Source organism: Sceloporus undulatus, chromosome 3, assembly GCF_019175285.1.
Source record: "Sceloporus undulatus isolate JIND9_A2432 ecotype Alabama chromosome 3, SceUnd_v1.1, whole genome shotgun sequence".
Classification (NCBI taxonomy): Eukaryota; Metazoa; Chordata; class Lepidosauria; order Squamata; family Phrynosomatidae; genus Sceloporus; species Sceloporus undulatus.
The window spans coordinates 101140640-101212728 of NC_056524.1; the positions used below are offsets into that span (position 1 = coordinate 101140640).

The window sequence follows — 72089 nt, forward strand, 5'->3', positions numbered from 1 at the left end:
TTTGCCTCCCCATTGCTCCCTGGGCTGTTTGGGGGGCGATCGAGCAGCAAGTAAAAAAAAGAAAATGTAGTTAAAAAAATGGTGTTCAATGGGTCTCCTCACAGGTCGATTATGCACGTGGAGCAGGGGGGAGGGTTGCAGGGGGGCGTTATGTGTTTATCGTATTTGGAGGTCAATGTATCAATTTGCTATGTTTGGACACCCGACAGAGCGCCTAGGCGATCAACAAGCTTAATTTTTTAAAATAAATTTGTCTACATATGCGATCGCCTTACCCTGCTTCCCACTCCACCGGGGGAAAGGCTATGCAATGGGAGAAAATGGCGCCGGTAATACGGAAAGAGAAACAAAGTGGGTGACACCCCCAGGCCAGCCCTTGAGCACTGCTCCTCCCACTCCCAAATTCCCGAATCAGACACCCTTGTTCGTTCCCATCATTGCCCGAATTGGACTCAGGAGGTGCAGGAAAAATCTCTAAAACTGTGCACCCTTTTTAAACCGGTTTTTTCCACCACTGATTTGTAGGTATGCTGGGAGTTGCAGTTCAAGTGGGAAATCAATGAGGCCTAAAGAGGCCTCTCGTTATTCTGATGGATGAGACCAAGATGGTTAACTGTTTTCCACCACGTAGACTTCTGTGGATTTTCTATTTTGTTTGCTTCTTTTTGCAGGTCAATAGATATGACTTCAATCTGGGAATAGCTGATCTGCTAAATTTAGTTCCTCCAGCCATAAAATTGGCCCTTCTAACCTTTATCCTGTTAACCTTCTGGACACTTATGTGTTTTGAAACACAAACCTGAACTTATACTTCAACTCTATTAGGTAGGGGAAACTGCCAGACACCCTTTTAAAGATAGGTGCCATACTTATCATTTCTAATATGTCCTGATAGTTGAGAAAACCAGGCATATAAAACTGGGGTGATTTCTTTATGAGAGCTTTTCATGAACTCTTAACAAACAGTAACCATATTTCTTCCAAGCATTCAAGTGTAGATCCCAGTCCATAAGGTTCATCCCAGTCTAGATTACAGACAAACCAATCAACTCCACTTACTAATGCAATGGCTTTAAGGACCGCATCTCCCCATATAATCTGCCCCGCACTCTCAGAACAAACCGGGAGAAACTTTACTCGAAGTCCCTACTTCGAGATATGTTTTACTAATCTCAGAGGGCCTTTCAGTAATGGGCCCCCAAGCATTGGAATAGTCTTCCGAGGAGCTCCGTCTCATTACCTCCCTTGAACTGTTTAAAAGAGACTTAAAACCTTTTCTCTTTAACCAGCATTCCCCCATGTTCACTGAAGTTATGTTCAATCCCCTTTTCTCCCTCTCACTTACATACATCTATGAATTGGATTTTAATTGTATTTGTAATTAGTAATGTGGTTTTAATTTTTGTTGTTTTAATAATTTTACTATGTACACCGCTTTGATGACTGCGAAAAAGGGTTATTAGAAATAAATTTTATTATTATTTATTATTATTAATGTACTAAAGAACAAAGTGGTTCAGAAACAGTCCCATTTCTAGGACCCAGACTATTTCCCTAGGAAGGAAATACCCAATCTGGGAGCAGCCAAGAGAAGGGTTTCTCTCTTGAATTAACCGTCTCTTTTCCAGGTTAAACATATTCAGCTCCCTAAGTCTTTCCTCATAAGGCATGATTTCCAAGCCTTTCACTATTTTGGTGGCCTCCTTTGGACACCTCCAATTTTTCAACATCTCTTTGAACTGTGGTGCCAGAACTGGACAGAGTATTCAGGTGAGGCCTGACCCAGCAGAATAGAGTGGCACTATTACTCCCTTCATTAGACACTATAACTTTATTGATGCAGCCTAAAATAGCAAGCCTTTTTAGCTGCACATCACCACTGTTGACTCATGTTCAACTTGAGTCTGCTAGAACTTTTGATCCCTTTCACACTTAATCTCCTTAAGCCAGGTGTCCCCATCCTAATCTATGCATTCACTTCATTTTGCCAAGAAACCCTATGATTGCTTGCTTAAGGTTACCATAAGCTGAAAACACGTTAAAAGGTACACAGCAACAGAACACTACGCTAAAAATTTGTTACAGAGTGGTTGGAAACTGAATAAAGAAAGAATCAATAAAATAGTGATCTAGGTTCTTTGGACAAATGCACTTTTTAAAAATGGGCAAGAACCCTGGTGATATAAATGTAACCATCATTCATACATTGTGGGACCACGGTGCTTCAAGTGGCTAGAATTCAAAGCTATTGTCCATGGCCCTAGTTGTATCAAGTTTTACTGCAATGAACTTTACTATCCATGAGAGCCCCGTTATCATTGTGAAGAAGCAATACTGATGGTGGCTTGAGACTAGGGTAATTAAAGTATTGGCTTTTTTAACCTAACCACATTTTGAGGTCATTCTTTGGTCTTCTGTGGGTGGGAAATCATATAAACAAGCCTTTTCTAGGCATCTTACCTATAGCCTGGCTCAACACATTCATGTCACTTAACTAAGTTACTGTGGATGAACTAGATCTTCATCTAGATCCAGGGATGTTTCAGGCAGTTGTTTAACAAGTGATTTCAAATACCTCCTTGGGATAGATAAGGGTCTTTCCCTCCTTGCCATGCTTTATATTCTCCCTCTTCCAACAGGATCTGTACAGTACTTGGCACACTTTCATGGGCTGCCGTGTGGTGAAAAATTTAGACATAGGTGATTTGCCCTACACGTCACATCTCATTCTCCTACTGTCATGCTGTCTGTTTCAAAAACAGAGAGTTCTTCCCACTCCATCTGAAAAGGTTTTTAGCAAAGGTTGAAACAGTTCAGTTGCTTCCCATTCACTGTACCCTCCTGTAGTCTTCTCTATTGGCAAGAAGTCAGCAAGGTGTCGCCTTGCCCTTAGACCTGGGGTTCTTCCCACCCCAATCATTTTTTTAAATGCCCTAAATGCTCTTTGTGTTTATGGGCTTTCCTGGGTCACTTTACATCTGGAACCGCCTTTTCAAAACAGGAAGTGACTTCCACTCTTATTTCAAAAATGCCTCTCCTGGGCCATGGTGACCAGATGCCCTAACTGCAAAGGAGAACAAAGCACCACAAAATGGAGGATCTTAAGACAAATGAAGGAACACGGCCAAATAAAAACTCAAAACACCCATGTAAATATAAATCCATGTTTCTAAGTCTCTCCTCAGGAGAAACTGGGTGGCGGAGAAGTCTCAAAGGGCAAGTGTTTGCTCTTCCTCTCCTCCGCACCCCAGCTCTCTCTTCAGGAAGAAAATCAAGAGATGGGGAGCCTTGAGGGATGAGTGTTCAAAGCCAGGTAGTGGGAAGGGACTAGTGCCAGGTGCAGCTCTCACTTGCAGCCTGGAAACCCATATAGCCACCACCACCATTTTTGGTACCTGCGTTTACCATATTGAGCCTGCATACTTGACCCAGGGTTTTTTGGTAAATTTTTTGGCATTAATGTATTGATTTATGCAGATTTTATTCTTCTACCTTTGTCATTCCAAAACTGTTCTCCTGCTCTATGTAGAACAGATTCACTAGCAAAATCACAAAGGACAAACACAAAATCTCCTATTTTCATAAACACAAAAACAAGGTAGGAAAGGTCCATACATTAGAGGAAAGTATAGTATTTGCTACTCACCAAGTAGTGTGGCTGTTCCATTGCTTAATGTGTTACCTTGATAAAGAATGGGTTTTACATCATTTTTAATTTTCACTCAAACGGCATTGTGTACACAAATATATATTGTAATCCTGCTCCACAAAGGGAAATGAACCATGCAGCCATCTGTCAAAGACATCTTATACAGAATGTTACCACATCTGGAGTTGGAGGGACACAACCACTTGTGCTTCATTGGTAGTCTGTATCATGTTACCATTTCATGTGAAAAAATAAAAACCTTCCTCCACATCTCCCACTACAGTTGCTCCTTTTAAAAAATGTCATTCAGGTGGTGGTATTCAAGATGTTTCACATGGCTCAAATGTTCTTCTCAAGATTTAAGCAGTCTCATCTATAAAAGTATTTAGCTACAATTTCATTCATCACAGCTAGTACTGACCATTCCATAATTTAAAGTCACAAGATAAAAACAATAGTTGTGGTGTTTTTGGGTAGGTGCAATTTGGCCGGTGTTTACACACCTCTCAGTATGGTGTTGTGTTGTGTGCCTTCAAGCTTTTCCGACTTACGGCAATCCTTAGGGGTACCATGGAGTTTTTTGTGTGTTTTTTGGCTTGTATTTCTTCAGAGGGGGTTTGCCTGGCCATCCTCTGAGGTCTAGAGAGTATGACTTGCCTATGTAGAATGATACCTAACAGAATGGCAAAACATAAATAACCAGAAACAATCTCAAAGGAACAAGTTTTGATGTTTTTCTGGTGGGTATCCAATGTTTTTCTCAGCTGTGTGATGAGTGAGTGGGTATATTTCCTAGTTTCTAGATGCAGCATAGAAGTTTTACTTGCTGAATTTCTTCTTGTCATGTAACTGGTAAAGGAGCAAGAGCCCCTAAACAGATGCAGATGGTCTTAACAGTGCAGTCCTAACTCCATCTTTGTGTTGTGTGCCTTGAAGTCAACTCCACCTTTGGTTTTCTTGTCAAGACTAACTCAAGGGGTTTGCTATTGCCTTCCTCTAAGGCTGAAGAGTTGGGACTTGCCCAAGGTCCACTGGCCTACTGGGTTTAACACACGGTATCAAGAATCGAATTAGGATGCATTGTTCCCATTTGAGTGCGTGTTCGATCTTTATAGTGCCTTTTCATTCCCATTGGGAATTCGGATCAGAACCCCATGTATAGGCTAGATGGCCATCTATTGGGGTGCTTTGATTGATTCCTGCATGGCAGGGGGTTGGACTGGATGGCCCGTGTGCTCTTCCAAACTCTATGATTCTATGATTTTTCCTGAAAAAAAAACCGAATCAGTAGTGAATAAACCGGTTTAAAAGAGTGCAGATTTTTAGCGGTTTTTCTGCACTACCGAGTCTGAGGTGTCCGAATCGGTACCTTTGGGATGGGAGGAGCGGTGCTCAAGGGGGTGGCCTGGGGAGTCACTGCTTTGTTCTCTCTCCTGCATCCCGGAAGCCATTTTTACCCCGTTCACATAACCTTTACCTGGCGGTGCGGGAACAGAGTATGATTGAAGTAGGACTGTGCACGTTGGAAAATATTTCCCATTTTAAACTACTTCGCTCACCTCGGCGCGCCGTCAATTTTGGGACAAAGCAAGTGCAGTAAGACATTACGGCCCCTATGGACCTACGTGTGTAGGAAAGCCGTTGTAGTGGACCCTTGTTATACGCTGGGTTTGGTTCCAGATCTCCGTGTATAACAAAATCCGTGTATGCTCAAGTCCCATTACATATATGACATAGCAAACTGGTGTGTCCCTTATAAAACAAAATGGAATATCAAGGTAAATTTATACTTTTTGTAACATTTTCAAACCGTGTATGTTGAATCGTGTATAAAAAATCCGTGTATAAGAAGGCTGACTGTAATTATTAATATTTTACTTTTTAATTTTTTTCCTTGCCCTGCCTAGCAGGGCCTAAGCAGCTCGTGCATAGCGGAGCAGCTTGGCAGGTTGGAGCCGGTATCTTTAGGTAGCACTAGAAGAATTTTTTGGTTGTCATTTTCAGTTGGGGCCCTGGTCCAACACCAAATCATGACACACACGGGCTTGGTAAACCAAAGTATAGATGTTAATCCCTTGGCTTGCTCTCAGATAAGGAAATTTACTGTCCAGTAATCACGCAGCCTCAGCCACATATCATTAGAGATCCGTAAGCATGGATCGGTATGCAACAAGCCAGGGCTGAAATTACTGTTTGACAACTGAAGGATACCTGCAATGAGTTATTAGCTGCGGGAAAGGGGCAGTCAGGACAAGCATGATGTACTTCCCCATAGGGGAAAAATTAACTTTAACTAGACATCATTAGTTGTTGCACTACAAAAGAGCATCATTTTGATTTGTTACAATATTTTGTAGTTATTTAGGAATTTTACAGACATTTTGTCAATACATTTTTTCAATTCCCTCTCCCAATTCTCTTGTCAGTTCTAAGGCTCTTCTTTCCTCTCTCCACACAACAACAAAAAGCAGCAAAGTAAATTCTTATTTCAAATAATGAGGAGCAACAGTTTGCTTTTAAATCTGCATCAGAAATGAGAATTACTGGTTTGAGCATGGACTAGGACTCTGGAGATCAGGGTTCAAATCTCAGCCATGGAAACCCACTGAGTGATCTTGGGCAAGTCACACACTCTCATCCCAGAAACCCCATGATAGGGTCGTCACAAGTCAGAAACAAGTTGAAGCCACATAACAGCAACAAAATTAAAAGTTATTTTTAATAGTAACTTCCCAAACCCTAAAAACAGGTTCACTAAGAATCATAGAATCGGAAGAGACCTCAAGCGGCCATCCAGTCTAACACCCTGCCATCTGGGAATACACAATCAAAACACCCTCTAACTGTCAGTAAGTTCCTCCTAATATTTAGGTGGAATTTCTCTTCCTGTAGTTCGAATCCATTGTTCTGGGTCCTATTCTCTGGAGCAGCAGAAAACAAGCTTGTTCCAACCTCAGTGTAACACCCTTTCAAATAGTTAAACAGGGATATCATATCACTTAACTGTCCCTTCTCCAGCTTCCTCAGTCTCTCCTCACAGGAATTTATGGTTTCCAGACCCTTTATCATTGTGTTCACCCTTCTCTGGACACATTCTGACTTGTCAACATCCTTTTTGCATTGTGGTGCCCAAAACTGGACACAGTATTCCAGGTGAGGCCTGACCAAAGCAGACTAGAGTGACACTATTATTTCTCTTGATCTATAACAGCCACAAAGAGCCCTCTCTTTGGACACGCGCATCAGGCTTGCAGAGGGGCCCTTCAACTTTCTGCCTTGCACCATTTTTATCATGAGTAAACCAGTCTGTGGAAGGGAGGGAGGGTACCATAAAAAGGTTTAAGCTCAGCATCATCATGAATATCTCTTAAGAAGCGGCTCCCAGACTCCAGAACTCCCTATCTGGTGTCCTTTTGCCATCTGGAAAAGATGGCTGTATCCCAATAGACCTTGGGGAACATATATGAAAAGGCTTTTCTAAGTGTGTTTTAGTTTTTGTATCTTTTGCTTTTAATTGGTTGTGTTTTGGATGGTATTTAATTGTATAGATACTTTAACAGCATTTTAGCTATAACTTTTGGTATGATTTTAGCTGTTGTTGTTGTGCACATTCAAGCCATTTCTGACTCGATGACCCTAAAGCGAATTATCATGGGATTTTTTTGGGCAAGTTCCTTCAGAGGGGGTTTGCCATTGCCATCCTCTGAGGCTGAGAGAGTGTGACTTCTCCAGAGTTAACTCAGTGGGTTTACGTTTTAGTTATGTAGTTTAAAAAAACACACATACTTGTTTTTGTGGGGGGTTTGGACTATGTGGCAATGTTCTAGAAGAGTTTATTCCTGACGTTTTGCCAGCATCTGTGGATGGCATCTTCAGAGAGTACACACTTGTATTCCTTTTTGTCTTGAGCTAATAAGCCAAAACAGTGCAATACTTCCCACAGTAAAGTATTCAGTAAGGCAGCATTTTGTAAAGGAAGTTGACAAGTTAATTTGTCTGGAAGTATGGGGTGGGGGGGAGGGATCTCAAAGAGTTGGAGGGAAAAGAGGGAAATGGAGGCACAGCTATTGACTGCTGAAAAGTTGGTTGGGAAGAGGGCCAAGACAGCAGCACTGAGACAAGGGAGGAGGAAAGGTGACAATACTAGTTTCCCTCCCCACTCCTTGCTCAAAGGGTGGTGGAAGTAAGGCTACATGGAAGTTAGGGAAGAAGACCAAAGGAGAAAAGAGTAGAGTGATTAGCTCTTTCAGGCTTCTGGAAGCTGCTGATATATGATGATAATAGAAAGCAAACAGGAGACTCACTCACCTGTTGGAAGCTATGGAGTCTGTCACACCGGAGGAATTTGTCTTAATTTCAAATGAAAAGAAAGTGGGGCCAGAACACATTCACATGAATTTGCTAGTTCAGCGAATTTGCGTGAATTTGAATTGCGTCCGAACTGACTTCCCATTGCCCGAAAATAGCTTGCCATTGCCCAAAATTGCATGTGGTAGTCTATCACGCAATAACGTTAAACCCCATGATTGTGTTTGGATTGCCATTGGATTATACTTCCATTTTCCCTTGTCTGATAATGTCCCAAGTGACAGGCAGAAATTAGACAAGTGCAGCTTTTCCACAGGTTATATAGGGAAATGTTGTGCCTGTTGGATTCCTGACTGGCTATTAATGTTTAAAACAGTACCCGAGTCTACTTTTTATTTAGATTTATCCTGACTTATTAAGTGGCTGCTGTACACATCTCAAACCCCCTGTACCTTCCATTTCTTTGTTTTTAAGTCAGGTTGCACCTGTTGCAAATATACACATTTCTTTATGGTACAGCGAGAGGCAGCATGGTATGATAGTTTGAGTGTTGGACTACGACTCTGTAGATCTGGGTTTGAATCCCCACTTGGCCATGTAAACCTATTGGAGAGCCTTGGATGAGTCACACACTCTCAGCCCCAGAAAACCCTGTGATAGCCCTCCCCTTGAAAACACACAGCATCAAAAAAAGCTAGATAAACCTACATTTGGGGAGGTTGTTGTTGCTGTGTGCCTTCAAGCCATTATGATGGAGACCCTAGGCAAACCTATCATGGGGTTTTCTTGGCAGGATTTACCACTGCCAGCCTCTGAGGCTGAGAGATTGTGACTTGCCCAGGGTCACTCAGTCAATTTACATGGCTGAGTCTGGGCTCGGACCCTGGTCTCCAGAGTCACAGTCCCATGCTCAAACCACAACACCAGGCTGCCTTGAGGGGAGGGGAAACTATAATTTCCAGAGTCCCCCAGCCATGCTGGCTGAGGGGGGTGGGGTGGGGATTTTGGGAGCTATAGTCCCCAGAGTAATAGCTGTCAGGCTCTGTAGTTCCTCCACCATTTCAGGATGGGCTTTTCTGGGATCAAAACCAATGTATGATCTATTTTCTGATGCCTGCCAGCAGCTGCTTGTTGTTTCCCAGCTGAAGGAGGAGATGGTGGGCACAGGGTGACCAGATGTCCTCCTCACCACAAAGGAGGACAAGGCACAGCAAAACGTAGGGCACTCATGGGAGGGAAATGCTCAGAATGGAGGACATTTTGGATTTCCTCCTGGAGAGGAGGTTGAAATGTCCTGGAAAAAGATCTCTAGTCACCCTGAAGATGCTGAGTTTCCTCCCATCCTAGCTGAGCTGTCAGAACCAATTTGTGCCTGAATGTATTGGGAAATATGGTTTTATCCATCCCACAAAACTTTTATGGTAGCAGACTGTTCCTATCCACCTTCTACCTTGCTTACTTTATTGAAATAGAGGATATATCCTGGAAAAGGAGGACGTCTGATCACTCTGGTGATGCTCAGCTTAAACCTTTCTATGGTTGCAGACTGTTCCTACCTACCCCCTACATTATTGACATTACTGAAATGGAGGATGTGTCCTGGAAAAGGAGGACATCTGCTCACCCTGGGAGGGCAGCATTAAGTTGACCTAGGACCACGATGAAGCCCAGAAAGGAAGGCCGTAGGGTGCACCTACACTGCAGAAATAATCTAGTTTGACACCACTTTAACTGCTGTGGAATTCTGGAAATTGTAGTTTTGTGTCCTGGAAAAGGAGGACGCCCAGTCACCCTCATGATGCTGAGCTGAAATTGTTCCTATCCATCTTCTACATTACTGCCATTAATGGAGGATGTATCCTGGAAAAGGAGGAAGCCTGGCCACCTTGGTGAGGCTCAGCTTAAGCTTTTTTATGGTGACAGACTGTTCCTAACATCTATTTTACATTATTGATACTACTGAAATGGAGGATGTGTCCTGCAAAAGGAGGACGTCTGGTTACCCTGATGATGCTGATGGTGACAGACTGTTCCTATCCAACATCTATTCATTAGTGGCATGACTGAAATGTAGGGCATGTCCTGGAAGAGGAGGACAGCTGGTTACCCTGGTGATGCTGAGCTTAAACCTTTATGGTGGCAGACGGTTCACATTATTGGCATGACTGAAATGGAGGACGTATCTCGGAAAAGGGGGACAGCTGGCCACGCTGTGTGAAGCTGATCTTAAACTTTTTCATGGAGGCAGACTGTTCCTACCCACCTTCTACATTACTGCCACTAATGGAGGACGTGTCCTGGAAAAGGAGGAGAGCTGGTCATTCTGGGTGAGGCTGAGCTTAAACCTTTATTATGATGGCAGACTGTTCACATTACTGACAGTACTGAAGTGGAGGTCGTGCCTAGGAAAAAGGAGGACAGCTGGCCACCCTGGGTGAAACTGAGCTGAAAACTTTTCATGGAGTATTCCTACCCACCCCAATGGAGGACATGTCCTGGAAAAGGAGGACAGCTGGTCACCCTGAGGCTGAGCTGAAGCCTTTTTTTGTAGAGGCAGACTGTTCCTACCCAGCGTCTACATCACTGCCACTAATGGAGGACACGTCCTGGAAAAGGAGGATGTGTGGCCACCTGAGAGAGGAGGCTGAGTCAGTGCCTCTGGAAGAGGAGGCCAAAACAAAATTGTGGTTCCCCAGATGCCCAAATGGCGTCGAGGCACATGAATTATTATTATGAGGCGGTGTGTGTCAGGCTGGAATGCAGTGTCCTGAGCCAAAGCCAGGAGAGAGGAGGAGGAGGAGGAGGCCCCGCCGCCATGCTTGTTTGTGTGTGTGTCCCTCTCAGGCGAGGAGGAGGAAGGGATCGCGGCCTCCTCCTCCTCCTGCGCGAGAGACGTGAGGGAGGCTGTGTTCCAGGCAGCAGGGCCTCTGTCTCCAGCCTCGGGAGACGTGAGGGAAAGCAGGCCGCCTCCGCCACAAGGACAGATGACTCACAGCCAGAGCAGGAGGAGGAGGAGAGGAGGAGGCCCAGAAACCTCCTTGCCCGCCCAGACTAGCCAAGGGCTGTATCCACACTGGAGAAATAATAAACCGTTTTGGCAGCGCTTTAACTGCTTGTCTGGCTCAAGGCTATGGAATTCTGGGAGTTGGAGTTTGTTGTGGGAGAATTCCATAGCCTTGAGCCAGACAAGCAGTTAAAGCGCTGCCAAAATGAGTCACATCAGAGAAATGGAGGGCATGATGGCCAAACAAAAGCTTTTCCAGGACGCCTCTTCCATTTCAATAATGTCCAAAACAATCCTAGAAATTCAAATCCATGGCTCTTTGTTAGGCTCAGAATGGAGGGCCTTTGAGAGAAAATGGAGGGCATGACCAAGTAAAAGTTTAAAACACTCCCAGAAATGTAAACCCATGCATCTTAGTCATGCTCAAAATGGAGGGCATGACCAAATGAGAGCTCAAAAAGTAGAAACGTTAAAAAAACCACGCTACTTTGACAGGAGGGCCATGGAGAAAAACAGGCATGGCCAAAGGAAAGCTCCGAACACTCTCAGAAATGTAAATCCATGCATCTTAACAATGGAGGGACTTCGAGGGAAAATGCTGGGCATGACCAAAGGAAAGCTCAAAACTAGAAAGCTAGAAATGTAAATCCACGCTTCTTAGTTGTCCTCAAAATGGTGGGCCAAGAAAAAAATGGAGGACATGACCAAATAAAAGCTCAAAACGCTCCCAGAAATGTAAATCCATACTTTGTTGTGCTCAAAATGGAGGGAGTTTGAGAAAAGTGGAGGGCATGACCAAATAAAAGCTGGAAGCACTCCTAGAAATAGAAATCCATGCTTCCTTGTCGTGCTCGAAATGAAGGATCTTGTAGAAAAATGAGGGCATGACTAAATAAAAGCTCAAAAAGTAGAAATGTAAATCCATGCTTCCTTGTCATGCTCAAAATGGTGGGCTTTCGAGAAAAATGGAGGGGATGCTTGGAATTCTGGGATTTGTTGTTCTGTGAGAGATTAGTCTTCTCTGTCAGAGGGCTCTGCTGTCACAACACACTACAAATCCCAGAATTCCATAGCATTGAGCCATGGTACTTAAAACGGTGTCAAATTGCATTAATTCTGTAGGGCAGATGCAACCACAGTCACACCAAAGACGGTGCTGCGAGGAGGGTTTTAGACCCTCAACTTCTATGGAAGAGGCTTTGTTGAATCCCAGTTCCACTATGGAAACCCACTGGGTGACATTGGGCAATAAGTCACACTCTCTCAGCTTCAGAGTATATCAATGGCAAATCTCCTCTGAAGAAACCTGCCAAGAAAACCCCATGATGGTTCACCTTAGGGTCTCCATAAGTTGGAAATTTGGCTAGTCCAACTGGACTCTGGTGTGCCAGGCCTGATTGCCAGTACTTCCTACAATGCTCTGGAGAGGAGGTCACTGGAGAGCTGGCTACATGGCACTGGACTTTAACTAAAGCCCACTGCCTCAAACACATGTGAGCTCTTCCCGTCTCTGAAAGCTTATATGCCATGATAACACTGTTAGTCACCGCATGCATCTGAGGAAGTTCAGGCTTGATCTGTTCTAGGATTCATTTGTTTGTCTTTTTGGCTATCTACAGGATCCTCAGCACTCTCCTCCAGTACCACATACCAGATTAGTTTATTTTCTTCCTATCTACCTTCTTTATTGTCCAGCTCTCTGGTGATGCAGAATACAATGGCTTGGATGATTCAAAGTTTAGTACTCAGTTGTATATCTGTATTTTTTAGGATCTCGTCTGGTTCTTTCATGTCTGCCCTTCCCATTCCTAATCATCTGATTTCTAGATGGCCCTTGGGGTCCCTTCCAACTCAATGATTCTATGATTTCTTGACTGCAGTCTCTATTCTGACCAATGTTTGATCCAAGGTACAGGAAATATTTAACTATTTTGATTTCCTTATTGTCTTGGTTGAATTTATGTATTTCCTCTGTGGTCATTATTTTTTGTTTTCTTTATGGTGAGCAATAAGCCTCCCTTTGCACTTTTGTCTTTGACCTTCCTTAGTAATTGTTCCAAGTCTGTGATGTTTTCTACTAGTATTATGGTGCCATCTGCTTGTCTTAGATTATTGATGTTCCTTCCTGATACCTTCACCCTTCCTCCTTCTGAGGGATCATTCAGACATCATTTTCTTTCAGTGTGATGATGCAAATCATCTCATGCATTCCTGGTTCGTTATTCACACTATGGAACTGTATCGATGCCCATCTCTGCAAGTTCAGTTGTTGATACGTGCAAACATTCGAATAAAGATGGAGTCGACAATGCACATGCATACAAAACACATTCAAGGCATGCAGAGTTTTATCCCAGGTCTATTTAGGTCTATTTAGGTCTATTCCTATCCCAGGTCTATTTAGGTCTATTCGTGTTGGTTATTCACACTACTGATGGTGCGGATCTTTTTTAAAAACTTGGGGGGAAAGCTGATACTGATTATCCTGGATTAAGTTGTTGTTTTTTTGGCATCTCCCCTCCACCCCCCACCCCCACCCCCCAAAAAAAAGACCTTAATCATTTGGGATGTGTGTGAACAAAGGAAATTTATCCCAGATTCATCCTGGATATTTTCTGCATGCAATTTGAATAAGTAGGATGATAAAGTGCAGCCTTGCCTCACCCTTTTGCCAGATTGGGAACCATTCTGTTTCTCCATATTCTGTTCTAACGGTCACTTCTTGTCCTAAGTACAAATTTCTACTCAGGGCTGTGAAATATAGTGGCACTCACATTCCTTCTGTTAGTCTATTGTTAAACAATATTGTTACTGCCACAGGTCTCCTTGTTCTTTAAACTGGAAGCTGTTTCTTTCCTTCTTGGCCTGCTCTTAAATCCATACAATGTTCCATTTCCCTTTTCCATCCAAACATTTAAATTAGCCTTTTCTTATAACATTACAAACCTGCAGTAGGCAGAGTCATGCCGCGATCCAAAAACATTTTCAGATATCTTTTCTATCTATTGTCTGAACTCCATCACTTGCTATCCTTCTGGAATTTGCAGATTAAGTCTTGTTAATCTGTTGCAACATGAAAGTGTTGGGTTACCTTTAAAGTAACATTTATTGTGGCATAAGCTTCCATCTGCAGTGACCCATCCAAATCCCTTCTGGGTTCACAGTTACCTTTCCAGTCCTGTTTTGTAGCTCACGGTAATCTCTCAGCATGAGAGCATGCAAAAATAAAAGCCAGCTACTCAGGGCTTAAGGTCTCTTTTTACATCTGGCTGAGGGTTGGAGTGACTTGGGTTTTAAATTACACAATTTTCATCTTGTAGGAGAGAGCACTGTTCTCACCCATGAAAGTGATTTGCATTCTGAAGACACACTGTTAAAATCATTTGAAAATCAATTCAATTACAACTTCAGTCCTGGCTCATTATAACGTCAGGACATATCAGAGTAAAGCATCAAGAGAAATAGGGCAAACAGACACAGACATTGAAAACAGCACATAATTTCCCAGTTTAATGTTTAACTCCCTGATGTTCTGAGCTTCTGACCCGAATAATCAGGGTAAGACTATAAATTAGCCTCTGAAGTATTGTTGTAAAGTTAAAACAATGGCATTTGCTACTACAAAATGTAGTGATGGCACCAGTTTGAACAACATTGATGAGGAATTACCATATATACTCGACTATGAATCGACCTCATAAACAAGTCGAGGGCAAGTTTTAGGGCCAAAATTCTGGATTTTGATATACAGTAATTTGTGGATAAGTTGACGGTAAAACGTAAACACATGTAATGAAGGATGTAAAGGACGAAGTAAAGGAAAACAATGCCAAAGAACTTACAAAACTCCAGCAGACATAACTATTTGTGCGCACACTAAAGGCTGAATGGCTGGGAGAATAGAAGTGGGTCATTACTTCCAGGGCAGATTAAACTCTTGCCTTTCACCATAATATATATGCATTAAAATACAGTACTTTCATTGACCCATGGATAAGTTGAGTCAGGTTTTTGGGGTCAATTTTTTAACCTAAATTTCTAGACTTATACATGAGTATATACAGTATTATTATTATTATTATTATTATTATTATTATTATTATTATTATTATTCTTTATTTATAAAGCGCTGTCAATTTACACAGCGCTGTACATAGAAACTTTTAGTTAGACGGTTAAGGATAAGGCTATCAATAGCTACATCATGATAGCTATACATTACCACCAGTATCAGAAGAAGTATGGCAGTATTCTTCTGTACAACAGTGTTTGGGGAATGCAAGTAGGAGTTAGTTCATTCATATTGAGTTTGTGGGTTTCCATAGGCATTTGGTTGGCTGATGGCATTTGCTGCTTTAAAGGATATGAGATAGGTGCAAATTATAAATATAATATAAATATTATAAATAATAAATATAAATTATATTGTGCATTTATGCATGTACACATGCCTTCAAGTTGCCTGTCAACTTATGGTGACCCAATGAATATCATAGTGTTTTCTTGGGCAAGGAATACTCAGAGGTGGTTTTGCCAGTTCCTTCCTCTGAAATAAATCCTACAGGCCCTGGTATTCAGCAAGATTATTAACATTCTGGGAGGTGGGGGAACAACCTTTAACTGTAAACCTGCATAGCCACTGCACAAGGAATAACTAAAGAACTATTAGCACTAGTTAATGTGGAGGTCCCTGCAGTTCAGTGACGTGACACATAAGCTATGGCTTGCCTACATGTGTTGGTGCTTAGAGGAGACTTTAATCTTGCAAATGGAGCTTAACACTAAATACTCCAAAAGCTTCAGGAGAATTTAATGGCACGCAGGTTACAGGACATGCATAACAAGCCCTTTTTAAGAAGTTAGCTAATTTTTCATTTTTCATTTTAAACCACCTATGTCACACAACTGACACCCCATCTCTTTCTGGGGAAGGTTGTCTAACTTTGAATAAAGCCACCATATAAATCAACATCCCAGGCCATGCCTTTCCTTTTGCTGACATCCTCTCAAGGGCTTCTCTTTCCCTCACACTTCTCAAGGATTAAGTACCGGACATATGTTCTTCATAGTCTCTGGCAATTTACTCTGCAAGGTAGCTACAATGTACAGACAAAAAATGGACAGAACATAGACATCGCTGAGATCACACGAGGGGCGTGAAATCGTGCCACAAACAGGAAGAAAAACCAAACCCCTCTTTGACAATTTCACATCTAGTCTTAACTTTCATATTTCTGAGAAACTTGTTTTCAAATACTATTTATTTCAAAGTTACACTCTATAGGGTTGCTTATATTGTTAGACTGTTTGTACACAGGTGCCAATGTATGTGAGAACTTATATTTGTCCCACTTAATTCCAGAGTACAGATCAAGAGTACAGCTGTACCTGGGTAGCATGTAGACATCTATGTTTGGATGATTAGTTAAATGCATATTCATTTATAATATAAGAAGTGGTACATTTAACCCCTCCTACGGTGCATAAGGCACAATCCCTTTTATCTCTAAGGAGCTCCCATCCAAAATTTTGAGGACCTTTTGGCTGACATCCTGTTGGGCAGTTATGGTGTAAGTTGTAAGTTAGACTTGGGACAATTTAACCTATTTATATTCTCATCTGCAGGCGTGGCACTATTGCCACAACCACAAATGATCCTGAAACCCTCTTTAAAAGCCATCCATCCATCCATAGCAATGGGGCTTTATTTGCTGCTCATCTCCAGTGAGTTATGCTTGAAGGTGCAGAAGCTAGGACTACTGCAGGGACAATTCTTTATTGCAACTTTACTCACTTACTGGTGGCAGTGGTGGTCGCATAATTCTGCCAATGATAGCAGATGCATCTCACAGTCACTTGCAAAACCATCTCTGACAGTTGACAGCTGAACTGAAGATGGCACATGCATATACACATACACAGGCCCAATGAACACAGTAGTACTTAACTCTGAGTAAATAAATAAGAGGGCTCTTCAGAATTTGTCCACAGAAGTATGGCTTCTCAGAATAGACCTTCCATACCAGCTGATGTCATCTTCGCAGCCATTTATTCCATTCTGTCCATAACAATTCCTTTCCAAAGATTTTTTAAAATCAGGGTGTGATTACCTGAGGTGGTCCTATCACTTGACTGGCAAATTTTCATTTTTTAAATAAGTTTTTTGAAGTTACAGATTTAAAATTTCCCCAATGCACTGACACACTATTGCTAAAAGTATATTATTATTTTTAAAGACAAGGAGGGGGACATTAACAGAGCCAAGTTGTGCTGTTAAATGCTATATTTGAAACAGCTAAGCAAAGAACTTTTGTTGGTACAGAGTCAAAAGGTGGGTATAGGGGATCAAACACTTTCTAGTTAGCTGTTAAATTTTAACTAGTTCTGTACAGATTAAGAAAAAACAAACACACCTCAAGATAAATTGTTCACAGGCTAAACCTACATGTGACGCTCAGCTTCAGTGATCCATTCTGGAATTTGCTTATTAATGTAAGTAGAAGGAAGCGGGGCAGCACAATGATGTATGCTTAATCCATTCTTCTTTCCTTATTGTGTATTTTCCTCCTAAGTAGAAGGAAATGTACAGATGCATGCAAGCATGCAGAGACATATTAATACAAAGCATCCTCTGGAATTGACTGGGAACAACAGAAAGATTTGTTTAAACTCTTTTCTTCCTTTTTCAGTTGTACAGTGGACCCTTGCTATACGCTGGGGTTTGGTTCCAGGATCCCCCGTGTATAACAAAGTCCATGTATGCTCAAGTCCCATTAAATATAATGACATAGCAAAATGGTGTCCCTTATGAAAAATGGGAAATCAAGGTTTGATATTTGAAATTTATACTTTTTTTGGAACATTTTCAAACCGTGGATGCTTGAATCCGTGTATAAAAAATCTGTGTATAAGAAGGGCTGACTGTATTCCTTTCCTATAGAAACACATATATGTATAGCCACACACACACACACACACACACACACACACACACACACACACACATCTACAGCTCTAGGTAAACCAAATATAGTCAGAGATTCTCACAAAAGAATATCTGACTACTTATGAAACCTCTAGTGTTATCTAACATGGCTGGAAAAAATACAGAAGTCATTCATTAACTGAATTTATTTTATTCCAAATATCACATAAATACATTTTCCCATGAATACTCCAAATGTACATGAAATGAACATTGCAGCAATATTTTTTTTAAAAAAAGGGTTTGGCTTTGTTTTATGCAACAAGTGCCAAACATGGTTTTAACACATACCTGTTTTTTTGTTTTGTTTTGTTTTTTTTAACTAAGTACAAAAAGGCGCAGATGAATAATTTATATTTATACATATGTACACTTACACCCACCCACACACATCTTCAACTAACTTCAAAACAGATAAGGATTTTGTTTCAAGTTTAATCTACATAAATATGCTTTTAAAAAAAACACAACTGGTCACAAGCTCAAGATCTGGGTTTTGTGGTGCTTTGTTGATACAATCATTCCAGAGCTGCAAAATTAAGGCGCTACCAAACACCAGGCCTTCCGTTATGCAAAATTCTGTATGACTAACACATACAGCTTTCTGAATAGTTTTGCCATTTATTTCCTTTGAAAATTAATTGCAGCACAAACCAAAGAAGCAGAAATCTGCTGATTATCACCTCACTGGATTCACACAGCAGTCTCAGTGAAAAGAAGAAAGGACATTTAAAAGTAGTAGATAAAAGGCCACAGTAGCAAACAATTGGTATGGTCTGTGAAATTCAAAAGAGGTTGAACTTCAACTTCAAAATCTATTTATTAGCTTGAAGCCTTACATGGCAGGCCAATGATGGAAAACAGGTTTTTGCATGTTTGCTTTTTATAAGGGAGGCTGGAATGCCTCTCCCTTCCCTGTTATACTCAATAAAATATGTCCTGAACATTTTTTCTGCAAGGCATTTTGGACTAGAGAGACACCTTAATGCTCTGTTCCCTTACATAATCAGTCAACCAGTCAAAGACACAAAAAACAGATTTAAATTTTTTGGCATTCATCACATACATTGGTTGAAGTATTTAGTCACTTGACAGACTGAAGCCAAATCCTGTTTGCTCCCAACTAGATTAGATCCAGTAACCAAGTGTTGACAGCAACAACAGTTGTTTCAATGGATCAATTCTAGTTGACACTGACCAACTGGATTCTAGCCTGAGATTGTTAAAAGTCTAGATAACCTGATCTTTAATATTAAAGGCTAATGACACCATACTGAAGACTGCCAGAAAAGTGCTCCAGCCAAAACAGAACATCAGATACAAATATCTGGAACCCAGCAGAGAACAGAGTTTATCAAAGTAAACATACTCAAATAGTAACTTAGTGGAATACGTTTATGCTGAACTGCAAATTTATGCTCAGTTGTTACTTTAGATATTCACAGACCAAAATAGGGGGGAAAAAGACAAAGAGGTAGGTCACGGGGGGAGGGGGGCAACCCAAATCTAGAAGAGAAATATTAAGCAAACACAGGGAAAGATATTGTGAAAAATTATGAAGATGTTTGAAGATCCCTGCCAAAAATTGTTGAGGGCACATTTTGAAAAAATCTCTTGCTAGATAATGTTGGAAGCTTTTAAAGTCCAATGGATTAACAGGAAGACGGCTGTGTTGGGAAAAGTCTGATAGCACCCAGGGATGAACAGAAGGAAAAAGGCCCTCTCTCTGGCTTTAATGTTAGCTCCCTAAAAATATTTGAACAAATAAATGTGATCTACCAACTCTGCTAAAGGTAGTAGAACTATCAGGAAGGCTATAGTAGACATTATTAGATAATCAGTTGCAAGTTACAGAGCCTACAATTAAAAGAATAGTCACAGGTCCTCACTTACTACAAAAGGCGAATTCAAGGTAGAGGCAACTACAGTACATTCAGGGTGTTTGGATTAGTTCCTAGCAAACCACTATGGGCAACTTCTGATAAGATACTTCTGACAAGCATTTAACACCAGTCAGTTAGTAATACCAGTATATCAAACAATGAAGTCAACCAGCTTTTGGATAATATTTCTTCCTAAACTCATGTGCAAGAATTTTCACCTCTGTCTGAAGAAAACATGCTTTTCCTATTTTAAAAAGGAGGCACTTTTAAAAATATTTTGGTATTGCCACTATTTCACCTTGCCAGATGATTTGCACATGATTGAGAATCTTTCAGTTGGCCTTCTATTTGTGCAGCATCCTGAAATTTGAACCAATGTTATTTCCCTTCCTGTTAGGACAATTATTTCAACAAATCTAGAGATCTCAAAGTTTGCATTAGGAGGTGTTTTGCTATTTCATATTTACTGCTAAAGTTTCTTCCTAATATGACTTTTTTCAACAACAACAAAAAATAAAACATAGGGATCAGGACACTGAAATACAATTACCTATATTTTATAAAACCAACAAGAAATTGAAAGCAACACCTGGTTTAAGCTTGCATTGAAATTTGCCTTACAGATTCAGCTTGTGCCTCCTCTCACATTGTCACCAAGGACAAAGACTCCAAGCACAGACAGTGGTCGGTACATAATGAGGAATATTAAAAGTTTTGGTTTTTAAAAAATGTGCTAAGAAACACTGTTCCAGAATAACAGATTAGTTTTGCATGGCAGTTGTGAGTGAGGTGGAAACTAGATTTTACCTGTTTTAAGTTTTTAAAAAATACATAATTAACATGAAGGGTAATCTAAAATGGCAATTAATTTTCTCACTGCCTATAGTGAGTTTGCCACTGAATAATTTGAAATAAACACGGTAGAGCATCAGAATATCTTCTGGGTATAACCCAGCAATGGAGCTCAACATACTCAAGTGCTGCAATGGTAGAGAAAAGCATTTCACATAGACAGGTAATTCCAACCAACATGGGAAGGAAATCTATGGGATCTGCATGTGTGCAGGGTTCCAGGTCACGACACAAAGGACCAAGCTGTCCATATGCAACTTTCCCCCTAGTGTGATATGGTGATGTTGGAGCTTATTCATATATGGACTGGGGAGGGGGGGACAGCCTTCCTAGATATATTTCAAAATAATTTTCTTATCACATACAGCATGCAAATTACAAACACAAGGAATTAAGTTATTATAATCAGATATAGTGCTGTTCACCAGCTCTTCTTTTGGAGAGATATCCTTAGAAAGGGAACATTTTGTCCAGGAAGTATAATTTAGCTTCACAGACCAATTGTTATATCAACATGCTGCAGTTAAAAGGTTGTCCTGTTCATTGACACCTCTTGTCTTTTGTGCATTCTTCTTTTAGGGGACATTTTGGAGAATTTTTCCTTCAGCTGACTACCTTTACAGAAGATTCTAGTAATACATATTCTCAGTTTCTAATCCACTGTGCCCTTGCTACATAGAAGTCAAACCCCCCACTGGGACTCTGGGGACGTTTCAGGGCTTCTGACACAGTCATCTCATCACAATAAATAGACAATCCATTATGAGCAGTAACCACTGCAACTACTATTGGCTATGTTGCAATTGTGGCACAACTTCGGCTCAGATTTCTCCAGGTCAATAGGCACAGAATACTTGGTTAGCTACTGGATAGAGGTTGTGCAAAGAATGGTGAATATTAAATGAGCAGATCAGTGTCATTCAAAGGATGAATTGTTCCATCTCCAACATCTTTCTTATGAGCATTTGAAACCAGCTGCTTTCAGTATCAATAAGGCTGTGTCATCTGGGTCTTTTGCGTGTCACAAATATTAATACACGTCGTATGGCAATGAGACGATCTTTAAGTGAAGTCATGGCAAGAATGGCCAATTGGGCCCTATTCTCCAGTGGCAATACTGCCAACAGCCACCAATACCAAGCTGGACCACTGGGATTACTCTGTAAAAGAAAAGAAAAAAGGTTCTATGTATACATGTTATTATAGGCAAGTCTAGAAGGACAGTACTAAATAAACTAAAATGTCCTAATATTTATAAAATAATCTAAGGGATAACATTCAGCACTGTTCTCAGACCCTTATCCTTCTGCAATGATATTTTGGAAATCAGAAATATAAGTTATTACAAAAGATAACAAACAAAACCAACACTCACTCTTATGAAGTATTCTGCTACATTTTTGGATCTTTGCTCACTACAGAGAAAATTGTAATGGCAAAAATGGGCCAGAACAGAAATGGAGAAAATATCAAGATGTTTACAAGGTACATTATAGCAATAACAAACTGGTACACTGCAATACAGTACTGGTACTTATTTAGTTAAGATAAACCTTTGCTTTTAAAAAAAGAACTGAATGCTTATCTAAACCATATCCCTACCATGTTTAGGTTGGCATAACCCAGATGAGAGACCATGTATTTGGTAAGGCAGAAAAAGGCAATCTTGAGACCAGCATAGCTGGTAGTGACATACAACAAGTGGAATGCCTGCATACACTATGATTTACAGTCTCAGAAAAGGTAATATGAAGAAAAGGTCAATGAATCAAATCAACCAGACCAAAGAAGTCGAGATTCTAACTTTTACTCAAACTCACTTAAAGCAGTGTCAAATGTGTAAGATTTATTGGTGGCATGAAGCAGTTATCAAGTTCTTCTGTTTTATGGTTCTTGGGGTTTTTAAACCTTAGAGGCATGTACTAACTGAACACAATCCATCAATTACCAGAAAAGAGTATGGTATGTCTTTTTGGAAATCATAAAACAGGAACCCTTCATAGCACTGTTGCTACCAAATTAAGTGAAGAGTCTTCACTCTGAAATCCTGAGCAGCTCAGCGGCTTATTAAACATTAAGTAGAGAAACAATAGTAGAGAAGACACAGAAGGGGAACAAAAAATCTTTGCTGCTTCTCTATTTCAAATTCTCTTTTCCAGAATCTATTTTTCATTTTTTTAAGGGGGAAGAGGGGTCTCTGATGCAGACAGTTGTCCTTCATAACTGGACAAACAGGTGGAAGAGGCCTGCTGTGTATCAACTTCATATTTTGCCCTACACAAACTATCACTGGATGTCTATCTGGGTATGTGTAAGGCCCTTTAAGGCAGAAGTGAGCGACCATTTTGCTCCTGAGGAATACAAATAGCAACAAGTGATGGGCTGTAGGTTACATGTGTGCAATACACATATACACAGACCCTCCCTTGTCCTGCCACCCTCAAACACACAGAGACTCTCACACATGCAGGTCCTATGCACCCTGTCTCCACATCCAGGTATGCAAAGCTCAGGCAAAAGGACAGAACTCATTCTCACTTAAATCTGCTATAACTCCAGAGGTAGATGATGGGAGCTTATACCCACAGCATCTACAGCAGTAGATTTCTTCAATTTCCACCTCATTTGTATTTTAGGACATTCTCTTTTTGAAGAGATATAATGTTTACCTGTGGTTCATGTTCTTTTCCTGGCATTGGCCCAAAGTGGTTTAGAATTTGAGCTTTCATGTTGTCCTTCAGAGAAGTAAACCAGGAAACAGCTTGATCATAGACTGAATTATGAAGGCGGACAAGTTCTTCATACTCTGCCCCTTCAACCTGGTCAATGGGCAAAAATCAGTTTTCTCTCATGTGCAATACAACAAAAACAATACAGATCTTACTGAAGTTGAACTTAAAAAACAGTAAAGCTCCTTGTTAACAATTCTCAACACAGCACCTTGATTTCTGCACCAAGAATGGGCACAGGACAGTGAAACCACATCTAGGCCCATCCTGCCTCCTAAACCTACAGTAGAAACTGCCTGATATTTTTCAGAATTTGAGAAAGGTACTCTTTTGGACTACATCCCATTGGCCATGCTGCATCATTCAAGGAGTTGTAGTTCAAAAAGTCACTCCTCCAAGCTCTGTTAGAAACATCTTCCTTTAAAGTGAAAACAAAGACCTTAAGGCAGTGCATTCTTTCAGGTACAACAGCATAGTATTAATTCCCAACTTTCACTCACGTATAGTATAGTAATTCATTAGCAAAGTGAAAAATACTTTACTTCTATCACTAGGCAAAAGGACACACAACATAGGGGATCTGATAATAGCTACACTAACAATCTCAGGGACCTTTACTTAGCTGGGTCTTATTCTTAAGGAGGATCAAATGCCATCCACTCAATGGTGCTTTAGCACGAAGAGATTTCACTCTTAATCTTAATCACTGCATTTAAAAGCATTCATAAACTGTCATTCACAAGCATTCTTAAGGAAGAAGAAGACCAAGCAGAGAGTTCTAGAGAGTACATAAAACATACAGCCAAAATTTCATTATTCGGATTTTAATGCAGGGGTGGGAATTATATGGAATTCCAAATGTTGTCAAACTGCAACTCCTAACCTTCCTCACCATTAGTAATTCTGGCTATAGCTGCTGAGACACATCATTTCCACACCAGCTCTAGTGGAAATATCTTAAATCTCCATATGTATCATGGTGCTTTTATCCACAAATTTATCTGGAGTCCAAGTGAGATCTTGGAATATATTTTGAGGTAGCTGACTGTGTCAACACTACCAAGACAAGCGAACTAACAAAATACCCTTATAAGATGAGATTAATTCTGAGCACCTTTTAAGTCACTAAACAAATGTCTTTGCTACTATGTGTGACATTACAAAGTCTGCCAACTTTGGAGCCTGCCTACCTGCATATAACAGAGGTCTGACTTCACAATTTTAAAAACCTTTCATACATAAAAAATACCCCATTTTTCTTGTAGTCATATTTTCCTTTCATTTAAAAGCACCTTTATTTTGTTCTATTGGAGAATCCAGTTGCAGAAATTAACAGGATTAAAAGCCAGTGACCAAAGCATGACTGAGGGACATGTGATCTGATAGAGCTTTCTAAAGCTGTATCATTGAGCTAAAGAGTGCCAATGATTCATTAAGAGGCCTGGTGTAACAGATTAGATATGCCATCTCTACCCCACAAAAGAAGCACATATAGTCCACTAATTTCAGCAGAGTCTAAACTTCTCACACAGACGTTTTCTCAACTGCTATAAACTATGCTTTTTATTTGATAAATTAGTGAGAGACAGGCAATGTTTGACAAGAAAGTTATAAACATCTCTATAAATATGTTATTGGTTGTTGTGACACTTTGGATAGAGTCCTAGCTGTGTAAGTGTTTTGAGCATAGTGTTTTTATTAAAAAACAATAAATATTAAGGTGTGCTAATGTTAGGGTAGTAAAACACTGTATGTGGTGTAAAGAAGAGGAAAGATGTTACTTCTGTGCAAGAATGTGCAATGTTGTGAAAATCACTACAGAAGGACTTTGCATTAACACCATACAAAACCAGTTAATGCAACCAACAATAGATTAGCATTAAAAGGCTCAGACAGGGGCTGTCAGGTGGCGAATGAGGAAAAGTGTGATTTACTTCACAGTCATTGAAATATGAGAAGGCACATCTGGAAGGCAAATGGAGAAACAACTGTAAAAAACCTACCTTTTTATCTTCCAGATATTCAATGTTTGCAGTATTATACCCATCTCGCTGACCATGGCTCAAGACCCTGAAACGCCGAATCCCAACTGTATCAACAACTGAGCGTCCATCAGGAAAAAATTTCACATCCCTGATCTCTAACATGCAGCCATAATCTGCAAACCTGATGGGATAAAGAAGCAGTGAGCCACATTAAGGATGCTCTCTTAAGCTTACTCATTGACTCCACATGGCTTCCTTCTACAAACAAATCTAGGATCAAGCTGTACAAACATTTTAGAGTACTTATTCTTGTGTTTAAGTGTATATATCCATATATAATTTGACCTCATGCCTAAGTTACGGGCAGGTTTTGGGGCCAAAAGTATGGATTTTAATATGATCAGTGGGGGTATGTCAATGGTAAAAGTAGATACGTCAAGGGTAAAAGTTAGAAGCGTGTAATGAGGGATGTAGGGGATGAAGTAAAAGAAAAAGATAGCAAAGAACTTGCAGTGGGCTCTTGATGTCTGTGGGGGATTGGTTCCAGGACCTCCTGGCGATACCAAAAATGTAGATAATCAAGTCCTTATTAATAAAATGGTATATGGCAGCAGCAGAGGCAGTGGCAAGCCCTGGCCACTAGGCACACATTCTTTGTGCCAGAGCAGCTGAAGAAAAGAGTGCATAGTGTGGGAAAAGTGGTCTGCAGTTGGGATGGCCTGGTGAGTACCTGCTCCACTCCTCACAAGGAGCCCTTCTCTTTTTAGGTGTAGGGAGGTGAAAAGGAGAGGGGTGTTAAAATCCAATTTGTCCAACAAAACAGACAAGTATCAGAGCTTGAGAGGTGTGATATCCGCCCCCCTCCTCCCACTGCCACTGCTGTAGTGTTCCTCCAAAGAAGGAATCCAGGCTGCCTCCATCTTAGGCAATGCAGAGCTGTGATAGGACAGCAGGATAAAAGAGCATGTGGAGGAGGGAGACAGAATGTGGTTGGGATATGATCCATCTCTAGATTAAAAGACTCAGTGGTGGCAAAATCAGTGGCCAGTATTTCATGCTCACCACATACTTCTGCCTTGCAAAGGAATGAACAGAAATGCTGCAGCTGGCCAGCTGATGTGCTTCCTGGAGGAGGGAGTTACGAAGCTCATTCCATGAGCCTCAAAATTGGCCAGACTATGCTTCTATAAAGAGACCGCAGCCAACCCACCTACCCTAGTGACGGGGGAGACTTCCAAACCAACTGAATTTAAACCTCCAGTATCTCTTCTGATAGAATATTTGCCAAGTTACTTCCAAATCCTTTGCTCACCCTTTCAGTTCATCAGCTAAGCACATGCCAAATTGTTTGGTGCCCGTCTCCATGCATCTCCTTATCATTAGCCGATAGCGAGGTTCAAAGACATGAAGAGGGCAAGGGATGGTAGGGAAAGCCATTGTGCACACAAAGATAGGGACATCTTTATTCAAACTGTAAGAGAACAAAGAGTCATTTTTAGTTTATGAAGCCAAAAATAACTTTGGTGGATCTGACATTCTCAACAAGTGATATGGTATTAGAGAAAGTTATAGCAACAGTCTAAGGATTAACCGCAGGACTAATGACAAATAATAAAAAAAAATCAACAATTTTGAGCTTTCATGAACTACCTACTGAGCTTAATTTTCCCGCAATTACCTATTCTATGGAAAACCCTACTCCCATAACAAAGAAATGATAGTTGTAAAAAGAAGACAAAAACACATCAAGATATGACAGAAGGTTTCAGCTAGAAGAGATGTACAGTGTACTAACACTGTGGCAGATGTAGTATAACTGAGAAAATGGCTGCTGGACCATGAGATCTGGGGACAGCAGGCAAGCCACCACAATAACCTCACCTAGCTAGAAGGTTCTGAAGAGTGTTTCTGTGCAGGCACCAACCTCATATGAGTGATGCATACAGACCACAACAGGAAAACACAGGATTTTCCATGATAAAATTAGCCAATAATTTTGCTATTACAGAGCCTCCAAGAACTAAACAATTAACAGTCTTTCCCCCAAATGTCTACTCTCTATAAAACTCCACACCATCACAGAGAAAGAAAAGGTTAGCAGTGCTGATTTTTGGAGAAAATGGTGCTTATTTTTTACTACTGATCCTCCAAGTGCCTGTCACAGATGTTTTAGTTACAGCTACTACAGCTAGGGGCTACACAGGTCTGGTTCACAGGCCTCCTGGAGAACAAGGTCTATGTTTTGACTCAGATCATCCAATTCTCTTTGTTTCATACAGATGCTCCTCCCTAATATTAGAAATCCAAATATAAGAAAGCAAAGTGGGACCGCATACACTGGCCCTGTTTGTTCTTGGTTTCCTGGCATGTACAGGAGTGTGTGACAGCAAACTGTCATTGTGCTTGTTTAAGCAACAGGCATCCCACCTAAATCTTCTACTAAACAGACAGTGGTCAGAGGACAGGGCTGTGTGTGAATCATACTAACAGTGAGAGCAGGAGGACAGACGCAGTCTGTATGTGGAAAATGGAAATGTGAACAGTTCTTCACATGTTTGACTAAAATTAAATTTTATCAGTATTCTCTTTTTGTATACAAAAACTACTTACTTTGATAATTCCTTCATTTCTTCTTCATAGACTTTTTTCCTTTCAGACAATTCTTCTGGCAAGTATCGAACTATTAATTCTTCAGTAAGGACGGACTTTTTGTAAGTTCGGCTTGCCAAAAACTGTGAAAATGAGTTCAAGAATATAAGTTATTTTGTCAGTAGTCCCTAACGAGACTTTGGGATCTGGGTAAGAATCCAGTGAAGAAGTTAGCAAGGCAAATCAAAACCCTCCAAGCTTTAAGGCCTGAAGAGTGGAAGAAAGAATGTATGCCAAGTACCCAGTTTACCAGCATGGCCTTGTATTGTATTTCTGTAACCAGATAAAATAGTGAATGGTTAATTCCAGCTTTTAAACAGCCAAAACAGAAACCTGGGCTAACCAAGTAGTGGTAAGGAGTACGGCTTAACTAGTTTATGTATCACAGCTTCTGAACATGATGCTGAAATAACAAAATGGAACTCCCATTGCTACATTCATTTATGGTGGCTGGTGCTTCCATGTTAATATGCTTTAGCTTTCAGTGTGAACTTTAAAGGATCTAAGCAAGCTGCCAAACCTATTTTTGATGATAACACCTGAGATAACTGGCACTGTATATGCATACATGCTTCCAACTTACTTGTTGACTGTGGTGACCCCATTAACTTCATAGGGAGTTCTTAGGCAAGAAATACAGTACTCAGGTGTGGCTTTGCCAGTCCCTTCCTCTGAAATGCAGCCTACATCACTTGATATTCATTGTCAGTCTCCCACCAAGTACTAAGCAGGGCTGACCTTGCTTAGTTTCCAGCATCAGATGGAACCTGCTGCCTTTTGGGTATTAGGCCACAGCTGGCACTAGTGTAAAGTAATTCAAATTTGCTGAGTTTTGCAGCAAATAACAAACAGTTTTGGAGGAAGGCAGGTTACATATTGACCCCAGTCCAAACTTCTTGTGCACACCCATTTCTCTTATAGGTCATTGCATTCACAGTCAATTTACTAATAGCAAAGGTTTTCTGGTTGCCTTTTTTTTAAAAAAAACAACAACATTTAAACATTTTTATTCTTTTTACATTTTACTTGTGTTTTTTTCCCATTTAAGCAATCCACAGGAGTGGTGTGTGTGTAAGATTTACCTCAGAGAGCTTTTCCTTACAGAGGGGACAATGTGGATTATGGTCCAGACAACGTTCAAGGCATTTGAGGCAGAAGGTATGACCGCAAGGAGTAGCAACAGGTTCATAGAACAACCTGAGTGAGAAACATTGGGAGAACTGAATAACAACTGGCTACTTCATACTTCCATTTAAAGCATAATGCTCCCCAAATGATTTTCCATGTGAATATCATATAAGTACAACTAACTGAATGGTATGTACAAATAATATTGAGGGTAATAATGCAATGGAATATATATTAAAGCTCACAATTGCTCCTTCTTTATGGAGAAGCAACTATCAGCTCAAGCTAGGCCATCAAAAACCAAACAAAGTTCTTTATTTAAAACTGTGTTTTGACCTTGCAGGACATATACTAACTGTCCTTTAAACTATACTATGCCCTAAAAATAAATACATGAATTGAAAATATAGCTTATTAAATTTTTAAAAGGAGAATTAAATAATATCATGTACAACATCTGTTATGTGCTTTTTCCTCTTGTCCCACCCACAAGCGTTGTCATGCAACGCTTTCCAAATTTAATTCATTTTTTGTATCTTAGTAATACCTCATGCAGAGGGAACACTCAAAGTCTGATGCATCCACGAGGTTTGCAGGTATCGCTTTTAAGGTAAGGGAGGTTGAGTTTCCACAAGCAGCATCTCCATCTTTTTATAGAAAAGCAAAACATTCAAAATCAGCAAGGCTCCAAATACAATTAAGGCCATTTTAGTTCCTATTTAGATCCTTTGAATAAAATAAAATCAAACCAGCCTGTGCTACAATACATTTGTTAGTTTTTAAAGAGAACCCAACATGTTTAAGATGATGATGATGTTTTGCTGTGACAGAGCAACACAGCTATCCTTCTAGAAGTTGCTTCAGATAGAAAATGTGGATTTGTACATAACTTGCACATTCTGTCTTTTATATTAATCTGGTAATATACAAACTGCAATTACTCACTATTACATTCACTTTTCCCCCCTCCCATTAGAACAATAATGTACAATATATGATACTCACTATAATACTCACTTTCATTTAAATGTAATTTTGTAACACATTAACATTTCCTTGCTCTGCAAGAATAGTCTCTTCTTACACAAAGTATTTTGTGTACTGTACAAATCTGAGCATTTTAGGTGATTCTGCTTAGAACAGAAATGGCTCAACTAATCCTAGTAAAATAAGCCCTATGAGCAAAAGCAGCAAAGCAGTGCAGACCCTTGCAAAACAAGTACAAGAATTTCAAAAGGGAGTAGTGTGGGAGGATGATTCACCTTCAGACACAGACCTTTTCGAGGAATTTTGCTAGGGACATCCAAGACTTGTGAATCCCCCACATCACTTGAGTACTTTCTTTTTAAGCTTGAACTGGGTAAACTGGATAGGACTGTTTCCAAAGTTTTTTTATTCTCTTCAAAATAGGAATCCAATATTGGATGAGAAACAGAAGTATCTGCATTTCGATGTACATCAGTCTCTTCAGATGGGTTCTTTGTTAACCTCAAAACAGACTCCTGAAATAGATAGGAAACGTTGTCAGGACCATTTCCATTTACCAAATGAAATGTCTGTAATAACGATTCAGGAATGGTATTACAGCAACCTGTTGCATGATCTATGCTAAATAATGCTTATACTAACTCCTCATTTCAGTTTTATTAGATTGGAATATGTAACTCATTCACTGATTTAGAGGTAAGAACCATATAGCTACCCAAATATAGTCAAACTCCAACTCCCAGAAGCTTTAGCCAGTGCAACCGTGAACAAGGTTTGGAACTCCAGCTCAAAAATATCTTGAGGGCCACATGTTTCTCACCCCTACTCCAATTCAATGGAGCAATTGCAGACCTCTGCTTGCCTGCATAATAGCTGGGCTGCAGCAAAAGACTGATCTTTAAAAAAATCACTATTTCAAGGATTCCTCAAGAGTAAAAAGGCTGAGAAAGTCTTTTATAACTAATACAAACAGCAAGCCTCCCCAGTATTAAAGCAAAATCAAAACATGCAATACAATTACACATTTCAGTGAGCAATTTATTTTCCCCTTCTCCATTCTATTATTAACACTTTTCCTTTGAGATTCCATGTTAATGGCCTAATTCATCTACTACCAAGGTAGAAAACAATACACTATCATACATTACTTTCAAGGTACAGATGTAAATGAGTATTCAGGCAAACAAGTTATATTCAGACTTCTCAGTGATTTTTAGAGAATCTGTCCTCTTCCTCCAAAGGTCTTTACCTTTGAACTCTCTGCAGATGACCCATCGTCTCCAGAAGACTGTGTATTTATACTACTTAGAAACGCAGGTTTCAATCTTGTATAAGAGGTCCGATTACAAAATGGTGTTGTTAGACTATCATGCACATTTTCAAATGCTGGAAAAAACATGTCGCACATTATCTAGACAAAGAAAAACAAAAATAAGTTCAGAAATGTTGATACACAGTTTAGTCTAACTATAGAAAAATAAGTGAACAGAAGAGCAAACATAAGGGGAACAGAACTAACCCATGCTGTATCACTTCTCAATTCTCTTCCCAACTCCAAAATCCTATGCATATATGCTTATGAGGGCCCATGTCCTAAGTTTTCTGTCTACCCCAGTTATGTGCAGATGTCCATTCTCCCTACCCCTTTAATTAAAACGAACAGGCAACAAATACCTTCTGATATCAAAAATAATTACAGTATTAAAAATAAAATAATTCCTCCATCTCCCCCTCTAAATAACAAAAAAATGAGTTATAGAAAGAGTGCTTTAGGGGTGCTTTAACTGTGTATTCCTGCATGGCAAGCTGCCGAAACATTCAATTAGTGAACCCAACAAATATAAACACACTCATAAAAAAAAACTTTACTCATCAGACAGAAACTTAGTACATGAACTTTACCTTTTGGGCCTCCAACTTCATTGAGCTCCACTCAGGATTTAAGGCAACACAGTAAAGAAACTCCTTCAATGCTTCTTCAATCCTTCCTAATCCAGAAAGAGCTTGTGCTTTCACATGATGACCCTGCATGCATAAACACAAGAAACAAATGCATTATAATTTGCAGAACCATAGGCTATAAAGTACTTATAGTAAATCTACTTAGATCTTATAAGAACTTCATTATTTCAGAATGAGGTAGAAAACAAACTGGTGAAAAAAGAAGTGAAGGGAAACAGTACTAGAGAATACATAAGTCCAAAAAACACAGCAGAAATAATCCAGTTTGAGACCTCTTTAACTACCCTGGCTCAGTGCTAGGGAATCCTGGGAATTGTAGTTTATTGTGGCACCAGAGCTCTCTGATGGAGAAGGCTAAATGTTTCACAAAACTACACTTCTTAGAATTACCAACATTGAACCAGGGCAGTTAAAGCAGTCTCAAACTGGATTATTTCTGTAGTGTGTTTTGGACCACAGTGGAGTTTCACAATAAAATCTAACCTTTACAATAGCCTCCAATTTAGTGCCCCTCCACCCATGGCAGGCCACAATTTCCCCATTCCCCAAATAGCAAGGCCGAATATCATGACGGCTGGTGTGACAGGTGTAGTACAACACATCTGGATAAAATAATAATAATAATAATAATAATAATAATAATAATAATAATAATAATAATGTTTATTGTAGTTTAACAATAAGGTTTAGTGTAGGTTTAGAGAAGGTTTGTCAGAAACTGAATCTAAAATGTGATAAATGACTGTGAAACACAAGGACTGATTCCTTAAAGCTTTGAAAATTCACATGGGGAACCCTGTAAATACTTAAAATGTGAATTTATTGTTGAAATTTGCTTCAGTAACCAGAGTAGTTCAGAACATGGGGATGGCAGTGTCTGTCAGACTGTTAACTACTAGTATAATTGTTTCCATCCTGTTTTAATTGTAAACAGATGACAATTTAGTATTTCCTGTAGTTAGCTTCATCTACAGTTACTGAAGCAAGCCATATCCACAGTTTATACAGCTGTGTTCTCTCCATCCACCATAATGAATTTGTGCAGGTTTGGATCTAACACCAAACCACAATTAATTGAAACAGTATGTAAATGCCCTAAGACAATGCAACTATAAGAGTTTTCACTGGCCAAAATGAACCACCTTCATGTTGCACACAAAAAAGTAATATTACTAAGTTATTCTGTTAGAAACAATTGACAATGTATTCATGTGCAAATACAGACTCCTATTATATTTGCCCTCCACCATACCTTAGGCCAGTGGGGTTTATTTCGGCAGAGTGCCTCTGCATCGTAAAGGGCTTGTTGATAATTCTTCATCGATATACAAAGTTCTGCTCGCTGTGCTATTAACAAACATTTACAGGAAGCTAGAATGCAAAAAGAAGAGAACATGTTACTGAAACCTTGTGGTTATGTTTGAAATAAGTGGTTAATGAAACATCATTTAAAGTTGTGAAGTGAAGGACTGCAGTGTAAATTGGGAAGGTACAAATTACTAAGGGACTGAACACACGGACCAAAAAACTCGACTTCCCCCTGGTCTGGCATCATTCTGTATGGACAATGCATGCCAATAATCCCGGGCCAGGATCAGCCAGACCAGATGTTGATATGGCAGTTCTGGCCCAACCCTAGCTCAAAAGGCCCTTAGTGCAGTCTAAAAAGATTAGCTGTTTACAGCGGGCTTTCCGCCACAAGTTGGCAGAAGGACACCCCTCTATTTGTCGTCGCCGCCATGTTCCCTCTAAAGGCTCCAGTTGTGCCCTGTGACATTGGGGCACCTTGCCATATGAGTGGTTCCTGACCTTAAGGCCCACAGTGGGAACCTTCAGAGGGAATAAGGCAGCAGGTAAGAAGGTGTGCAGTGACAGGCAGGTGTATGAACATCCACCTGTTCCTCTGCTGGCCCAGGACTGGAAACAGGTCAGAACTGTGGGAAGGATACCACAGGATTGGCCCACAGTATCCAAGCCTCTTCACAGCTGGGCTGTCCCTGTGGAGGCAGCTCAGCTGGGAAGAGGCTACAGGGATAATCGCTTGTCCTTTTCAGCCTCTTCCCAGCTGGGCTGTCCCCACAGAGGCAGTCTGATTGGAAAGAGGCTCAGGACGACTTACTGTATTCATCTGTGCATAAGTCAACCTAGGTTTTTTGGGTCAATCTTTGACCTAAATTTCTTGACTTATACATGAGTATACACGGTACCTCTACAAAATTCAATAAAACAAGAAACAAACAAAACAAAATGGGTTTGGACTGCCCCTTAAAGAACAGGAACATAGCTTAGGTGTACTCCTAGATAGATTTCTGTCATAGGAGGCCAAAGTGGGTTCCATGGCTAGAAGTGCTTAGGCCAGCTTTGACTGGCCTATTACCTTTGGCTTTGCTTGTACAGAGATAACCTGACCACAGTAGTTCATGCACTAATAACTTCTTTTAGGCTGCATCTACAGTGGAGAATTAATCCAGTTTGATACCACTTTAACTGCCATGGCTCAATGCTATGGAACTGTGGGGTTTGTGCCTGGACTGCATCAAAAAAATCCTAAAACGTGCATATCCCTGCATATCCCCAGAGAGGTTAGACTGTGACCTTTCTGCAGGCAGGGAAAGACCCTTTTGTTCTGGCAGGCCTTGGAAGACTGACTGCAGATTGGAGTTGCAGTGCTGCTCCTGCTTTATTTCATCAGACAGGCTGAGAGAAGAGGTAGCATAAGAAACAAAATTTTGGTGGAGAGTGGACACTTGAAGTTGTGTGGGGAAGAGATGCTTTGAGTATCTGTGCTCGATTCTTAGAAATAACCCTTTGTCCTGGAGCAGCTCCTGTAGTTAAAATCTCTCCCTTTCTAGTCCACACCAGTTCCAGTCCAGGGCATGTGGCCTCTGTAAACCCCCTACAAAACCAGCTGCACCTTTCTCTGCCCTGATGAAGGACTGAGAGTCCCTCCTCTCTGGGGAGAAGCTTCTCCCTTGCCCTTGGTCACCTTGGGAATAGCAACTGAGCTGCCTGAGCAGCAACCGAGAGGCCTCTTGTTCTCACTGGCCTTTGCTGCAAAGCAGACATGGGTGAGAGGCTTCTTGATTGCTGCTCTGCCAGCTGCTCAGTTGCTGCTCCCAGAATGACAGGACACAAAGGCAGCAGTGAGTGAACAGCCAGCCAAACAGCAACCAAGAAGCCTCTCACCTGTGCTGGCTTTAGCTGCAAAGCTGGCACAAGCAAGAAGCTTCTTGATTGCTGCTCAGCCAGCTGCTTGGCTGCTTCTTCCAAGGTGACTAGGTGCAAAGAGAGCAGCAGCCAAGATTGGCTGTTTTGAATTTGCAGTAGGAAAGCTAAAGGATTTCCCTTCACAAGATTGTCTAGTCATGTCCAACCATAGGGGGCAGTGCTCATCTCTGTTACTAAGCTGAGGGAGCCAATATTGTCAGTAGTGTTGCCAATTTCTGGGATTTTACCCGGAAATTGGGGTGGAAAAACCCCTTGTGTTATTTCCGGGATTGCTAAAATTTCCAGGATGATTCTTGGAAATTCGACCTTCCCGCCCAAAAAACCCGGCCAAAAATACCTTCCCGCTCCCCCAAAACCTATCATACCTCCCATATGGGAAGTCCTGCCCTCTTTAGCCTTCCCATAGTGCCTTGCACCAATCGACCCAGAAGTCCCGCTCCCATTCCCGGGGGATTTGGGGGGGGCATTCCAGGCAGCCAATCAGGGAATTTCCTTTGAGAGTGATTGACAACACTAACTGTTAGAGACATTTCTGTAGTCATGTGGCCAGCATGATTACACAGAGAACAGTAGACCTAGTATCAAGAAAATATGTGCTGGGATGAGCTAGGGTTGCTGCCCAAAAAGAAACACGGCGATAGCCCAAAAAAGTTTTGGGACCACTAAGCAAGCAGCCATCTTCTATAAAAAGTACTAAGGAGCAGATAAAACAACCTACAACATCACACCTATGCTTTTCATCATTCCCCTCACCTTCTACCAGCTCTAGTTTCTGATGCTACTCACTCACTTTCCCAAGTGTCACTCACCACCCACCAAAAGGCCGCTACTGCCAGTCACTCCTCCAGACAGACAACATCAACCCTTTTCTAGTTAAGCAGCTTTATGCTTTGGCAAACAAGGCCTCTGGGAAACACTCTCAGCTGAAGGCCCCACTCATCATTACCTAATGGAATTACATGATATTAAAGTGAAGAAAAGGTTGGAGAGGACATTTCCAGACTACCATGGCTGGAACCTGTGTTATCCTCATCCCATTCCATCCACCCTGAGTAAATTTTTCTACTTATTGAAGTAGGAGGACAAAAAAGATAGCTTTTAAAAAAAAAGAATGTCTTTGGTAGGTTTGTAGCACTTACAATTAGAACTTAGAAAAATAACTTCCAACTGCAGCTTTCAGCCAATGACCATGCTAGCTAGGACACCCTGGGAGTTGCAGTCCACAAAATAACCTTTCTGGGCACTGCTTACTTATCTTCCTTAGTTATTATTATTTATTTTACTTACTTAATTCAGCTTCCAGATATGCTCAGGATACTAGATCACCAGCCAAAGGATACTGAGTCCTTCAGTCTCAATACACTGGTGTTTAATTTTCTGTACACTGAACCGTCAGAAAGTAAAGCTGTCACTATCTCAGCCACCCACGTGGACAAGTTTAGATTTTGGAATATTTTAATTTTTAGAAATCCAGATAAGGGATACTCAACTTGTATGTGTGTGTATATATCAAGTTTTTCCCTTACTACAGTTCATTGTTACTATTCATTGAAATTTGCAGACACTGAAATGAGAAATGTTGGTTATCACCCCATTACAGATGGGAAAGTAAGACACAGAAAATGTGTGCCTTCTTCTGTGACTAAATATCTCCAAGTGAGTACAAGTGAGAAAAAGAAAGGGGGAAAAAAGGAAATCAGGGACTATACTTTGGTAAGGCACTAGAGCTTGCTGGCAGAGAATTCAAATGCCCTGCCCTAAATCCCAGGATTCAAGTGGAATAATAGTCTGTAAGAGGCAGGTTTACTAAACAAATTACAATATAATATAAAATAACGTATACATTTTAATACACATCTTTCAGTGGGGCATGTCATCTCATTTTGCCTTCATATTCAAGTCTATCAATCTGACCAAGAGAGTATGCTGTTCTCATTTTTACTAATTTTAAGAGGAGTTTAGCAAATTAAAATGCATATTACATTAGAAGCCAAATACTGTAATGAACAAACACAGAGTATCTGTGGCTCAGAAGTACTGATACAAACAAAAAGATGTTACTTATTTATATTTAAAAGTGTATGACCAAATTCAATTTCCTCTCTTTTTAGGGCTATGTTTATCTCACACCAAAGTAGTCCATGCACGCTCCATGAAGTATAATGACAACCATCTGGTTTAGTTGTTCTGCTAAAATAATAAGCTATCAACACAGAAAATATTGCCAATGACATTTTAACTTACAGGACTACATGGCTGAAAGAAGTGTAGTAAAACATGTTACTGAACACACTAGTATCCTTCCTCCAAAAATATCAGGATGATGCATATGCAGATACAACCATTAATCTTCAAAAACATCAAAGACACTGAGTTGTCTAAGATCAGTCTGTGAGCTCAGTAGATTTCGACTTTGGCCTTTCCGAATGAAGTTGTCCACCACACCCTTTTAGCATGCAAGATTTTGGCTAAGACCCATTCTCATTCTCATTCTCTCTCTCACACACACTCTCTCTCCCACTCACACACTTCATATATAGCCCACATTCTTGCTCCCCCCCCACAAAAAAAACCCCAAAGGAAAGGCATCAGTAATAAACAGAAGGAAAAGATGATAACTCAGAGGTATACAATGGAAAGATGCAATATATTCCAAAACATCTACTTCATCAACACTATTGTTGTCATTACTGTTGTTGTGTGCCTTCAAGCTGCTGCTGATTCATAGTGATCCAAAGATGAACCTATCACATATGATCTGTCTTTGCCTCCTTCTGAGGCTGAGGGAGTGTGACTTACCCAGGGTCATTCAGATACATATTTTGCTCCCAGAACAGCATTAATTAAAAGAATGTACAACTGTTCAAACTTACACACACACACACACACACACACACACACACACACGTTGGCAGTTCTAAGCTTGACCTAGAGAAAGCTATGGTACCTAGATCCCTGGCCTAGGCAGCCAGCGACAGCATTTTCTTGGTGGGTGGCGGCAATGTGTGGCCCTGGGGCCTTTGACCGGGGGGGGGGGGGGTTGTAGCCTCCAACCCCTCCTGACTTCCATTTTTCTAGTCAAAAAGAGTGGACTGCCTTTCCTGGAAACTTTTGGGAGCAGTAATTCACTTTTAAAATAGATCACAATGTCCTTTGCATTGTTTCAAAAGCAAAAACATTTTTTTCTGGCTACCTTCTACTTCACTTTTACTTTATGACCACCTGTTGAGGGCCAAAAGGCTTCAAGGAGCATACTACCGGCCTCCAGAAGCAGCACAATTGCCCACCCCTAGTCCACAGCATAGAGGTCTATCATGCAGTGAGTAGGTGGCTTCTCTGTCAAACTTATTACTAATGGAGGTAATATTTAAAACCATCACTGAAATCTACACATCTTGCATTTCACAGGAATCATACAATTTTCTTGAATACAACTCAGAATGCTTAGCCTGCACAAAACTGAATGACCACTTGGTTCTCTTATCTTTACTTTGGAATACAGTGATTCCTCCTTCACTATGACACGGGACAGACCGCCCAAAAAGGGCGGTCTGCTGGCGCCTACTTTCCCACCGAGAAGCTGCAGCGGACAAACCACGAGGCTTCCCGCCAGCAAAAAAAGAACCCACAAAAAGTGGGTTCTTCTTACACTGTGCTGCAGTGTAACTAGTACGCCATGGCTCGAATGGCGCACTAGTTACGTAAGTGCGGCACGGCACCATATGGACACCACGTGGCAATTACGTAGCAATGGCGGCGCCCATCTGTACAGGGCACTGCCATTGTTATGGCACGGTGCCGTAATAGGGCTAGGGACAGTGTGCTTGCTGCATGGTCCCTTAGGACACAAGTACGCTGTATTTGGCCCATCTGGACTGGGCTTATGACAACTAAATTACTGTATAAGGAAACTTTATTTCCAAGTGAGAAATACTTTTCTGATTAACTTGACCAAAAAAATGCAAAGTAAGGATGACAGCAGGCAAGCACTAACACACATGTATGTGCACATAACATGCACGCATGTGAAGTCCTTGAATCATGTCTCTTCTATTCAAGGATCAAGAAAGGGTGAGAGAGTGTGACTTTTCCAGGGTCATCTAATGAGTTTTCATGACTGAGCAGAGATTTGAACCCTTGGTGTCCTCAATACTCAAACCAATACAGCATGCTGGCTCTCATTTAATGAACTGCAGAACTTGAATAAACTACAAAACATGAAAAGCTTCTACGGTCTCACATTTTTTGATATCCACAGGCAGGGTGTCTGTGTCCAGAACAGATCCCCTGCAAATTATCACTGTCTTATTTTGGCAAGCCTACAGCAAATTCATTTCTCACTCAAAATATGCTTTACACACAGTAGACCCCAGGATCATAAACCCACCCACCTGCTGGCAGCTTCAGTTTTACAAAGGTCAGTGAAACAGGAATTGGTAAACTTCGGCTTGGCCATATGTCAGCTAGTGCTGTCATGTCAGCTATTGCTGTTGGTGGAACACAGGATCAGAACTGCAGCCATATCCTGTTCAGTGAAGAGGACATGTTTCTGGGCATTACCAGAAAGTTTTTTCTACCAGAGGCAGAAAAAAACATGGAAATTACAGAGATAGATTCCTACACCAAAAAAAGGAACATGCTCAGCAAACTTTTTATTCAAAAGCTAAAAACATGTGCATGTGAAATGAAACAACCAGGTCAGATAAGTAAACCAGAACATTTCCAACCTTTTAGGAACCAACTGAAGATGTCTTCCAAAAGGGATCCATAGACTACTTTTTTCCCCCACCAGCTTCCAACTCCCCTTACAATTTCCATTTTGTGGCCAAACTTATATATATAATCTTGTGAAATATGTTTCTGTGTTCTTCTGTTCACAGAGACTCAATAAGGGATTCTAGAGGCAGCTGCTCTTTACTTTGCCTGTTGTAGGCAGGCTCAACTACAGCAGGATCAGCTAAATCCCATTCTTTCCCAGCTTGTGCTTTATAGCACAGTTTACTGCTAGCACACTGATGAAACCCAACACCAAAGTCTCTTTCATCGACCTCTCCAGCCCTCTTTCACATCTTCTCAATGCCTACTCTGCTAAAAAAATTGTCCAGCTTGACAGAAGATGAGGAGGAAAGATGGGCATAGAATGACTTTGTAAAAATGAGTTTCACTGTTAAGAGTATTTAACTGAGGTCTTCCTGTAATCTACACTGGTTTTAGCACAGAAGGCACCAAAACATAACAAGTGTCTACTGAACCTGCTTAAAAAAATACAGTACTGCATTTATCGCTAAACAGTGCCTATATCGAACAATCTTCATTTCAAGTGCAAATTTTCACTTTGTAATTGTAAAAGAAAACTACAAACTGTATCTACTTACACATTTTATTTTTAAGGCACACTGAAGCAAAGGGAATTTAGATTTGCCTATGAGTGTTGCTGGCTCCCAGGTAGTACAACCGCTATTACAACTATTACTACTGGAAGTATTTATATACTGGTGTTCCATTCAATAAAAACACACTCAAGGCATCTAACAACATATCTTTTAAAAAACCAATCAAGTTTCAACAACAAAAAATAACAAGGTACAGGAGGAAAGCAAATTAAAAACAAGAAGGAAAAGGCATTCTTCAAGAAACCAACAAAATTTCTGAGCAAATGTTACTGTCCTCCATGGTTTTAATTCCAGTTCTGAAATAATTCCAGCACTGATGATAATGATACTATTAAAATACATTTCTTCTGTGGTGTAGTCCCAAGAGCTGGATTTCAGCCTGGTTTCATGTCTGCCTCTACCACAGACTCTGCCCCTATCTCAGTACTTGGGAAAACAGGCAAGATAATAATTTACCTTACCAGGTTACTGTGAAGGAAAAGCTGTAAAAACACTTACTAAATCTGGCAAGATATACTTTCATATAAGCATGTCTAGGATTGCAGACAAAATGTCTCAAATTATCCAAATAGACAACTCTTTTACACACGCACACACACACACCACGCTTCCCTCATACTACAGACAATTCTACAGTGGGGAAAATGACATGGGAGATATGTACTGGGTTCAACACTAATTCAGCCATATGGTTCTCCCCTTTCAGTACTCTCTATCCCTACTTGTCTGGAAGTTTGCTCTTTTCTCCACAATGTGAGGACATAGCTCACTTTTCCTGGGACAATGCCTTAATGCTACCAACACTGGGATCTGGAAAGAGGGGGTCATAGGGCTGCATCTGCACTGCAGAAATAATGCAGTTTGACACTGCTTCAATTGCCATGGCTCAATGCTATGGAATTCTGGGATTTTTTGCTTTATGATTTATTTAGCCTTCTGTCAGAGCGCTGTGTTTCTACAGAAGACTACAAATCCCAGCGTTCCACAGCATTGAGCCATGGTGTTAAAGTGGTGTTAAACTACATTATTTCTGTAGTTCAGATGTAGCCTAAGAGGACTGATGGTACAGTACTTATGCAATGCAATGGTGAGGGATAAGCAAGGGAGCATTTCCAGAATATGGGCAATGAAGTGGGTTTTCTGAAAAAAGGAGAACTGGAAAATGTTACCTGGTTTACCACATTTAGTTTAATATTACATTCAAAACACATTCAAAGCTTTATGTGAAAACTATTTCATTTGAATGTTTCTAATAAAGAGAACAGAATCTTCTTCCCTTATACTTAACATAAAATGATTGCACCTGAAAGAACACTATTTTAGAACACCTAAAGAGATATATTTTATATCAACAACTTAATTATGTTTCACTTAGATATAGCTGTAATATCTTTCGTTTCACTCACTCAGTCTCTGCACTACCTATCAGCTCCACTTCAAGTTCAGAAAAATCTGATTCAGTACAACTAGCTGACCATTTTGTTTCAGTACAACAGTCCAGACAGCTATGGGTACACATAGATATACTGTATATGCATGGTGTGGAAAGTTTTCAACAGAAGAATGTAGCATTAGAAAAAATTCAATTTTGACAAATGTACTCCACATCTCTGGACGTGGGCATTTCCAGGATGCGTCTAGCAGCCGCAGCAACAAAACAGCCAGGTTAAGAAGGGAATGAACACGTCTTTATGGGTATACATATGTACCAGCAAAACAAAAATTACCCAGCTGCATAAAGATGAGAGCTACTGACAGTCTCTAGGTAACCATAACGCCCACTGCATGATGTTCTTCGGTGCACGTGTATTCAGCAGAACAGCTGATTTCAGAGATGGCAATGTGATGCTTTTGAAAAAGGAGTGGGATGATCACTTCCTCTCTAAGATCTGCACTGTGCCATTTCAAATAACCAAACATATTGTTGGTACGGGTCACATGTAATTGTACCAACAATAGGTTTAAAGCTCTAGCTGCCAAAATTTACTGCAATTAGTTTACCAACTTCTGATCCTAGGTGGGAGGAGTGTTATGCAGGATGAAAAAAACCCTGGTATATACAAAATTAATACCCTTGAGTATCTAAACCCACCTAGTACCAAAGCATTTAGATGTCTTCAAAGTGGATTATTCCTATGAGCTAAAAAGATTTCAACTAAGGATAACAACTTCTGAAAACCTGAACTAAGACTTAGGTTAGGATAACACAAACATCCTTGGCCAAGGAATGTCACAGTCCATAGTCCAAAAGGCATGTGGTCCATCTTGTCATTGTGCATTTGCACTGTTCACATAGAATTTCTCAAGGCAAGCAGACAGAATGATAAAAAAGACATTTAGCTTCCAGGTTATATTTTAACTAAATACAGATGAAACAGTTTGTTTTTTTGTGGGGGGGAAATGAACACACTAGAAAGAAAGTGGGATACCCAGTTAAAAATACTGTGAGTCAAACTATTTACTCCAGGCAAGAGGGAAAAAAATGTTTTTTTCTGCTATAACATGAACCAGTCCAAACCACTCACATGAGTGAGAGGCAGAGGCGATGGCAACAGCTGTACCCCCAACTTCCTGTTTTTCTTTCTCGATGAATGTGAAGCAGGAGATAAACCCTACCTGAAGCAGCAAGTAGTGAATTTGCAGTGTTCACTACAATATTTCAAAAGCAATCCTAGGATTCTATAAGATGGAACCATGGCAGTTAAAAGGGTATCGAATTTATTTTTTATTCGAATTGTCGTTAATCTATGCTGTAGTACATACCCTCTCAGACCCAATAGCTAAACATAACATTTCCTTGTTAACCAAAGGAACTGTTGTTAGGATTTGAACCTATAATCTTTGGCTAAACCGTGTGCTCCACCACTGAGCTCAGATCTTCTACCTGCATGTAGGGAAAGGGGTGGAGAGAATACCTTCATTGAGTATTATATTAAGGCTGTTTTATCTAAATTTACTTAAGAGATCTTCCAAAGTGCTTTGTATGGAACCTACGATAAATCCACATTGTTTAAAATGCAAAGGTGAAACATGAGTCAATCAATTTTGAAAATTAGCACTTTGTTATAAGATTCTCATTGATGGCTTAAGGCAGGGGTAGGCAACCTACGGCCCACGGGCCGGATGCGGCCCGGCGAGGCCTTGGGACCGGCCCCAGCCCAGTCCTGCCGCTGATTGCCGCCAGGGCCTTTGGGGGCAATTGTCTATAGAAGCCTCAGAAACATGCATTTATATTAACATTTTTTTAAAAATCAGCAAATTTTTTCACATGTCCTCCATTATTATTTTTAAAAGTCCTCCATTAGAAAATTTTGTCCTACATTTGTCCCGGTTTATTTATATATTTAAAAAAAATTAAATTATTTAATTATTTATTTTTTGGCTTCGGCCCCCCAGTTGTCTGAGGGACAGCAACCCGGCACCCGGCTCAAAAAGATTGCCTACCCCTGGCTTAAGGAATCTTCCTTTGTGGACCAAAGCAAAGAACTTTCCCCAACAGCAACAGGAGCAGCGGAACAATGAATTATCAGTTCTCCCATCAGCAAATAAAGATATAAAATTGTGTCTACAGAACAGGTTATTGTCTAAACTCTGCCCATTAACATTTGGTTTAAGGAAAAGAATCCAAAGAATTCTCTCATTTGTAAAAAGTACAGTCAGAATATCCAGTAGTAGCTTAATTTTTAAAAAGAAATCTGGATATACAATAAATTATTAAATGTGATACTTTAATAGATTGAAAGCAACAAGCCACTTATTTAAAACATAAGTATCTTACTTTTTACTCTAATACTCAAAGTGATTAATACATCACTAAAATAAAAAAGTCATAATGGCATAAAACCTAACAATGCCCCCAAAAGATCTCTGTTTAAATTTATCTTCATACATGACAAGCAGAGGTATTGGTAAGCTCTGCCATACTTGCAATGGGCAACAGCAATGGACAAACATATATTTCAGAGACATGCCCGATCTATTAAGTATTGAACAATAAGTCTCTTTCAAAAAGTAATTACTAACTGGATTGAAACGTTCTCTTCTGAATGGCCTGACACGGAGCCTGTTTTTGTATTACTTAGCAAATAGCTGCAATAAAGAATTCATTCAACTGCACGTGGTATAGAAGAAGCCAGCAGCTTAGTGCAAAACAGCAGTGGGTGTGTTTAAAAGAGGTGACTAAGTCACTGAGAGAGAGCTAAGAAGAATTGAAAGGATCAGAAGCCAGCTAAATTGAAAGCCTATCTGAGAGAAATCCTAAGCATCCCTAGTCGGAACTGAGCCCTATTGAATTCAGTGGTATGTACTCCTAGGTAAATGCATGCAGACTGGGGTATTCCCAGATTTAGAAGCCTTATGTAGAAGGCAGCAAATATAGTAAAAGATACTGAAAAGAACCATTTTGAGGGGAAATGGGGGAGAAGAAAAAAGTATAACAGCTATTGATTTATACTTGGACACCAGGCACAATGCAATGCTGACAGAATTGCACAACTCAAGATGCACTGTCAAACCAAAAGCCACAGTTTCACCAAGAAAAGATAATCTGATATAAGAATGTTCACTAACAAGTGAAACTTCCTTACTATTAATATATAGAATTAATTTACTTCGTATACTCATTATCGCTATCTGAGCTACCAATGAAAAAAAGTTTTCATTTTTGGAGTATTTTGCATATTAGAGACTCAACCTGTACAGACATAACAAATTTACTTCCTGTTAAAAAAATCACTACAAATGTCCCCACCACACTAAAGCAAGCCCCTGCACCTTGCTTTAGAGGAGAACTACCTCCAAGAGTTGCAAGTACGGTACTCTTTTTTTGGTGTCATCTTCCCAATCCCAGCAGGGAAGGATCCAAAAGAGGAAAGGACCTTCAACAAGGGAGGCATGCATGCGGCCTGTGAGCCACATGGCTCTCACTTCTGCATTAAAGAAGGCAAACCTGATTTAAGAACAAAAATGAAACACCTGCCCATAACTTATTTTTAGATATCCACATGATTATTCTTAGGTAACAGCACTCCAAGTAAAGCATAATCCACCCACACTCTTTCCCAAAAATACACAGGATGGGAGGAAGAGAAGTGTTCATTCTGAACTGCTATAAAGATGCCTTTATTCCAGTTTATTTTAGAGCAGTTGAATGGCACAATTAATTTAGATTGGCATGGACTGACCCATTTTGATACCCTGGCACTTAAAGTAAACCGGGTGAAGATTTAAAAAAAAGATCTGAGAGAAGATAGTTATTTGCTGTACCAGCAACAAGAGTGCCTGCTGGGAAACACAATGAAGGTCCAAAATACACAATGCCATCTAGGAATTCAATAGCTAGCAGGGGGCCTATTTATAGCAATTTAGGTAGGTGGGGGGGGGAATCTTTTTTAAAATAGTCAGCCATTTTTCCAGTATTATAAGGCAATCCTGGTACCTTTATCCATTCAAGCAACTTCTGTGAATCATGCCAGTGGTAATAGTTACACGTATCCCACTGCAACTGGCACTCTCTTATTGCAAATCCATCCCTCTGAAAACTCTATCTGTTCTTCCCTTTGTAGTGTGCTCTGCATGTGCACATACATATACACACAAAAGCCAGAGAAGCCTCTGTGTATTGGAATCCTTTGTTTCTCCCCGCCCCCCACTACACAAATTTTCTCTTGGTTCAACACAGATTTTTAAACGTAGCTTCAAAATCAAGCACCTCTCACCACTGTCTTCCCTTTAAAAAAAACCTAAACCCTGTTCTCTCTTGCTTACTGCCCCATAATATTTATAATTATCTGTAGAGTATTTAACGGAAATTTGTTTGGGAAAGCTGCAGTAGAATCACTGTACAACAGCAGTTTTATCAAATTACATATGAATAATCAGAGGACTGCTCTCCCAGTTCGTAATTCAAATTAATCGCTCCTTCAGACCTTGCTAACTCATATGCAACTGATTGTTGAAAACTTCACTATTCTCTAAAATAAATTCACACCCTTGCCTGCTCTCTCTGGTCTTTGCACCATTTTGCCATCATACCTAATATCACTTCCAAAATTGTAGGCTATGCATAAGTTGTTCGTAAGTGGAAGATGCTCATATTCTAGTGGCAGATAGCTTCCATAAATGCTAGTCACTTTTGTGTGTGGGTATAATTCATGGCAATTCTCTCTTCTCCATCCATCTCCAAATCTTCTCTAGATGGTCCTCTGATCCTTCTAAGCATGTTGTAGGTAAATAGGGAGAAAAGAAGGAAATCAGTGAAAATTCCAAAGTTATGTGAATTCCATTAGTGGAATGATAACCACTGATCTGAGATTTCCAGTGTTTTCTGGATACCTTTACCATCTTCGCTGGGGGATGCGGTGGCTTAGTGGTTAAGATGCTGACTCTGGCAATTGTAAGATTGTTAGGTCAGCAGTTTGAGGCCTGAGTGCTGCATGATGGGGTGAGCTTCTGTCACTAGTCCCAGCTTCTGCCAACCTAGTAGTTCAAAAGCATGCAAATTCAAGTAGATAGATAGGTACCACTTCTCAGTGGGAAGGTAACAGCATTCGGTGCAGTCATGCTGGCCAGACGACCACTAGAGCAGTCCTCAGACAAAGCTGGCTCTTCAGCGTAGTAACAGAGATGAGTACCACCTCCTACAGTTGTTTATGACTAGACATTCATGAAAAAGGACTACCTTTACCTTTTACCATCTTCAGTTATTCCATGTATCAATCAAACTCCACATTTACTTCTCACCTGGCTATCTCCAGTCATTCAATAACAAGACTCACTTGTTTGGGTGTATCAAACCAAGTTCCTCTCTTTCTCCAACCTCTGTCCAGTGCCAAAAACCCCAGTGCTTCCATATAGTCTGCTTGGAATCAGAACCAACCATGCTCTCTGCTCCTCTACCTTTCCTTTGCTAATGCTTCATTAAGTCTGCCCTTCCCTTTACTTCTTATTCATCTATTTTATTTCTGAGACTGATCTCCTCACTTCTGTGTTCTAAAGAGGAACAAATGTAATGCTAGTGGCTAAAAAAAATCACTACATAACAGAACTGTAACACTGCCAAAGCTGCAACAAAATGAACGGCTTTCTCTCCGATTTCTCTTTCTGTCCTTCAAGCACAGAACCCTAGGAATACCACCACTGTATCATGTTCTGCCTTCTTAGACTTCCCTTATCCCCAGTTTCATTTAACATTTTCCCCCATCAAAAGTCTCTTGTTTCTTTACAGTAGACATTCATTGTCCATGTGGTGTGCATTACAACCAGTTAGTAAACCCATCCAGACAAGTTTTCAGCAAATTCCCACTTAAACTTTTATACTTGATCAGAAACTCAGGGAGGCAGCAAGGATGCAGCAATTTTTGGCTCATTACTTACTAAAACAATGCAAACAACAGCTTACCAAGGTACTTCATATAGAGAATTGTGAACTTCCACTCGGTAAATATTTCCTTGTATTCACTCCAATCTTCCCAGTTAATTTCAATACAGTATAATTGTGAGAGACAATGCAGAAAACACAAAATGTCAGCAAGGCTTGCTGAACGTTTTAGACACATCCATTTGTAAAATACTGTTAAACTAAATCATGGCATTGTATTAAACTATGGCACCAAACCATTTTAGAAAATCTTCTAAAGCATCAAAATGAAGATCTGGCAACTGCACACAAAATGCTCATTTATTCATCACATATAACACTTATCAGCAAGTGCCATACCTGATCTACAGCTTCAGTGAATCCCAAAATATGCTAGAAATGAAGTATTTCCTATATTTTGATCTTGCAGGAAAGCAGGATTAAGAAAATACGACTTCTGAACATGCATTTCCATTTTATTTTGAACACTTTGTTGGGTGCTATATAACATTTATAAATGTATCCCTACTGTATATTTAGTGGACACCTAAAAGATGTAAAGTAAGGAGGGGGATCACACTGACATTATAAAGACACACATGTCAGGGAGTTGTGATTAATTGTACTGTTAGGCTGACCCTCTATTTGGTAAGAAATTGGCATTTACAACTATACAATGTGTGTGAACCCCTATTCTGCACAAACATTCACTCATAGAAAATGTGTTTTTCTCCAAAGAGAAAGAAAAAAGCCATGACTGCTGCTAGCTGATCTAGCTGTTGCTTATTCTTTATTGCAAACGTATGCCCATAAACCAATAAAGGTTGGCAGCTTTGAATTAAGCCACATCAAGCTATTTTAGTGGTGAAACCACAACAGATGCTTTGCCACACGGAAGTTGAACACTGTAACATTTCTAATGGGCTTATGTGACTGGGTATTATCTAAAGGATAGAACACCAACATTTTTTACATAAGGCCCTTTTCGTCATAGACCGGAAAAGGCTTTTCTAGAAATGCTGCAGGATGAGTCATAAACTGCAAGGCAGTAAAGCATTTTCACTGATGATAACTTGATGCAGTGAGATTAAACCAGGCCTTGTTTTCCATTTTATTCAATTTACCAGACTCCTGCCTCCCTCTTTTAAAAGTACAAGCTCAGCTATGATCCAGGTAAACATGTGGAATAGCTAGTGCGTGTGTATCTGTGTCTGTTTTTCCACATGTCACCTACCTTAGTACAGAAGTTGGCTCTAATGTCATGTTTAAATAAATGTTATGTAATACTGTACAATTTCCAGTGGTCATTCACCTTGTGTAACTGACATATGTTTTTATGGTGCTGCTGTCACATGAGCTTCAATGCTTCACACAGTGGTTAAAATAATACCAGCTATGCCATCTTTTCCTATTACTAGTGATCAGAATTAGAGCTTAGGAAAGTTACTGTTTTGGATCACAAACCATAGAAACCCTACCCAGCCTGCCAGTGTGGCGATACTGATTCGAGCATTCTGGAGTTGTAGTCCAAAGAAAGAACTTTTTCTGTGCTTTGGGCCTATTTATTTATTTCTTGTATTTGTTTGTCACATTTCAATCACACCTTGCCATTAACAATGGTGCTTAATGCAGCCAGCAGTGTAATTATAAAAGATCTTTTCAAAAAGGCATTCAAAAAAACTGAAAATAGATAAGACATGTTAGTCATCCAATTAAAATTACCATGATTCCTCTGTTTGACTCTCTATCTTTTCCACATATTTAGTGTAGCTAGTTTGCCAAGAAGCAGACGAGTTATCTGCCACTAGCAGTCGACTAAACACATTTGCAAGTCTTGCTATTGAGGAAAGTCAGTTCATCGATCTCATAAGCAGCCACACTTGCAACATCAGCTTTGTGGCTTATATCAAGTCATGTACTAAGGCTAGGATTTAGAACCAATTCCACTTTACTTTTAATATTAGCTGGCAGCCACATCTGTTATTTTTCCTTATTCAAAACTAAGCATGAAGGACAATTTAGACTCTCACTCCCAGCCCAGGACCCAGAGCAGAACCAAAGGCAGAACATAGCATCCAAGCCCACATTTCCTCCACTTCTCCTTACTCATTCTTGAGTAAGGAAAAAGGAAAGCTGTGGTGCTTAAAGTAAATGCTATCTATGTCCATGAGCTGCCAAGACCCATGAGCAATCAGGCCTCAGAGCTCTCTCCAGGTACCAGAAAGAAAGATAAAGTGTGAATCAGCTGCCCCTATAATTGACAGAATGCATAGAGTCTCCAATAACACTAAGTCTGGTGTTACATGTGAAAAGACTGATTTTCTAAATATAGCCAGCCCACCATATCTATGGATTCTTTATCCATGGATTCAACCATCCACAGCTTGGAAAAAAAACCACACACACCATAAAAAGCAAAGCTTGATTTTTCCATTTTATATAAGAAACACCATTTTACTATGCTGTTGTATTTAATGGGACATGTGCCAACGGATTTTGATATTCACAGGGGGTCCTGGAACTAAACCCCAGCAGATACCAAAGGTCACTGTATGTTTCATCATCTTTAAGAATGAACCAGAGTGATTGGAAGAGAGGAATCATAAAGCCTGTATTTAGGTTCATTTTCAAGCCTGACTCCTGGCAACTTTTTCTCCCTTCATTCTCTACGTATTCAGAAAACTTTCTCAGAACCCACCGTTTCTTCATACGCTTCCAGCACAGCCTCAGACCACAGGATGAACCGCTAGAACAGAGCAACCAATGTAATTTTATAGCTCCAGCTAAAAAAAAGGTTTTCAGTGGTTGTCAACAATACAAATATAGTATGCTAGCTGACTAACCCCAGGAATTTATCAGTGCTTTGCCAAACCAGCATTATAAATCCATTTTACAAGTTAGTACTGTATTAGAACTGCTAATATTTAAGATCATTCCCACCATTCACAGAGAACACTGAGGGGCAAGGGTCTGTGTTTTCACAGTCATTCTAACCTGGGCTAATGATTCTCTTGTTCAAGGTGAATTCAAGAACTGCTTGCTAAAAAGAGACCAAATTAAAGGGAATTTTGACCAAGAGGAATCCTTTGGAAATAAGCATCCAGTGATTTTACATACAACTGATTTGCTGTTGTATTTGATTTTAACCAAGTACTTTCCCAAGTTAAATCCCTATAGTTATGCACCAAAAAAACCACACACCTCACATCTAGTTAACACAACTGACAAGTCAGAAGCAACCACTAGCAAAAGTAACTATACCATAGTAATGCTGGTGATGTCAAAAAAGAAATTATTAGGAACATCAGTTCCATCCATTTGCCTTGCTAGACTTAAAAAATAAAATCTCATCTTCTGGGGGCGAGGGGAGGGATGGGACAGATGGGGAATTAGCAAAATGACTTTAAGTCATTTTGACAAGTCATGATGTAGTTAGCATAGCATTTCTGAACATTAGCCCATGTGTTTTCTATGAGTATCAAGTGTTCCAAAGAAATTGTACATGTTGCACACAATAAAACAACTTGGCACTAGGAGAAAGTAGCAGTGTGCAGACTAATGCAACATTACCAATTCTCTCTTCTTGGAACCATTACTTCTTTATAGCTGAGCAATTGTATAATGATGGGGGGGAGGGCTCTTCTTCTATAATAACCCCTCCTAGTTTATTAAGACAGTCAGGAAACGCCTGGTTCCAGGAACTTTGGCACAGCCTAACACAAGAGAACCAAAGAGTTCTTCCCTACTGCCATTTCAAAAGGGCAGTCTGACCTGTTACAGTTTAAAGTAGGCACACACCCAAGTCCAGAAGCATGGCATTTCAGACTGCTCTGTACTCCCTAGTGCCTATTCAAAATAAATGTACCAGCCACATCAGTGGAATTTCTGTTCTGACAGTCCAAATGCAGCTATTTGATAGTTTTCTGGAAATGTGGCCTCCTCTTCTGAATTATAAATGCTGAAATATTATGTTTAAAAGGAATCATACTTATTAGAAATCTATCTTTTATAACCATTTGAATCTTACAGTTGGTGCTGGTGGAGACAGACATGTTTCAAGCTTTCATATAGCTTGTTGCAACAATGAGAGATCATATCATGGACATTCATGCCTGGTCCTTCCATGAGGCAAGGTGAATCCCTCACCTTGGGTGACAAATGATGCCCCACCATGAGCAGAGCCACCCACTCACCTCCTCAATGCTGTCTGGTGGCTGCCATCAGTGAGACCACTCTCTCACTCAGGGGGCTCTTTGAAATGCAAAACTGGGGGAAGGGACTGGAGAACCCTGCCAAGTATTCATCTGCTGTGCCAAATGACACAGCAGAGAAGAAAAGGAGCAGCTCACTCAAAGATCCCTCAGCCAGGCTGTCACGCAAATTCCACAATAGGACACAGTGACCAGCACAGCTCTCCTACAAGCCCATCAGACCCAAAGGCCTCACTCGGAGGTGATCCTGTTCTACACTTTGGCAGAGTGTGGCTTCATCCAAGCCCACCCTGTTCCTAACACCTCACTCTGTGGAAGGACCCCTCTGCTTCTCCAGAGTGTACTGGAGGATGTGACAAGCCACATGCAGCAATTCCAAGACCAGCTTAAAACAAGGCACTGAAGAGGTAGGGACAGTGATTGAAGCCAGACCTTCTGCCTCAGGCAGCAAGATAAATCGTACCGTCCTTGTTAATGCGGTTACCACTTTGTTTAAAAAAAATGGAAAATTTGAGGATGAGGCAGAACAAACTGTTAAAATAAATGCATCTATCCATATGCTGAACAAGGTGCAAATTAAGTCTGTGGAGCACCAAACACATTTTGCACATGAAATTGTTGGTACAGTACAAGTTTTATGTTGAATTGTTCATAAGTCCCTAAAGTAAAGATGAGACAATCTGGTAAGGTTTCTGAGGTTTAGAAAAAGACAACTGGCAATGATTTTAGTCCACACTGCCCATATTTTAGAGATTTTGCCATGTATGAAATGTAATCCTATTCATTTTCAGCAACTGCTATGGCCAGAATTAAAGAGACCAAAACTGGTGTGTGCTCCTGGGACAGCCAAATTTGCATGGGGGGGGGGGCATGGGACTAGATATGAAAAACCTCAGCCCTGACACAGAAAAAGGGTGAACAGGAAGTACCAGTACAGAAGTGTTCCCATCTGACTTTCCAAATCCTAGAATTTCACAAAGCACTATGTTCTAAGACATAACTCTCAGTGGCCTATATCCAATTTAGTCCCAACTAGAGTAGACCCAATGAATCAACACTTAGCTAAAATCCACTGATTCAATGCTTTCCTCTGCTTGGGGCTAACAAAAGGATGTCATCAAGCATTTTCATGGTTATACTAAAATTATGGTTCAGTGTATGTTGACACATAATAAACAAACATCCTCTTGTATTATTTGCCACTAAGTTTCTTCTAATTCCTGGATCAAAATGATCAATTTCTTCCTGTTATTTATTTACAGAGGACTCGCTATGTCCCACAAAACTTTGCAGAGCCAGCACTAGATGTGTCTCTGATCTGGTTCTTTCAAGGCCTGCTTGCCTTATGCATCCCAGAGTTGCAAGTATATAGGACTAGTGCTAACATAAACCCAGTCTTAGCAGTGTTTGCCTCCAAGGTGCTACGAGATCCCTTTCCACACTGACAAACCCAGTCTGTCAAGGTGTGCATCTTATATCCGAGGAGATTCCTGCAAAAAATTCTGTCCCTTTCCAATTACAATGGTATCTATGCCATGGATTTTTAAATACAATGGAATCTACCTCTCATATTAGTCTGACCGAGACATTATGTCATCTTCTGGCTGTCATACATCCCAAACAATAGCACACAGTAACCCTGGAAGGAAATCTCCAGTATTCACTGGAACCAACACTGCATACCAGCTATGCATTCATTCATCCTTTAAAGGATTTCCACTTGCTCAAATGACAGAATGTCAAATTCCCTGAAGCTAGAAATTACATTTTTGCTTCTTATTTCCATTTTTTAATATCTACCACATAGTATAATACCACCAGACACGGCAGAAAGTTGTGGCTTGGAGTCCTTTCACACTACACAATTATAGCATTAAAATTTCTATTTAACTGCTATGGCTCCATCCTATGGAATACTTAAAGTTGCTCTTAAGAGGAGCATTTTGAACTGTGGCATAGTGGTCTGAGTGTCTGACTACGACTCTGGATGCCAGGATTTGATTCCCAGCTCAGCTATGAAACCCACCGGGTGGGAAACAACTTGAGGGCACAAAACAACAACAATCTTGGAATCTCAGCCAGAGAGCATCTCTAGCGCCTCCTCAAACTGCAAATCTCAGGATGCAACCAAGACAATTCAAGTGAAATCATTGTGTTATAGTGATGTAGTGTGAAAGGGCCACTGGCAGATTGCACCCCTTCTTCCCCCCCCCAACAAAAGTTTCTTTTTGCAGAACGTCTTCTTTTTCCATGCAACAAAGGGCTACTACTGTCAAACACCACACCCACAACACGCAGTGCCCCATTCACACACCCACCCAGGTCCAAGGTGTGAAGCTACATTGGCCTCAGCCGACGATTTAATCTAACTTCCATCCATTGTTTATTAAATGCCACAAAACTGCCCACTGAAATAGATTCAGAAATGCCAGGGCCCCTTGTTGCCCAGGTGGCATCACCCACTCCCCCCCCCCGCCCCTCAAGAAATCATTCATCAGCTCCTCCAAGGTGAAGGGAAGGGGCAGGCGAAGGCAACTTGTTTTCCCACATGATGGATCACAGGTACTATAGGTGCATCTACACAGTAGAAGCAATGCAGTTTGAGACCCCTCTAAGGGCTCTAGCTCCATCCTATGGAGTCCTAGGATTTGCAGTTTGTACAAGGTCTTAAGCCTTAAGAGTGCTGAGGCCTCCTCAACTACAAATCCCAAGGTGTCAAACCACCTTAGTTCAACAGGGCAGAGGCACCCATAGAAGTCGAAATAGCTCCCTCCTCCCCAGAACTACACATCCCAGGATCCTGTACTGTCTTGTTTCTACAGCGTAGCTGCTGCACCCAAAGTGCCTGAGGCCTGTATGGCGGTGCTGACCATGCTGTCTCACAAAACTACAGTTCCCAGGATTCCCTAGAACTGAGCCAGGGCAGTTAAAGCGGTCTCAACGTGGATTATTTCTGGAGCGTGTTTTTGAACCCAAAGCAATCTGGGCTATTGTCCAACATGGCTGGGGCTTCTGGGAGACGAAGTCCACAACTTGGGGCCCACTCACCGAGCTCCAGGGCCTGGTTGTACTTGTCGAGGGCGGCGGGGAGCTCCTGCCTCTCCCGCAGGGCCTCCCCTTCCAGGGCCAGGCGCCGGGCCCTGCTCTCCCCGGGGAACCACTTCTCCAGGAGGCTGCCCAGGACCACGTTGACCCGGAGGCCGGCGGGGGAGGAGGAGGAGGAGGAGGAGGCGGCCAGGCAGCAGCCCCGGCTCCCAGCTCCATGGCCTCCTCCTCCTCCTCCGGCGGAGCAGCAGCGCTTGCAGTGGGTGTGCCCGCAATGGAGGGTCACGGGCTCGTAGAGGAGGCGCTGGCAGCGGGGGCAGCCGAGGGGCTCCGGGGGCCGGCAGCAGAGCGGGTCCCTGGTGGAGTCTGTCCCCTTCTCCGACTGCGGCGACGAGGAGGAGGAGGAAGAACCGCCATTGCTGCTGCTGTTGTTATTGTTATTCCCTTTCCAGGGAGGCAGCCTGAGCTCCTTGTGCCGGAGGCTGAGGGCGAAGCCTTCCGCCAGCCCCCGCAGCTCCTCGGGACGGAGCCTGGCCAGGCGGGCGGCCGAGCTGTAAGCCTCCAGCGCCTCGGCCATGCGCCCGGCCCGGGCCAGGGCTTCCCCTTGCCGGAGGCAGAGGCCCCGCTCGGGCTGGGGCAGCTCGGCCAGCTGGGAGCCCAGGATCTCCGCCGCCAGGGAGAACTGCCCTCCGCGGAAGGCCTCCTCCGCCACTTGCAGCATCTCGGGGCAAGGCAGAGACGGAGGAGGCGGCGGCGGGAGGGACAATGGCGGCGGCGGCGGCTGCTCGGTGTCCATTTTGCGAAGTGGGTGTGGTAGTAGTAGTGGCTGTGCCTCTGCTATGGCTCCATGGCGGATCCTGGCGACCACGACGACATGGCTGGGGAGAAAGCGAGTCTGGGCTCCCCGCGGAGGGGGAAGGGGCCGGGGTCAAGGGGAGGAGAACGGGGCGGTGCTGGAGGGAGAGAGGCAGAGAGAGATGGATGGCTCCCTCCTCCTCCCTCCAAGAAGCAGCTATTCCGGGCGCTTATGCTTATGCAACGCTGCTCGGTTGTATAACGCCTCCTTCTCCTCCTCCTCCTCCTCCCTGGATAAGGGAAGCAGCAGCAACAGCAGCCCGCCTCCCGGGGCTCTGGGCCTGGTGAGCCCGGCTCACATGCCCGCCGATAGCCCCGCCGACAGCGCCTCACGTGCGGCCCTGGCCCCAGAGAAAGAAAGGCCTCCCCCTCCTCCGCCTCCTCCTCCTAAAATGGCGGCGGCGCTGGCGCTGAGGCAACTCTCAGGGAGTTCGAGTGCAGACTCCTCCTCAGAGACTCCTTGGGCCCCTGAGGGTTATCTTTACCTCAGGGTGACCATGTCCTCCTTTTCCAGGACGCGTCCTCCATTTCAACCTTGCTGTTCAGTTGTTGTTCCAAAAACGTCCTCCATGCTTTCATACTTAGGCTGAAAATGGAGGACCTTTTTTTGGAACTACTACTGGGCAGAAGGTTGACATGGAGGGCAGCGTCCTGGGAAAAGAGGACCTCCTCTGGACTGTCAGCCTGAGTTTAAAACGCTCCTAGGAACGTGAAACTCTGGCTGAAAATGGAGGACGTTTTGAAACTCCACCTGAACAGCAGTTGTGAAATGGAGGACGTGTCCTGGATTGAGAGGACATCGTAACCTTGAGGCAAAACACTCCTAGAAATAGGAATTCATGCTTCTTAGGCTGAAAATGGAGGACGTTTTGGAACTCCCTCTGAAGTGGAGGACACGTCCTGAAAAAAGAGGACATTGTCACCCTGACGTTAAACACTCCTAGAAATGTGAATTCATGCTTAGGTTGAAAATGGAAGACGTTTTGACATTCCTCCTGGGCACATGGAGGACATGTCCTCAAAAAGGAGGACTTGTCACCTTGAACTAACAGCCCTTCTGTAAATCTGCATCCATGCTTCTTAGTCTTGCGCAAAATGACGTTTTGGAAAAACACCTGGGCAGGCGGTTGAAATGGAGGATGTGTCCTGGAAAAGGAGGACATCTGCTCACCCTGAAATAGTGGGGCTGGGTTTATGTAACATTTGTTAAAACCACCAAAGCAGAATTGGTGGCATTTTCTTAGTAACCGTGGAAATTGTTGTTGCTTAGTTGGTTTAAAGGGCAAGTGGAGGTCTAAGGAAGTCTGAAGAAAGGGACATTGGATTTCTGAAGAGACTCACATAGTTTTTAATGATGACAATATATCTCTCAGTATCAAACTAATAAATAGTCGACGGAGAAGTAGCTCCCATTGAGGTCTGATCCATACTGCAGAAATAATGCAGTTTGACAATGCTTTTATGGCTCAGTGCTATGGAATTTGGAGGAAATTATATAGCCCTCACAATTTTGATGGGTAGCCCATGGTGAAGATGATCCATGCTAGGAGCGGAGGGCCTGAACAGACAGGCCAAAATAAAACTGCTTCAGGTCACTTTGGAGGTACAGTATGCTGTTTAAATGACACACGCATCTTAGGCCAGAAGCTGTGGCAAAGCTGTGCTTTACTCCTTAGGACTGGAGCGTGGCTTCTGGCCTCTTAGGACACATGCAGCATTTAAACAGCATACCTCCAAAGTGACTCGAAGCAGCTTTATTTTGGCCTGTCTGTTCGGGGCCCGAGTCTCCAAAAACCTGAGAGCTGAATGTTTCCCATCTCTGTTTTATATCAGGATTATGAGTAGAAATAATTGATTGACATTTTTCTCATAAATTCCACTGTTGTGTATTTTATTTATTTATTTTTAGAAACTGGGGGAAGAGCTTGAAGGATATGACCCTTGACTCACCTTGCTCACACAAACTTTGGTATGACTTCTGCTCTCTCTGGCACACTGCTCCTTCTCCACCATACGATGATGCTTCAGGGAAGTGACTAATCATGGGAGCATCTGCTGTACTGTTCAGCTAAGGACTAAAACCCAGGAAATATTATCACAGGGATATAAATGCCTTACATTGTTAGACTGCAACTCTCATCATCCCCTCACCATTCACTATGCTGCTTTGGGCTGACAAGAGTGGTAGGCCACCTGTTTTTGAAGGGTGCAATGTTCCACATCCCTAAGTTTCAGTGTATCTAAAACTAAGCCCCATTATGCATAGCTGTCCTTAGTAATAATTTCACTGGTGGATGACATGCATATCCATGAGTACAAGTGCTCATATATTACTAAGTCATGTAGTAAATTTCCCTCCTAAGTACCCCCATTAATACTTGATAGAACTGGAAAGAAAGAAAGAAAAGTTATTGATATGACTATGAATAAGAATTGTTTGCTGGTGACATCTAGTGGTGAGTCGATCATATTCCTTATACTGTATAAAACTTTTTCAAAGAGATAGCCATGTTTATTTATCTCTTTATATAAACCCCGAGAGGGAGGCATCAGTCTTGTGGTATACTGAAACTAAAAGGATTTATCATGAGCATTTGTGGATTATAATCCACTTGTGCCACAAAATGATTACTTTTCTGTTTTAGATTTTTTTTAAAAAAGTAAAATAGCCTGACAGTTTAGACCAGGGGTGGTAGGAATTGTACAGCTGTCCAGTGTTATTGGACTTTGTCTTCCAGCACTCCTCACCATTGGTTAAAATTATAGTCCAACATCTGAATGACAACATGGGCCTGTTACAGACTGCCAAAATAAAGCTGCTTCGGGTCTCTTTGAAGATATGCTATTTAAATGATGCATGGGTCCTAAGAGTCCGGAGGTCGCGCCAAAGCCACACTCCATTCCTAAGCACGGATTCTTAGGGTGCATGCATCATTTAAACAGCATACCTCCAAAGAGACCCGAAGCAGCTTTATTTTGGCAGTCTGTAACAGGCCATGATTCCCAACCCTGATCCAGCAAATGAAACCTACTAGTTTTAATGAGAGTTGGTAAAGTATGCAACAACAAAAAGGACTCCTTCAGATGTGCATTGTGCCATTTTGATTTATGGAGTGCTCTACTTTTTTTGGCAATAGATTGTGTAGATAATAGTGATTTGCTATGAAAAAAGGGAAACTGGAATTCAGAAGTAGGTCACCAAAGAAACATGCAAGAGATATGTCAGAAGATAAGTGAAGGCTTTCTATGCAATTTGTTACTATAACCATTTGCAAAGACATGCCCTGCTTGTTAAGAAAATTTAGTTTTCAGTTGTTGTTTTTTTAATACACTCCTGATTAGTCGGCAGGATCAGGATGTTGTCACACTCATAATGTGTTCAGACATAACAGCAAACTGATTTAGCATTAGGTGGACAAGCATTAGTCTTGTGTTTTCTTCATCTCTTTCAGCATATAAAGCAGGAAGGAATTATATGCTTTTTCAGATACTTCAGTTTATGGTTGTATCTGCACCTTAATCTGCATTTAACTGTGATTTATGAAATAAACCAGCTTCCTAAAACATGTCAGAAATCCTATATAGGCAGGATAGGATTTTTTTTTCCTGGTAAATGTGGGAGTCAAACAGATGGGCCAAAAGAAGTGGTTTCAGGCCACTTTGGGGGCATGACGTTTAGATGACACATGCCCGAAGCAGACGGAAACTGCACCACAGCCGCTCTAAAGGGGGAAAAGCCAGACTAAAAAGAAGCAGAAATGACCCACTCTAGTCTAAAAAGTGCTCACCTTCTACCATGCATATAAACGCCCCAACACAACACCAGTCTCAAGGGAGCACTCAATCCTAACCATAACCCTAAAGCTGGATATAAATGCACTGGTGCAGGTGAGCATTTAAAAAGGAGGAGTTGCTGTATCCAAGTGGTTGGGGTGGAAATGCAAAAAAGTAAAAGTGTGACACCCCCAAGTATAAGTACAACATACACAAACCAGACAATCCAAGATGGGGCTAAGTGGGTATATAGGGGAGCATGATCATGCATTGCCAATGTCTCACTGGGCACAGTTCTGTTCCAATGCCCTGTCCCAGTGGAGGGTTGCAGGTGGGACTGTGCACGATCAAAGGGGGCAGCCAGCCTGTGGGATGGCATCTAGGCAGCAGGTAGTCGCTGGTGGTGTGTTTCTGCAATGGTGCACATGGATGGTGGAGATAATTTTTTTAAAAAATTACCCAGAAGTGCAGCTTGGTGCTGCACCATGGGATTTTGGCTTGTTCGCATGTGGGCCACCTTGGGAGCGGTCAGTGCGGTCAGCAGGGTCTCAGCCTGCTTTCAGAAGCAGCAGCTTCAGGCCACTCTTTCCTGCCTGCTTCACCCCACGTCGAGAGGGCCAGAGATGCATACTGTAACTTCAACTACTCTGTTATTGATCTTCCCTGTATCAGTGCAGAAGACCAGCAAAGGAGCAGTAACCACATTCAGCTGAAGACCTTTACACCATAAGGACAGGGTTCCCAATGTAATTCTTTAGCTTGAGCCAACTATAGCACTTATGTGGACCTCTCTTTCAACAGGACTCGACTGTACATCCCTGGATCTTTCTACATGTTTACAAATAACAAATACCAGGAAAGGGTTTGGGTCTGAACAGGATGAAGAATTTCAGTTAGTAAAAGCTATTGATCTTGTGTCTGTCCCAGAGATGAATGGGGTATGCGGTAGCTGATGAGCCTGAGCTAGAAAATCTAACTTACTGCCATATCTAAATGGAAACTTGGGCCCTGTACAGACTGACATTTTGAACTGGTTGGAGGGTGAAGTTGGGGTGTAGCGTCTCCATGATGCACTCCCTGGCTCTGCCCCAGGGTGCCATGACGCATCACATGGCTCATGGCATCACGGCACTCCTCTCTCGCTGCATCCATACGATGCCGTTTCGAAGGAGTGCCGTATAGTTGTGGCACTGTGGCTATTGCACCCTTTCCTTTTTGCTGCTCCATTTCGCGCCTTGGAAAGGCCAGATCAGGGCTGCGGCATGCAGTTGCCGCGGGCCCAATCTGGCTGAAGAAGGGGCGGCTGAAGACTGCCCCTTTGGGATTGTTTGTACAGCCCCAAAGTGTTGGAGGGACAGTCTTCAAAGGTTTGTACAATCTTTGATCATAACATGGTTGGGACTGCAATATGAGAATTCAGTCAAGTAGCTGGTTGGGCTCTTATGAGGAAGATTGGTTTGCCATAGGGCGGTATATAAATAAATATTATTATTATTATTATTATTATTATTATTATTAGGAAGAGCAAAGTATATATCAAAGAAAGAAAGAAATTAGAACTGTATTTGTACCGCTGGTGTGCTAAACAGTTGCTGAATTCTTACAATGCCACCTTAAGCATATTCAAATTAATATTTACAGCAACAGTGGCAGTTATTTCTTCCTCAATGCATCAGGATTAATCGCCAGGAAAAAAAATTGCTGTGTGAGTAAAGATCCTTTTCTGCATTGTTCTTGAAAAGACTTCACTTGTGGAAAGTCTATGATGCTTTGTTTTTTAAGCAACAGGAAAATGTCCATAAATTCCAGTTTTCTGTTTGTTTATTCTGTTTAGAACTGCCCACTTTTCAATACATAATCATGTTAGGCCACTACAGGAAATGAGAATAATATAGAATCTATATGTGCTCTAGTTATTAAGCTGCTTGTTTGTCTGTAATAGACTTGTTTGTGAAAGCAAGGCACATTGTAAATATTAGTCAGTGGATAATGCACTGAACTCCCACACAAAGCACTTCCTTGTGTACCTGTTTTTTAAAAAATATATATCTAGCTCTGTGTAGTCTTAGCATTAAGGGGGTTTACCTTAGTTATATTGAAATTTATAGGTTCCTGGTTCCAGCATACAAATCTTGGTGATTCATAAAACTCACCATGTTTATTATATTTAATTTAACTGATTTATATTTGCGTTTCTCCCATAACTGAGATGCAAGGCAGCTCGCAATGAGGAAGGTACAATAAAAATAGAAAATGTTATAATGTTGTTGTTCTGTGCCTTCGAGTCATTTCTGATTTATGGCAACCCTAAAGTGAATCTATCATGGGATTTTCTGTGGCTGAGAGTGTGTCATTTGTCCAAGGTCACCCAGTGGGTTTCCATACCCAAGTGGGGAATCAACCCCAATCTCCAGATTCATAGTCCAATGCTAAAACATAATTAAGAAACTTGTATTGTTAAAATAAAATTGAATTAACAGCAATTCGAAAATGAAAAATACATTTACTCATTAAAAGCCAGTTTCTCAGCAGTAAGCAAAAACCTACCTGAGTGAAAAATAATAAAAGGCAAGCAACATTTACTTTACTTTTACTTTACATTTACATACATACAAGGCAAGCAATATTTACTATACATTTACTGAGATCAATTATCAAGTTGAACCATGGTAGTTAAAGTGGTGTCAAACTTGATTATTTCTACAGTGTGGTTGGTCTCATAGAGGCATCTCAGCTGCCAGGAATCCTGGGACATAGCAGCTACTAGAAAACAACTACTATACTGCTAAATCTTTTTCAAGCAGCATCTCAACATGTCAGGAAAGGAAGGTTTTCCAATTCCTTTGCCACTATGCCAGACATGTTTATTGATTATTGGTTTGCAACATGGGTGAGCAAATTGTTACCTTCCAGATGTTGTTGAACTGTAGTTCTCAGCATTCCTTGCCCATTGCTATGCTGACCAGAGCTGCTGGAAGCTGCAGTCCAACAACATCTGGAGGGCCATACCCATAGTTTACAACATTTTTAAAAACTTAAAATGCATCACATTAAGTGACAGAAAATGACCCAAGCAATGACTGTTTCCTGTACACATAATATGCTGAGATTTAAAAAAATCAGTTAAAATGGAGAGGGGGCATGTAAAAATACAACTTTATTTGCCTGTGGGAAGTCAAACATATCTTAGGTGCTATTAGTGGCTAATATATCTGCTACCCTATTGAAATGTTGCCACAGGAAGAGAGGAGAACTTGAAGCAGACTGACTCGATCCACACCAGCCCCATCAAATAACTGGGAAAGGAAATTGCTAGGATTCAAGACTTATGTTTCTTGGAATGAGAACATATTAGTATGAGCAAAGGCTTAGCTTTGTTTTCTGTTATTTATAGGGGCTAAAAATAAGATGAGAACCTGCTGTTAACAGAATGCAAGGAAACTCCCCTCTTAAAAAGATAAAAATTCACCCATGTCACCCTATAGTTAAAGTTGTGTTCCCAGCCATCCCTCAAAAGAAGCTAAGCTGTGACTAGCTCAGATTGTTCTGAAAACAAAGGAGAAAGTCACTGTAAATTTTAGCACAGTAAGATTCTCTGAACCAACACTTTTGAAGCTACAAATAATCATTCTGCATTTAGATAGTGTGCCTTAAGGCTAGTCTGCCTGTGGTATTGCACTCCTTTTCAAAAATGCAATACCTAACAAGACTGAACAGGCACATAGCACTGAGGCAAGCAGGTCAGGAGGAGACAATAACAAAACCAGTGATGACTGACTTTTCCAGTACATGAAATTTTAAAAAATCCTGTTCCATAATATGAATCTGGAATATGGTAAACTGCTTGTTTTAGTAAAGTGGAAATAATATGGTCTTCCAGATATTGTTGGATTGGAACTCTTTTCAGCAGGAACCAGCAGGAGGAACAAGGTCTCTTCAACAAGATACTGGAACTCAAGGGGAAATTCAAACCAAGGAGGAAGCAACATCAACAATCTAACATAAGTAGATGACACCAAACTACTAGTGGAAAACATCAGAGACTTGGAACAATTACCAAAGAAGGCCAAGAAAGAAAGTGCAAAGGCAGGCTTAGTGCTGAACATAAAGATAATACTGTAAATATAATGACCATGGAGGATCTACACAAATTCACCTACATAATGAGGAAATTGAAAATACCTTGGATTAAACATTGATCAGAATAGAGACTGCAGTCAAGAAATCAGAAGTAGACTGGGAATGGGAAGGGCAGCTATTAAAGAACTAGACAAGATCCTAAAGTGTAAAGATATAGTAAAGATGCAAATGAGCTCTAAAGTTAGAATCATCCAAGCCGTTGTATTCTGCATCACCATGTACAGATGTGAGAACTGGACAGTGAAGAAAGCCAAAAGGAAGAAAATCAACTCATTTGAGATTGATGATGGAGAAGAGTGCCGAGAATATGATAGACAGCGAAAATGATAAACAAATGGTTCCTCGAATTAGTAAAGTATGAATTCTCTCTGGAAGCCAAGTTGATCATGAGGAAGCTGACTCATTGGAAAAGACAATATTGCTAGGGAAGGTAGAAGGTAGCAGGAAAATAGGAACACTACATGCCAGATGAATACATAGACTCAATTAGGGAGGCCGTGGGCTTCGATCTACAGGACCTAAGCAAAGTAGTGGAGGATAGTGGGGCTTGGAGATGTCTAACCCACAGGTTTGCCATGAGTCAGGGTCAACTCAAGGACAGTTAACAACAACAACAAACTTGCAAGTATTTTTTTTATAAACCAGTGAAAGCACAAATTACATTGGATGAAAGCAATCCCCCTCCCCTGAGGATGGTGAGAATCTGAGTACTGTATTGTGGAATAACAAAACAATTATCCATTAGTATACTTCTGATATTCTGTGAGGGACTCAACTACACAGAGGTCTTGGTAGTCTGTACATAGAAAAAGAAAATACTGTGACACAGATGATTCTGAAATTGGACACTGATTGTGATTGATTGTTATCAAGTTACGGTGCAGAAGTGGTATTAGACTCATGCACTGTAGCACTGAAACTGGAAAAAGAAAGGAAGAAGGAAAAGAGTTTGTTTTTTGTTCTGTTATGTCCCAGAACTAAAAAGAAACCCACTCAAGGGTGAAAAATAAAAGGAATTGTTGAGAACCGAGTCTAGGCAGGCCAACAGAAACATAATTTGGCTAAAAATAAAAAACAGCTACAGCAGTAAATACTGTGAATACTGCATCCTGTCACCTGAAACGTTTAGCCTTTCTGAAGGAGCCCAAATTCAACTTATTTCACTTGAACATTTTATCTCTCTGAAGAAGTGTGGCTTCTGTAGCCTAATTGCTTCTCTACTTTTGAAGTATGACTCATATGAAAATGCCACACAGAAGAAACATCCTTGTTTAGCAGGAGCCTGACATTGAGAATTGCTTTTCACTTCCTTAAAAAACCAAAAACGTGATCTCCCTCTCACACACACTGCGCTCCAACCTAGAAGGCTGTGATTTAGACTTGACTCACAGGGTGGAACATAAGCAGCAATTTCACTTGTCCAAGAAATCTGTCAGACACAGCAGCTAATTTCAGTGACTCACCAACATAGATAAAAGCTGAGCGCTTGTCCAATGATGTGCCCAGGATGGCATTGTGCTACTGGCAGAAGACAGACTGAGACTGTACAGCCTTCTGATTCACAGGAATGTCTTTGCAGCTATTAATTTCTTTACATCATACCATGAAAAGAAATAAAATGAACAAGCCGATAGAAGAGTTTTTACTCTGCTGAACTAAAATTATAAATTAGTCAGCGTTTCGTTATACTTCTGTTGACTAGGATTGTATTACAGTTGGTACTGCTAAGGAAATAGATAACAATATTCATGGCATACATATTTGGTATACTGGGAAAACAGGGTTTCAAGGGGTCCTTTTCAACTATGATTAAATAGAGTAATGGGTCCAACGTATGGTCTCCAGACCTACTGGATTCAAGGCCAGACTAAGGCAACTGACTAGAGGAATTCCAAAAACAGGACCTCCTTTCTGAACAGATGTGTCCTATTCTAGGAGTGGTAGCACAAAACCTAATCAATAAAATGAATAAATAATGATATAAAAAGCACAATGGACAGTAACACGAAAACATCAATGAGACCTACATTCTTGGCCCATGCATTTCTACTCAAGTTATTCAAATAACACATAACAGGCTGATAATAAGAGAAACACAAGGAGATTCATGAAGTGGCTATGAAGGAATAAAAACAAACAATGCCTTTTTATTTCAGCACTAAGCCAGGGAAGGTCCTGAAGCAATTGCGCCAATTGAACCGATGATAACCCAATCCTGACTGAAGGGTTTTGGGTTCCTCAGACTTCATTGCTTTTGAAAACTTTTTTTTCCGTTCAAGCAACTCTCTTGTTCCTCTTTGCTTTACTCAATAACATAAGCAGGCTTGAACATTACTGAACAGTGTGCAGCCTCACTTCTATTAACAAATAACTAGAGGAAAGACTCTGGAGCCTTGTTGCCATGAGCAGTTCAGCTGCTTAAGGGCCTGCCTTGGAAGAGCAGCTTCTTCCGTGCAAGACACCATGATGAGTTCATAGCTACATGTCTGGCTTTGGTGGCACCAGGCAGACAGTGCCTTCAGCAATTACAGCAGGTGACAGTCGGGTGAAGCAGCAAATGGTCCTGGTAAGACCAGCACATCTTTAAAGCATGAAATCTGCGTAATGGGGCACCAAACAGGTCAAAAACATTAAGGGGGAGATGTTGCAAGGTTTCAGATGTTCAAATGCTATGTCTGTCAAGTACTTTAAATGGTTCCATTGTAGATCATAGCATAATATACAAGAACACTGACTGCACTTGGCAACAATAACCTAAAAATACAATATATTGTGCAGCACACTAGACAGATAACTACTTTCTTGGCATCACATTTGTTTGTCCCCTACATGATAGCCTGTGAAGATAAGACATGGACAACCATATAAATACTTAAGTGCATATAAATCAGTCTGAAACTGGGAAAGTGGCTAAAGCTTTCAGGATGCCAGTTCTAGAGAAATTACAAGCTCCTATTTCATTAAAAAAATTAGGAATGTACATCAGATTTGAGTACAGCTGCACAGAGTGCCTGGAAATTCCACATTTGCTAAGATGCCCCTTTTGCTTTGCTGAGTAGTTGGATGTTACAGTGGTACCTCGGGATACGAATGCGCCGCCTTACGAAATTTCCGGGTTACGAAAAAAATCCATTCAAAAAAACTGTTCCGGCTTACGAACGTTTTTTCGGGTTACGAAAAAATTTTTGGTGCTTTTCGGCGCTATTTCACACGAAATCGCGGCTTTTCCCCATTAGCACCTATGGCTTTTTCGGCTTACGAAGGATTTCGGGTTACGAAAGCGGCGGCGGAACGAATTAATTTCGTAACCCGAGGTACCACTGTATTAGAGTTTGAGTGGCTGTTTTGAGGGTAGAGAGATAATCTAGCACTAGTTACTATAAACTTTGTACAAATATCAAACCAGTCATCCTGGTACAAATCCAGCCTAAACAGTCTCAAGTCCTATTGAAGAAAACAGCTACTAGAGTCCTCCTCAGAATTCAGTGCTCAAATGGGATAAGAGATACACTCTTATTGTATTTATTGTTTATTTTATTATATTTATTTTATTCACGTTTTCTTCCTGAAGGGATACCCAAACAAAAAAATACTAGGAAGAACAGATGGGCTTACTTAGCGATTTATTAACTTCCTTAGGATCCCAAGTATTGCCACAAGACTTTTCCACTGATGTTGCCTGGAGTACTCTTAAATTAGATACTACAGAATGGGGGGATTTGTAGTTTGGCAAGGCACTGGAGATCTCTAGCAGAAATTTCTGAATATCTTTTCCTCACTGAAAACCTCAGGATGCCATAGCATGAAGTGGAATCGTGCTGTAACTGCAGGGTGAGAAGGCCCCTGCCACTGTTTCCAACACACACAAACTACCTGCCTCAGCCTTGCCATCTTTATTCCTACTTGTCTCTAATGGCACTTGGCTGCCTCTTTGAATTGAGTGGACTCATGAAGAGATTATTATAGTCCTCCATGCTCACTACAGAATGGATCTCCAGAGAATATAATAAAATGGCCAACTGGACCTCTGAAAGCTGAAACCAAAGCAAGGCAACTTCTGCTTTTCATCTAAGCTGGCATCAAGAAACAACTGAAAGCAATGCCACTTCTTGTTTTCTACCTGGGTTCCAACTGGCATCTTCAGTCACTTCCCTGGAGACATACAAATTTGCTACACATGCACACACACAGCTGTTGCTTTCATGCCAACAAACGGCTTTTCAAAATGGTTTTGTTCATCTAGAATTGTGACTTACTTTTTAGAGAACAAAGTATCAAAATGCATTAAAGACAGAATACTATGTATTCCGTGTGGGAACCTGCAATTGCTGCAATAGGCAATATTCAGTCAACAGTAGTGAGCATTTTTAAAGCTGTTCAGGTTGTTTAAGTGGGAGAATAAGACTTGTATTTAGGTAGCCACACACTATTTAATGAGGTACTAAAAAGTGCTTTGAAGACTTCTTGCAGGAGCTTTTTGAAACTGGGAAACTGAATGTTATGCACAATTCCTCTACCAAGTATTAGCAATGAATCAATTTTAAAAGTGGCAGCTGGTGACATGTAAGACTTTGAGTCCACCTGTTCCCCCTCCCCACTGGTCTGGTTGGAGGAACCCATGCCATTTAGCTCCTTCCCTTGTAAATAATGTGTCTTGCCAATTCCATTAGGCAACTTCATTATACAAACCCTATGACAGAGTTGATATTCTTAATGTGATTTCCCCTCTGCCCTCTCTCCTTTTGTATCATGTCTCAGTCATTCTCATCAATGATATATTGCAGGGGTAGGCAACCTGTGGCCCGGATGCAGCCCGGCGAGGCCTTGGGACCGGCCCCAGCCCGGTCCTGCCGCTGATTGCCGCCAGGTCCTTTGGGGGGCAATTGTCTATAGAAGCCTCAGAAACATGCATTTATATTAACATTGTTTTAAAAATCAGCAAATTTTTTCGTGTGTCCTCCATTTTTTTTTTAAAAAGTGTCTTCCATTTGAAAATTTTGTCCTACATTTGTCCTGGTTTATTTATATATTTAATTATTTATTTTTTGGCTTCGGCCCCCCAGTTGTCTGAGGGACAGCAACCCGGCCCCCGGCTCAAAAAGGTTGCCTACCCCTGATATATTGTCTTGTCCTTGGCAGAAAGGCAAGACTCAAAGGCAACGAATAAATACAGAAAACAAGAATGCCAAAATATATGAATGATAAGGGTAAACTAAAATGCAGCAATTGCACAGCAGCTCCAAACAGGGACAATATCTAAATGATTCTCTCTACATAATAAAGACATAAACATTCATTTTTCATGGAGTTTCGTGTCACAAGAGTGGATAATGTCTGAACATTATCAAAATATTACTATAAGAAACTGTATATCACTGTTCCAAAGCTTATCAAAAGATATAAACTTGACTTATAGAAGGAACACCAGCAAATGAGAAAGACTGCTTACCATGATATTTGCAGTAAGCATCTGATCCCCTGAAAATTACCTATACCAAGAACACACACACTCCAACAATATTCTAGGCATCAGATTAGAGAAAAGCAAGGGGAAATATACTTCACTTTTTATTATTATTAGAATTAGCTTTTAAGGCCTTAATATGCCATACATTTCTCATACTGTTACATTTTACTTCAGCAGAGAGGTAACAATCAGCTCATTAGTCCTGAAATGCATTAAACAATATATTTTTCTAACATTTCATATAAAAATAACTGAGCTGTTACAGGAAACATTGTTTAAGATCTAATGTACCGCATATACTGTAAATGCATCCCTCCCTCCAAAAGAGTGACAAGATCACTTCAGACTTTGCCACCTTAGACATCTCTCTTGTTAACAATAGTAACAAAAAGCAACTTCACGTGTAATGAATTCCTTAACACAGGTATTATTTTTGTGTAGGAAAACTGAAAGTGCATCCGTAATGTGACAATACAGACATGTACCCTATACAGTGTACACAAGACAATTTATATGTGGTTTACCTACACACTATGTCAAGAAAATTGTCATGTGAGAAACTTCCCATACTTATCCCTTACTTCAATTAAAGCCATGCTACACATTACACTTTATAAAGAGGTAGCAATGGGGACTTTATAACGTCAGACCACAGATAGGTAGGAGGACATTATTTTTAACACTCTCCCACTTAAAAGGCTTTCTGAGTGTAGAAAACTATCACCAGGAAGAGGTAAACCAGAGCTTCTTTTTGCACCGTGCTACATTTTGTGAAATCCAGCCACATTATAAAATGGTAATTCAAAAAGTTCTACCACCTCTGTGTAATGTGTAGAATGGCTCTTCATCTGGATCACACAAGATTTCCTTTCTGTAGGGAAGCAGTTGTTTTTGGCACTTTTTTTTTCAAGTTTACAAATACAAAACACATCCTTGAGAGTTATACCTGTGCCCAGATTCAAGAAATGAAATTCTTAATTTTAACACCATTCTAAATACACTTTGCCAAGCAGGTGAAGACATGATTACAACAAGATTACAACATTTTTTTTTTTGTCAAATGGGTTTTCCAAATCCAACTTCTGAACTATTGGCAGTTAAAATGCCAATCGCCCCTTCCTCCTGGCAGCACAGTGGAACAAAGCTGGTCAACAGGAGGTTTTTATTGCTGGTGAACACAATTAAAAGCTGTCCTTTATCCAACAAAGACAACAGAAGCATGGATTAAGACTATTAGTTCTGGGCATTTACATTTTGCTGTTAAACCTCAAAAATGTATACACACACATACATAACACCTCATTGTATTTCTGCTTTATTAATTCATTGGTGGTTTTATACAGCCAATGAACATGTTGTGGGAAGGATGGAGGAAAAGTTGTGAATAAAAACTGAAATATATATTTTGTGAAAAGATGAGGGTTCCCCAAATTCCCCATATTCTTCCCGGTGCAAGAGCCAATGCACACATTCATATATAACGTATTATTCATTCTATGAGGCATATGGTCAGTTATGCCCCACCATGAATATAATGTAACACATGACATATATCCATAGGCACCTACTTTCTGTAATCATTCCATTTTTAACAAATCCAATGTATTAGAGCAACTGTTTGTCCTATAATTTCATGGCTTGTCTGATAACTGGGTTAGCCAGCACCATTAGGAAAGTAAAGCAACCCAGGGTAAAAAGGAGCAGTTTTTTAATCCATAGTGGAATGCACAGTAGATACTGCTGTGTCAAGACATTCAAGCAAATACAGGAAATCACATTTGTAGTTTTCCCAGCTGTTTGTTTCTAAAGTGGGATCTACAGTTTTATTTGCAGAAGATTTTTGATCACATAGGAATTCAGAGGATATCAGTTCCAAATGTTCAACTGTATTGCCTGAATGGACAGCACAAGGCCATGGTAAAAAACCAAGTGAAAGGTGTTGATTCAATCTATGTTAGAATCCAGACATGTTCTGCTGAATTATAAAATACCAATTTTGGTCCTGTGTTGATCTCTAAATATCACATCAAGATCCATATGTTAGAGAAAGGTAATGTAAAGCTTTCTTTCTAAATGTTCTTTATAATCATTGTTAAGTCCAGTTATAGATTATTGGTCCATTGGTAAGGGTAAGGGAAAGAGGAATGTTTAACATTTTCTATTTTAATAGGTTTTACTTGTAACATATCGTAATGCCATGTATTAAAACTATTTTCAGTAGCTAACAACTTGCAGTCCCTAGTTGATCCTATGGCAGATATTCAAGAGATATATGGAACAATTCTTCAAACCTAGGGAAAAAGTACAGTACCATGAGCTTTTATTATGCAGAAGATTATTTGTACATTTCAGTTGAATCTACAAGACCCATTTATCCACAGCTTCTAGGTATCAGTTTAGTAAGAAATCTGGTTCTTGGTAGCCAAAAAGATTAAAATCTCCTTCAAACCGGGCATAAAGTCGTCGTATGTCTCTCTTGCTTATTCCTGAGAAATAGC

General features: G+C 40.8%; 2 protein-coding genes across 5 annotated transcripts in view; both read right to left on the bottom strand.

Annotated features, from left to right (window-relative positions):
• Positions 1–18081: 18081 nt before the first annotated feature.
• On the bottom strand, positions 18082–56467 carry LONRF2 (LON peptidase N-terminal domain and ring finger 2). Its single transcript, XM_042458729.1, has 12 exons — positions 55359–56467; positions 33374–33492; positions 32062–32184; positions 31409–31570; positions 30449–30674; positions 29720–29819; positions 29127–29241; positions 28006–28127; positions 26708–26866; positions 25414–25576; positions 23351–23500; positions 18082–21841 (listed from the first exon to the last, which is right to left on the bottom strand). Exons 1-12 carry the CDS (start codon positions 56149–56151, stop codon positions 21683–21685), a joined length of 2391 nt encoding a protein of 796 aa, XP_042314663.1. The 5' UTR covers positions 56152–56467; the 3' UTR covers positions 18082–21682.
• Positions 56468–69655: 13188 nt separating this feature from the next.
• The window catches only part of CHST10 (carbohydrate sulfotransferase 10), a 35737-nt gene continuing 33303 nt past the window's right edge, over positions 69656–72089 (bottom strand). For all 4 annotated transcript variants that reach the window (XM_042460272.1, XM_042460270.1, XM_042460269.1 and 1 more), the window contains one exon: positions 69656–72089. This exon is cut by the window's right edge and continues 431 nt beyond it. In XM_042460272.1, the coding sequence (XP_042316206.1) occupies positions 71983–72089 (107 nt within the window). In that variant the 3' untranslated portion in view covers positions 69656–71982.

Bases quoted from the DNA above. Each gene is read 5' to 3' on its own strand.
- LONRF2 (XM_042458729.1), bottom strand. From the start codon at position 56,151: ATGGACACCGAGCAGCCGCCGCCGCCGCCATTGTCCCTCCCGCCGCCG. The intron at 30,675-31,408 runs GTAAAGACCTTT...TATCTATTTCAG, and splicing joins CATCTGCAGAGAGTTCAAAG to GAGTCTGTTTTGAGGTTAAC. The intron at 29,820-30,448 runs GTCTGTGTCTGA...TTCTATAAAAAG, and splicing joins TAGCAAAATTCCTCGAAAAG to ATGGAGATGCTGCTTGTGGA.